At 49.8% G+C, this 72,089-nt stretch overlaps 1 protein-coding gene across 12 annotated transcripts; it reads right to left on the bottom strand.

Moving 5' to 3' along the window:
- Positions 1-20,192: 20,192 nt before the first annotated feature.
- Positions 20,193-64,869, bottom strand: Hr38 (Hormone receptor-like in 38). Of its 12 annotated transcripts, none has more exons than XM_077646804.1 (10): positions 64,405-64,869; positions 54,969-55,126; positions 37,705-37,838; positions 37,116-37,637; positions 32,486-32,660; positions 29,254-29,383; positions 27,263-27,423; positions 25,108-25,307; positions 23,856-24,034; positions 20,193-22,684 (listed from the first exon to the last, which is right to left on the bottom strand). In XM_077646804.1, the coding sequence occupies exons 2-10, from the start codon at positions 54,990-54,992 to the stop codon at positions 22,428-22,430; spliced, it is 1,782 nt and encodes a 593-aa protein (XP_077502930.1). In that variant the 5' UTR covers positions 54,993-55,126; positions 64,405-64,869; the 3' UTR covers positions 20,193-22,427. The 12 variants fall into 12 exon arrangements, with proteins under 12 accessions (XP_077502930.1, XP_077502929.1, XP_077502931.1 ...); XM_077646803.1 differs by having other exon boundaries at positions 37,116-37,643; positions 64,405-64,802; XM_077646805.1 differs by lacking the exon at positions 64,405-64,869 and adding an exon at positions 57,565-57,863.
- Between the last annotated feature and the right edge of the window lie 7,220 nt (positions 64,870-72,089).

The raw sequence follows: 72,089 nt of genomic DNA, 5'->3' as shown, positions 1-72,089 counted from the left end.
ATGGATGTCGGCGAATGGCGTGCGCTGCTGCAATGGTCGGGCCGTAACCTTCACGCGTAGAAATTCGCGATCAGTCATTTATCTATCCTTGGCAGCATGAGGGGTAGGTATAGGGGCATGATCCACAGTTGACTGTAGTACACCTAGTGACCATTTTACAATTACTTTCACCATCTTGGTGAGCCTAGTCCGAGATAACGGTTCTGCCCGAAAACTAGGGAATCGTGCAACCTACAAATCTTCGTTGCGCTCCTCCCTTACATCTCATTCTTGTTCATGTAGGACTGACAGGGCACAACGGGTATTTTCCTCAATTATGAACGGTACTGAGAGTTCCCAGTTCACTGTGCAGTCTGATGTTAGTAATAAATCTCCATCCCCATGGTAGATTGACGCGTGTGTGATAGCCTTCCGCCGCAGGAAAGCAGCATGGAGGAGCCTTTCTTGCCCGGCAAATAGCCCAGCCCTGTGCGAAAAAGCGCCCCTAGCGCAACCCAGAGGAACCATATTATCGCCACCGTGATTAGGACGTGAGCAGACGACATTAATGCACACGCAAGCATAAACGTAAGCCGCTTTTCCATTAATGGTTCTTAATCAAAGACGTGGACATATCTAAAATTCTCGAGGCCGTGAAAATAGTTCAACGAGTAATCGCTTGGTTGAGCATCTCATCTGTCAGTCTGGTCAGGAATTTTTCATTCGATGCCGCTAAATTCACGGATGCCATTTCGTGTTGCGGCAATGCAGCGTGTATTCAGCTATGCGTTTTGCTAATAAAATTTTTGAAGTTGGCGCTGTGTGTGTCAACGTCTTGTCTTCGTTCCTTATATATCTTCTGATGCGCAACGGCTTCGCGAAGACAGCAGCAGCCGAGAGCAAAAGGCACGCGCCTTGTCATCTGCTACTTGTCGTGAGCGGTGCCCCAGTAGCCGTTCGCCTGCCTTTGACACCTCGCCGCCGCGACTCTTGTGTGTGGCGGATGTTGCGTTTCCTACACACGTGGTTGAGACGTGTTGCGTGTCCTTGTGCAAGCAGCGCGGCTACCGCAATGAGGATGGCAAGAAGGTAAGCTGCGAATGTTTTACTGCACATAAAATTATGGTTTCTTAAGCGAAGAACCCAGTATGCATAAAGAGCGGACTTTGTAAAGACAGCGCAAAACTGCGCTGAAAGGCAGCACCTCGAGCGCCTTGTGTGAGTACAAACTCCTTGAAGGCATTGTGTGAGTACAAACTCAGAAGAGAGCGTGCAAGGTCGGATCAGCGGAATCAAACGAAGTCAATGAAGTCGCCGCAAACCGAAGACCGCCAAAAGGGTGTTGCCCTAACAATGGTGATTTCGTTCCCACGATGCTTCGCTAACGAAAAGTCTGCCGTTGAGGGCGCATTTACGGGGTCTATTTGTCAAACCGAAACAACAGGAAGGCTTTGTATCGTTTTATGAAACAGAAGAGCAATTCCCCACCTTTGCAGTTAATAAGTTCGGTAGTGCTGTATCCACAGGCGGCAAGCGATAAGTTAGAGCGAATTGCTTAAGGGCTTACACTACCCTTCCAGTAGCACAGCAGAGTTCTTTTACTCGCCCTCTACCGCTCTTCAGACTATGTTGAGGTTGACAAGTCAGAACTACTAAATATAATTTCTTCGATGCAGTCTTAGGATCCGGATTAGGGAGGCGTCACTGTCGGTATGCTGAAGATTATAGCTCAAGATTTCAGTCAGGACCTCCTCAATCTGGCCAATGAATCACTGGCGCCTGGGAGGTGGCGAAAGTAATATTACTCTTAAAAGACTGTAAGAAAGGATTCCATATTGATAAAATCCGACTGGCTCTAACTTACAGATTAGTAAATCTAATATAAAGAATTGTGCATAGCCGCCTATCAAAGCACGTTTCAGAGATCAGCGCTTTGAGCTCTGCAGCCCAGAATGGCTTTCGCCGCGGATGCCCAATATATGATGTGCTCATGTCGATTTACAGAACATAATCCGCTATGTGTAACAACGAAGTGCCAGCGTTAGTGACGCCTGATATCGCTAAAGCCTACGACAGGGTTGAACTTTGGTAGAATGCATCTTGAAACCGCGCAAAAAAGACAAGGGACGAGGAAGATACCAACAGGACAGAGCGTGCATCTTCAACTGGTTTATTACATCGGTGCGTCCCATTTATGCAATCATCGCAATCACACTGTAACCTGACAAACGATCATCACGTAACACTGGTGCGCAGGCGCGTACGGGGAATGCTATCCAGATATGAAAACTCTTTATCAGACAAGTTTACCGAGGTTTTGCTGACACACGAGCCGGATTCCTTCTTAATACGGTAGGCCTCGTACACTTCTCTACTTAGTTTAGACGCGAACTTATTCAAGATTGTGGTATCGCGGAACCGAGGCGTGCAACCACGGTAGTGGCGACAACGGTCGGCGGCCTGCCCTCCCCCCGCCAATGCGCCTACTCCTCCGTGGTGCTCCTGAAATCTAACGTTTATACAACGTCCAGTTCTACCCAACAAATTCTCGCTACTATACTCCCACTGTTCTGCATTTATTCATGCATATAGGTCCGTGAATATTTAGTAGGACGGCAATTCTTTTGCACTGACGGCTCCTTTACCTCGAATACCTATGCTCAGACCAGAAGTGTGCCACAGGGTCCTGTGCTTTCACCACTCCTTTTCAATATATTAATGTGCGATATTCCTGTTCACCCTGATGTTACCGCTTATCTATATGCAGACTACATAGCATTCTTTGCCTCTTCAAAAAAAGATTCATGCTCTCTATCGATCCCTCCAGGTTTAACTCAGTGGACTCGAGCTTTGGGCAGATAAAATTAATTTGGCTTTAAATACTCACAAAAGTAGTGTGCCAGTTTTTCAAACCTACATGCCCTTGTATGTCTCATTACTCTATCTCTCGGACAACATAACACAGGTGGAGTATTCGAGGTGCCTAGGCGTCACTTAAGACTCTAGCATGGATTGGAGACCTCACATCAAAACATACGTTGAGAAAGGTGAAGGTGCACTTGGTAGACTATTATATATAAGTAACAAAAAATTTGGAATGAGCCGAGACATGTTTCTACTCGTTTACGAAGCCTATGTCAGACCCATTTTGGAATTTGGCTGCATACTCTTTTCTGATTCCCACAAATATAAGCTTCATCCGTTGCTGCTATTATAAAAGCGCGCACGGCGCCTCTGTCTAGGACTCCCTCAATCAGTTTCCGCCGCAGTTTTGTATCTGGAGGCTCGTATTTCCGATCTTAACTCCAGTTTCCGCCTTCTGACCTAACTGTCGGGGCTTTCTTGTAGACATTTGAGTCTGCTCCTGGTATGGCTACACCTACTTTCTGTCTCCTACCCGGCCCTTTTTCTCACTCATAATTGGCCAAGGCTCCGCCTACCTCAGGTTGTTTTTACTCAGAACCTTTTATCTAACATTGGTGTGGATCTCAGTTTTATACGCCGAGTTTGTTTCGCGACGTACACGGTGGATATCGCTTTTGATTACATTTTACCATCCAATGTGAAGAACCTGCCTGCCAGGGCACTAACTATAGTCTCCCATTTGATCACCTTGATAATTTCCCCTACCACACTGTAATCGCTACTGACGTGCCCTATGACCGCCCAGAAGGCAGCGGTCGGCATTTTTTCAGAGTGTCTCTCCTGAAACTTTTCGGTTCGTGTTCCGGATTACACACCGATATTGCTAGCGGAGTTTACGGCTCTTGGGTTTGCTCTCTTATAAATTTCCTCCAATGAGTCCCGGGCCATCTTCCTCCGAGATTGGCTCTCTGTTTCGGTGGCTTCGGAGTACGCACAGGATGTTCTTTTGAGCCGCTCACTAAGGTCTCTTATTCCTCGATGGGTGAAAGAGGTGCGGTTTGTCACTACACTTGTCAACGAACCATACAAAGTCTTCTCGAGCAATGCTGTTGTAGACACATATACCGCAGAGCACGACACAGCTGTGACAAATGGGCTATGTCAGTCGTTTTGTGGAAAATCACACTGTACATGCCTGATCCTTGGACTTGTTGAAGAAACCTAACAAGGACTTCTCCTCCACAGCTCTTGATGAGTTCATTCAGGATCGTCTTGCTGATATAGTTTTCCCTAAATGACGCGTTGGCACGGTGCTTGTCAAGTTCCCTGTCACCGCTGGAGACCCGAACGCGCAGAAGTTCCCGGAAATTGCCCTCGTTAGCGACTGAAGAAACCTCCTGCGAGTCGTCCAGAAGCATGCCGCCGTCTCTATGTCCACGAAACGATATGCCTTGACGCCCTAGAAACATGATGGATTCTGTGATAGGCAGCAGGTGGTTTCTGTTCTCATTCACCTCAAGAAGGCGCTGGTTGGATGCTTGGTTTAGAGTTACTGTATATGCTACCAAAGATAGCAGAGTTGCTTGTCTGTTTTTAAAACGCCGCTCGCGGCTCCATTGGTAGGACGCCATCATATGGTGTACAAGCAACCGTGCACTGCGGAGAAGGTGTCGGCACACTTTTTATTTTGTAATTCCCGACGCCATCGCTGCAGCGAACCGGACTGACAGCCGGCCAAGATCGAAGTGTATCCACCAACCAGCCGCTGTTTACGTTCGCTGCTACTCACGTGTGCATCTCTCGCCTGGCTCTGCGGCTATTCCATCGCAGTTACACCAGAATGACTGGGTGCTCAGCTCCCAATTGCACCAATAGCATTGCATTAAGGTTTATTTACTGAAAACAGGCTGGACTTGCAGCTCGGCACTTTTTCGTTGACACTGCTTACACTGTTCTTTTACACTGCTCTGCGTTGGTTATTTATCCCTGGTGGCATAAAGTCTGAATGGAAAACAATTTTTAAGCGAGAGAAAACATGTTTAGGCATCTGATTATTTACTTCGTATGCTGACGTTCATCCAGTTTCGAGTAAACTATATTATGGATCTTATACTTCCTTTTATAGCTCTCGCTCGTAACTTTCTGCAGAACTTTCGGATTCAATAAAAGGGACTTTAAACAGGTTTTCTAACGCAGGTCCGGCGGTTAAGTGTTGCCGCAAAGATGAATGAACGCTGCATTCATACGGCGTATCTAGAATACTGAGTCTGCACTGAAGTTATTTATTTATTTTATTTATTTGTCAATACTGCCAATCCCTGTTTCTGGGATTTTTACAGGAGTGGGTTCTGGTCGTAGGCAAACTCTCGACCAGTCATAAACACTATTTTCCAGCATGCAAAAAGTACAGTGAAGATTATGGGGACAATAAGAATAGGCATTAGAAAAAGCAAAAACAAAGATAACCCATAAGTAATCATCACCTTTTCCTTACTTACATGATCACGAGAAGTTATCAGGTAAAAAGTGCGGAGAAAGCGACTGTGTGCCTCGCCTGCTGCCGCCGCTCGCGGCGCGCGCTAGAAAGAGCAGAACTTTTTTTCTTTTCGCTATATTTGACTGTGTTACGCAGTCAGCTGTTTCGATTCTCTCTGCGATCAAGCTAGAAAGCGGCTAAAAAACCTTGTAAAAGCGCCCACGGTCGATCGGTGATACACTAGTCATGTCGCCTGCAGAAATGGAGTGCGGCTTCGCCGCACAACTTTGGTTACTTAACAGGCAAGATGGATGGCCTACGCTCAACTCTGCTACCTTTGGTAGCATACACAGTAACTCTAACTTGGTTGGCGACATCCGTAGTTCCCGAGTTCGGACTCGACCGCGGTGGCAGCGTTTCGGTGGAGGCGAAACGCATAGGCACCCGTGTGCTGTGCGATGTCAGTGCACGTTAAAGATCCCCAGGTGGTCAACATTATTCTGGAGCCCTCCACTACAGCAACTCTTTCTTCCTTTCTTCTTTCACTCCCTCCTTTATCCCTTGCCGTATGGCGCGGTTCAGGTGTCCGCCGATATGTGAGACAGATACTATGCCATTTCCTTTTCTCAAAAAACAATATTCAATTTTTATTTTTATTTCTGGCGCATCAGCACACGAAAGAAAGTATCCCCGTCCTCCACTGATTTCTTATGGTATCTGGAGGCTTCATGCAGAAGAAGATCACCGTCTTTGCCTAGTAGCCTCGAGAATGTTTTGAGAGGCCTCGTCACAAGTTTTTGAAACCAAACATTCTTTTGGTAGCCTCCTGAGCTGCCCGTTGCGAACAATGCACAATATTTGCAATTGAGACCTCTTTGAATGTTCGACAGAACAAGCCGCTTAAATTTAAGAAAATGTGAGTGGCTCAGGTATCTCGTCTCATCTTTGCCGCGCCTTTGTTGTGGACGGAGTGTGGGAAGCTGTAATTTTCTGGCGGCTGCCAGTACGACTCCAACAAACGCCTCTTCTTAGTGAAGGCGTCAGCTTGCTTTTCTTGAAAGGTTGCAATGTTCAGTTGAGTTTCTTGAAATCTCTGACAATGGATCAATGCAGCGATGCTAAGGTGCCGGGGCGCAAGGGGAGAAGTGATTCCCTCGACGAGGCCCCTGGCGCCCTACAGCTGTTGCAACACAACCAGCACAAGCAATGATGCAAGATTGTTGCTCATTATAATTAGCAACAAAACATACTAGTGAAGTTTCTAGTGAAATACCGAATGCGTGATCGTTTTATGTTGGACGCTAATTGATTTCTGACCGTCTTATATCCCTTCAGTATTGCTATATCCTTAGATTTAATAAATTTACAAAAGAGCTGATTTTGCATCTTGATTCTTTTCAGCAAGGCATTAGGGTTTTGCACTTCTAATAATTCGGACCACTTTGCGGAGAACACTAGTGTGCGAAAATATTCAACCCTTTCCTGCGTCGTTATCTGCGTTGTAGACGTCCTTGTTCGTTTAATTAGTGCAGAATGCCTTGGAATGGCGCGAAATAATGAGATTTTCACTAATGTCGGACAAGAGCACTCCTACGTTTGTTTCAAGCTTCGTTTACAGTTTGTTAGACACAACTCTGATAACGTTTCACTGTGAGCTGTGACACGAGTAGGAGTAGCCATTGCCAATATGTCTACAAACTTGTTAACCACTGGCGATGCTTCCAGAAAATTAATATCAAGATCACCCAAAATTACTACGCGTGTCGTCTTCAGCGACGAAAGATGATCAAGAAAACAAAGAACTCATCCAGCGGACCAAGGGGTGGCCAATAAGCAAAGCCAAGTGTAAAGTAGCTGCTGCGGATAAAAAGAGACCCAAAATCGGGGTTCATAGCGGTGTACTAAGAAATTGTATCTTATGACATGCTATTTCTTAAATAAAGAGCAACGCCCCCTCCTCTTTTGTTTTCCCGATACAAAGCTTCGCATTTATAGCCTTAAAAATGTATTAAAAGAACGTCTTGCTGGGCAAGTTGGTAACAGTTCATCTTAAGTTACAGGCGCGAAAAAAGACACAACACAAGGCAGAAAGATAGGACGGAGCGCCGCTTACAAATTATTTATTCGAAGGCAACACGCACAAATATATACCGTCTTACATGCAAGGATACTATCATCTTCAAATTTGATATGATGGCGACTGGGTGAAAAAATTGTTATCAGCTTTATACAAGGTATAGACGTGTCGCTGACGCAAATGCTTCTTTTCTCTTCAATAAAAACAAGCTTCGATTAATTCCCTAGCTTTTGTGTCTGATTTTTGAGAGAATTAGCACACCGGAAAAACATGGCTGACAAGAGCGTGACGGGCAGGACCTTATATGCTTAGGCATATTTGGGCCTTCTTTAACTTGCTCAACGTTTCTTTCGTGTTCCCTGATGCGTTAAGTCGTTGGTCCTATAGTGCAACGAGTCTCAATGAAAGCGATGACATCGAATTCATAAGCCGAAGAAAAAAAGATACCTGCGAATTTTATCTTCTTTGTTGCGTAAACTGCGTGCAATTAGGTGATAAAATGAACAACATTTCTTAGTAAGTTTTCTTCCTGCATATGTGCCCTCACGCAAACTATCTGCGTCGTGATAACGGTTGCGAGGAGAAAAACTCTGCCGTGCTGAAACCGGAAAACGCACTATCACCTGCACATGCCTCTTGTTCACGTTCTTTTTTTTCGAGGTTCTTTTCGTCCAACGAACCTGCCACCGAGTAAGAGCCTCCACTTCGACTGTCTGTCAAGAGCGTGGCGTCCGATGTTTTGCTTTCATATTCGGCATTTTGCGTGCAGTCCGCATTCGTATCCTCCTCATCCGGGTGCAGCGAAGAAGAGGCGGGAAATGAAGTCTCCGTACGACTGGTTTGAACCGAAACTTGGACAGCCTTCTTGGGAGCCGGACTGAAGAAGCTATCGATCGTTAGGGAACTCCTCCGCTTCATGCTTCACTTAAAACTGTAAGAAGACAGAAATGGAATCTCAAATAGCACTTAAATGATGCAGAATGTGTGTTGCTACAAATTAAAAAAAAATGGCAGACTATTACGATATTCAGTAATGCGGAGTTATTAGTGCAGCTCTTAAGGTATTTTGGTTTTGCGATATATTGAGCTAAATAATTTCGGAGAGACATGTTTCTATATGTGTGCGATTAGAGCCTACTCTTTATTTTTGGACTACTTGTTGACTGTTATAAAGAAGGCCTTGTGATCTGTGCATTGGCAGAATATATTTTCTTTCTTTTCCTCTTTCACAGCTGCCATATCCAGCCGCATCCCCCTCCTCCGCCTTTCACTCTCGCCCTCTTGTTGTGCACCCCCGCCGTCACCCTTCCTCCTGAGTCACCTTCATGAGTGACACTCAAGCTGTGCATTCGGTAAATACGCCCTAAGTTACCCGCCGTGGTGGCTCAGTGGTTACGGCGCTCGGCTGCTGACCCGAAAGACGCGGGTTCGATCCTGGCCGCGGCGGCGGAATTTCCATGAAGGCGAAATTTCAGAGGCTCGTGTACTGTGCGATGTCAGTGCACGTTAAAGAACCCCAGGGGGTCGAAATTTCCGGAGCCCTTCACTACGGCGTCCCTCATAGCCTGAGTTGCTTTGGGACGTTAAGCCCTGATAAACCATAAACCAAATACGTCCTAAGCTTCGTGATTTTGAGACATAGCGAGAGTAACAAGTGTCTAGTTCGATGCCAAGAGATGAGAATTTGAGTGAGACGGCACCAGAAAGGAAGAGCTTGCTTATAAATCATTGCTGGCGTGCCTTCCAACCAATGACGTCGACCGATTTTCATAACGGCGCGGTTAACCTCCTTTCAAATGTCACACGCTGCGGTTTCACGCTGGCCGGTTCAGGGGTATGACACCATGCGAATCGGTCCACGCCACTGACTGTAGATTCCCCTTTATATACGACCACAGACGAGCAATACGCAGGACACTACTAGTCTTCTTTGGAACTAAACGACTCATGTGTTAGTCGCCGGCAATTTCGGGGAATAACTTTGGTTTATACATGTGGAGAACCTGTGTCTCCCGCTCCATTTCGACGCGGCCCAACTTCACCACCGTGCGTCAGTACAGCACCGGCTGGGCGAGGAGGGAAGTCTCCCTCAGGGGGAACCGGAAGCAGCGACGGGAGCACCACCTCAAAAGTTACGCGAAATTCCGTGGAGCCGGTGAGAGTCTCTTCAGGATCCGGCCAGCGTCACGAGCGGTTGCAGCCGCACGCTCTCGTCACCTTCCGCGGCAGGCGCACGGAGATCCGTAGTGCCTTACCGCTGAACTTCTGGTTCCAGGCAGAGAAGTGAGCGCAGAAAACGCGCGTTCTCGGCACCTTCCCTCTCATATGCTCGGGGAGGGATGTACATCAAGAATGTGGCGCGCACAGGAAGACCCGGCCGCCATTGTCGGCGCATACAAACGTTCGCTGCCGATACCTTCGAAGTTGCGCCCCTGCCCCAGCTGGCAAGTCGGAAGCGCTTCTTACGTTGCATTCTACTTCCGAGGAATGCCTCGTTGATGTTTTGTAGCTAGTTGGTCCGCACTGTGTATTGATTACAAGTGTAATAAATAGCACATGAGTGTTCACGCTTGTCGTCCCTCCCTTTGTTCCCTCGAGCACGGAACCCTCCGCGGTTAGCGAGGGGAAACGCTGCAGCCGCGGAGTGGGAGTGCGGGGTCGCAAGGCTGTCCCCTCATATTTCCACAATGGCAGCCCAACGTGTGGCAAGCTCTGGGATCGAGGGACGACAGTCAGTTCGGTTCATGGAATGCCCGCCCGGACTGGGAACAGCGTTAGGCCTGACCCGAATTCGGAGTTGCTAGCAAGGCTAAGATGCTTTCTTGATACAGCGAGATGAGCGTAATAGCAGCATGGGAGAATTGCCGTGCATGCTACGCTTTTGATGAGCACTTCATCGGTACACCTTTGGAATGTGAACCTACGAGGTCCACACATGGAGGGCGAGACCGAGACGTCCACGGAGAACGGCAAACCCGAAGAAGCGAGTGAATGCTGAAGCCTGAAGGGTGGCCCGATTTTTCTTCTTGTACATAGTTGTAAATATTCTCCGTTCCGTCTCCTTGGCTCTGGGAGCCGGGTGCCCTAATCTGCTGATTTGCATTGCAGCCGTGATTGCAGGAAAAGCACCGGGCCGCTCCGACACTGCTGGAAGCGGTGGGCACTGTTCGCTCAGAAGTTGCTGGTATGGCAGCGAGCGAGTAGGGTCACCTTAGTAGAAACGTATCTCCTCGTGGCGTCGTGTTCTAAATATTGTACTTGGCCCTTTGATGGAACCGGCAAGTGTCAGAGCGAGTAGGCTGAGGCTCTTCAGGAGCTCTGTCACATTTGGGAGGACATAGTCGTACAGTGGCACAAGCACGCGCAAACGGGTTTGCTTGTTTTATATTAACCTCTCCAGAGCCGAGAAGTCTTGCTCAACTACAGAAAGCTGACTTCGTTCATATGAACTTGGTATTTTTCGGCTGCGAAGCGAATTGATAATTTCGCGGAACCATGCATAGCCGCTAATGCAGTTCAAGTGAGCTTAATATCACCATACTGGAAAGCGAACCGCGAATGGGCTTCGACCGAAGAGAGCAAGCTACGTTCAAATGAACCGAGCGTTTGGGCGGTGCCGGATAGAATTGTTTGGCACCCGCTTTGCTCCGCATTTTACCAAATGGTCAGTTTGCGCGCTCTCCATTGCCTTTGATTCAAGTTTTTGGAGATTATAGGAGCGATATGCAGAGTTCGAGAGAAGCCGGCCCGGCCTGCTGTTCATTGTATGGGTCCCTGCCTGATGCCTTGTGGCCGAGAGTCATCGTAAGCTGCGGATTTTCCGGCGAACAGTTTGCAGCGGCTACGAAAGGGGGGAGGGAGGGCAGCCCCCCCCCCCCCCTTTTCCAACAAAGGCGCGTCAGCGCAAACACCCTCCTGGCACACTAATTTTCGGTGCCTGCCGCGGGGCAAGGACGGGCGCCCGAAGACCTTGCTGCTCATCGGATGACCCCGGCACCCCGCCTGTTCGAGCTATCTTGCAGTCGTCACCACAACGCTCGTGGACACTTCGTCGATGGCATCCATGGATGAGTACAACCGTAGGCCAACATTTAAGGAGGGAGGGACCTCCCTCCCTCCTGTTTCGCTCTCCTTCTCGATTCACAAGAAACCTCACACGTAGTAACTTTAATCTGCCACCGAATAATAACATCTACAGCGAAAGCTTGGTGCAGTTTTCAGGAGCCAAGGTTTGGAATGCTTTACCCCAAGAAATAAAACAGTCCCATGAAACAAATAAAACATTAAGAACATATTTTATGAGCCTTATTTGACCTCTGTGGTAGTCGTTTTCGGTTTGTATTTCTTGTACAGTGTTGTTCTTGATAGATCTTTACTCATTCTGCTGTTAAATGCACATTATTTTGTTTTTTTCTCATTGTATGCGGTATTTTGGTCTTTCGCCGTTGATTTTGTGCTTTTCATTTTGCACAAGTGCTGTGTCATTGCCATTATGTATTTTGTTTCTGAACCCTACTCTAGCCTGTGGCTATGGATTCAGTCTGTGTTTTGATAATTTGTATGGCAAGATTATGAATAAATAAAAAATGAAAAAAAAAACCTGTCCCCCCCCCCCCTCCTCCATTTCGGCTCGGCCCATCTTCACTATCGTGCGTCAAGAGAGCACCGGCTGGGCGAGGAGGGAAGTCTCCCTCAGGGGGAAACCGGAAGCAGCGACGGGAGCGCCACTTCGAAGGTTACGCGAAATTTCGCGGAGCCGGTGAGAGTAGACAGTTTTAGTTGACCGGAGCGACGGTCCCGCTCCTCTCACGGTAGCACGGTGAGCGGTAGCGGAGCGCTGACACCGAAATCGTTTTTAGTTGCGCTTGAAACGAATTTCTATTTTAGTGCACGAGGGCTCTCGTAGCGCCCCCTGTGCAACTAAAGTGGAAGCACTACATTTGATATAATATATAGGGTCAATAATTCTTCATACTGTAAAACATACCCTTTTGTACCATTTTATATGCAGTTGAAAATAATTTAGGCAGCAGAAATGTTTTTCCCATATATTGATGTACTTCGACAGGTCGGGTCTTCTCGATATCCAAGGCAAGGCAACAGCAGCTCTAGCCAAGGTTGTGCTAGTTTTCCCCAAAGTTGATGTTGATTTCATGAGCCACTGTACGTATATACGTGGATCTACATTTCCTACATCTACAAAGACGACGCCAAAGCCGAATTAGCACAGCTGGCGGAAAAAGTCGACGACGAACTCTGCGTGCTTGCCTCGCTGGGGGCAACCATCTTGCTCCGCTGCCGGGAACGTCTCGCTAGGCTCGCTCCGGTAGGGTCGTCAGCCAGCGGAACGGGAGGTGCGCTCCGGTAGCCCGCTCAGGGCCAAGCGGGCTGCGCATGCGCAGTTGTGTTTCCGCTGGGCTGCCGGAGCGGAGCGGGACGCCGCTCCGGTCAACTAAAACTGTCTAGTCTCTTCGGAATCCGGCCAGCGTCACGAGCGGTTGCGGCCGCACGCTTTCGTCACCCTTCGCGGCAGACGCACGGAGATCCGTCGTGCCTTGCCGCTGGACTTCTGGTTCCAGGCAGCGAAGTGAGCGCAAAAAAAATTAATGTGGATTAGCTCAGCTAATCTAGGATATACAAAGCGAAAGCGAGATTGAGGTCTCCACTGACCCACGGAGCCGGTTGTGCGCCTATCCTTTCGTGAAAATGAACGGCCTTTGCAATGTTGTCAACCCCAATGAAGTCTGTGAACACCGCCGGATCACTTGTTTTGTTTGGTTTTTGAGGAAAGGAAATGGCACAGTAACCGTATCACGGGTTGACACCCGAACCGCGCCGTAAAGGAAGGGGTAAAGGAGGGAGGGAAAGAGGAAAGAGAAAACTGAAAATTGAAAGTAGGATTTTGAGGAAAGGCGCGGCGCTGCGCAGCGGCGGCACACCTGCGGCTCGGTGCTACTAGGGGCGCGTGCGCATTAGTAACTAGGGAGCGATGGAGAGAGAAACGAAAGGTCAGGCGACGGAGTAGGCGGCGGCCACCGTGCGTGACGTCACTCGTGCTCCGACATACGCCGGCTCGCGCGAAGCGTGGTGTTGACTAGCGTAGTGAAGCTTTTCGCTTCAAAACGCGCTCTCTCGTCACCTTCCCCCGCAAATGCCCGGGGATGGCTTTGCCCCATTAATGCGGCGCACACGGGAAGACCCGGCCGCCACTGTTGGCGAGTACAAACGTTCGCCGCCGATACCTCCGAAGTCGTGCCCTGCCCCAGCCGGTAAGTCGGTAGCCCTTCTAAGGTAGCATTCTACTTCCGAGGAATGCCTCGTTGATTTGTAGCTAGCTGGCCGGCTCTTAGTATTATTTGCGAGGGTAATAAATAGCATATGAGTGTTCACGCATTGTCGTCCCTCCCTTTTTTCCATCTAGAACGAACCTCTCCGTGGATAGCGAGCGAAGTGGTTTGTAGCCGCGGAGTGGCAGCTCGGGGCGGAAGACTGCCCCCCCCCCCCCGAATTTCCAATTGTTCCCCGGGGGGGGGGGGGACACACTTAAGCTCCGCCTCAAGGAGGTGACGTGGTGGCGTTAATGAGTTAATCCACATATATGCGGGATTAGTCATTCTCAACTTTACATTCATAGGTCCCTGCCAGTCCTCACACCTCTCCTTTCGCAATGGTGCCGCGGGTGAGCGCCTCTGCCCTGCGATGGCAGGCGTTGTCACCGGTGGGGCTTGCGCAACGCAAGTTGCTCTTCGCGAGCAACCTTTCGCGATGAATGACCAATTTAAAAGCGACCTGCCACGGTGGTCAGTTCGCTCACAATCTAGTGGGCAGGTTGTGATGACGTCATAAGGTCATGTGACCTAGGCTGCTTCTCCGGCAGGCGGCCACCCTTCGCCACCCTATTTTCCGGTCACAAAGCCGACGCCGGATCTTCTTGGTAATGGGGCCTTTAACGCTGTCGCGTTAATACAAAGTGAGAAGGGTGAGTCGGGGGGAAAATTTTTACGAAATGTAGCCGCTATAGCCACATATTTCTGTGTGCAAACGATAGCATTTATTGCCAGATCACTTCTGACCTTGGTCTCAGAAGGGCCTCTGTACTTGAGACCCAGAGGCCTTCGCTTACCACAAGCATTTGTTTCTCGTAATGAAAATTAAACATTATTTGTGCTCAGGAATCTACCATTTTCTCGAGAAAACTACCAGGGGCGGCATCCTGAAAAGTCGGCTGTCGTTGTTTCTTTAGAGCCTTCCCCTGAGCCGTCGTCCAGTTGGCTATCAACACCGGCAAGCGTCCGAGTGTTGGCCGGTCACGAAATGCCCTCAGGTTAAAGGTGCTTCGTGAATTCGGTTTCTGGGGCCGGATTCCCAAAAGTGATCCTCCTTAATGCGCCGACACCACGACGTTCACGCACATGACTGGTCCACGACTTTAGCCAGCCGGCACCTTGGCTCTTATATCGGCTGCAATCATGATCGGCCATTGAACTGGTGCTAGCCACACGCGAACTCCTACGTGCGAACAGCTCTGTTTATTCGACAACGTTGTTAAAAAACGACGTCCTTGACTTATTCCAGGTGAAATAGAGACTATATCGCAAGAAGCCTGTTCCCATCATGAGGCGAAACGATAAAAGTGACACCTGGAGGGCAGGGCGTCTGAAAGATTACCGGTTGACGACAGGGTGCGTCTGGATTTAAAAACGAGAATAGTCACGAATACGACCAGGAAAATAAAAATGCATTTTACCTTTCGTACCTCTTCAAAGCACGACTACCAGCTTGTTGGGTCCTTAAATTAACGTATTCTTTGACCACAGTGCGCGGCTCGATTTTCGTTCCCTGAAATCACGATGTCTTGTGGTCCTAACTTGCCTCTCATCATAAAAACTGCTTGCGAATGTGGACTTGTATGAAAAAAAAAACTTGGGCGACACTTAGGCTCCGTATTTAGGAGTATGATGGGATAATGTTAATGGGTCACGTCAGCGGTTCCAATTGCCCACGCAAACACGGGCGCTGCTTCGTATTTCACAATCACTACGTGAAAGGCGTAAACAACGTAGACCCCCATCAAAAGTACACGGCCCAGTGGGTTTGCTTGTGAGGCCTGCTGCATGCCTCTCTCTCTTTAGCGCAAATCATTTACTTATACACTTATATGTCCTAATGACGTTTGGGTCGTGTTGCGTCATTCTAATCACCAGCTTTCTAATGTTTCAATCACTATTAAAATCCGCCGCTCGTTTCGTGACGTAGCCAGCTTTTCGACCAATCCGGATTTTTTGCTGACGGCGCCGACGACGACAGCACCACATTTTCTGCACAACGGGGGCGTTGCTCGTACGATGTGATGCGACAAATCGCGTTAACAGTATTAACTGTACTATCGCGATTGAAAGAAATCCGAACGTGGCGCCCACACGCTCCGCTGTTCGAATTTCTTTTGATCGCGCTTGTTGCTGTGTGGCAAGAAAGTCTCTACAGTCGTTCTCTCTCTCGTCCTCTCTCTCGTCCTAAAATGTATCACGAAAGACACTAGCGTCTCTTTTCTACCACCGAAGCAAGAGCGTGATGGAAAGAAATGCGAACAGTGGAGCGCTTAGGCTCCGCGTTGTTCGCGTTTATTTCCATCGCCCCTGTACATTTCGCTCTCACATTGATCGCCTTCCCACTGCCTTGCATGGTCTTTGAAATTAATTTTGCCGTCGCTTTTTATAGCGATAGCTACGCTACACTAGCACTTCGAGCCTTCAGCGTGACACCCCTTGAGCTGCGTGGCCACCCTTGAGCTTCGTGGCGGCGCCGTGGCTGGCCACGTGCTGCGCAGCAGCTGCCCGAGCGCGGCGCGTCGGCGAAACCAAGTGGGGGGGGGGGGGAGGGGGGGTAGAGAGGGGGGAGTTAGTGAATCCGCGTTCAGGGACGAAGATGAAGAATGAACGCCCAGCGAAACGGAGCGGCGAAAGACTGACTTTGCAATTCGACTGAGTGAGTTCCACTCGGCCAGATGTAGCTATCGCGTCACTCCAGGTTTAACCCTAGCTAAACCACAGCCATTTTATTCGTTCTGCTGCTCTGCTTATAGTGGGTGGAACTTCTGGAGGGTGGTGAGTGGTGGCTTGCATGTGGATGAGTAACTTTTCCCGCTGGTCTGACTGGCACACAGACGCGCGCGCGCGCGCGCGCGCGCGCACACACACACACACACACACACACACACACACACACACACACACACACACACACACACACACACACACACACACACACACACACACACACACACACACACACACACACACACACACACACACACACACACACACACACACACACACACACACACACACACACACACACACACACACACACACACACACACACACACACACACACACACACACACACACACACACACACACACACACACACACACACACACACACACACACACACACACACACACACACACACACACACACACACACACACACACACACACACACACACACACACACACACACACACACACACACACACACACACACACACACACACACACACACACACACACACACACACACACACACACACACACACACACACACACACACACACACACACACACACACACACACACACACACACACACACACACACACACACACACACACACACACACACACACACACACACACACACACACACACACACACACACACACACACACACACACACACACACACACACAGACACGCACACAATAACGCACAGCTCACCCACGCAGACACGCACACACATACAAATACAGACACACACACACAGACACGCAGACACACACACAGACACACATACAAATACACACACACACACACACACACGCAGACACACACACAGACACATACACGCACAGACACACACACACACATGCAGACACACACACAGACACATACACGCACAGACACACACACACACTTAAACGCACACAGACACACACAGACACATGTACACAGACACGCGCACAGAGACACACACACACAGAACTACACACAACACTCACACACACACGCACTGAAGCTGAAACGGAAATGGGCTGACACGTTCATTACAGCGCATATTGTGCTCGGTAACTCTTCTTTCTTTCCGTAAAATACAACAGGAGCACGTAATACTTCTGACACGCTTTACTTAGCACGTAATACTTCTGACACGCTTTACTTACTGGTCAAAGATAATAAAAGGGCATACCTTCGCCATTTCGAGACCGATAATTAGTTCCCGTGTGACCAGCGTGTAAGGCAACAGAAATTGGCTGGCGGTTTAGCATTGCTAAGCACGAAATATTGCGCGAATTCACAGTTTTTTTTTTGCTGGTGGACACCCCCGCCACGTACCTGAAAGCGCGATTGACGTGTCCACTTACCCAGAGAGTCAGTTTTCCGCGTCAATGCCAATTTACCCAATGTACAGCCGGCCAAATCTTGAGCTGGAGTGCGTGACAGCCGCGTCATCCGTGCTCCTGCAGCTTATGACGGAGCAAACCTGCGAAAATATCAAATCTAAGCACAGGCTCAATAAGCCCATGCCTAATATTGAGCTTTCCGCAAGTTTTCTTCGTCGTAAAGCGCAGGAGCGTCGAAAAAACTGCCGTCGGGCACGCTAGCTAAATATTTGGCCGCCGGCTGTACATCGGCGGCCTACGCTCCAGTGCTGCGTTTCTTCAGCAATGTTGTGAACACGTATTGCTATAGTGCAGTGTTTCTGCACAACATTGTACGCCAACGCATGCAGCGCACATATTTCTTTTACTACCGCCGCAGGGCTCAAAGGGCGAATATTAGTTTGGCAGTAGTAATTGTTGATGAAGAAGACGATGCGCAATGCACAACGCGAGAGTTTGTTGCAGTTTAACACGAGGCGTCAATGGATGCGGCGATAGCGTATAGTGTTCTCGTGCAGTGTCCAGCGTAATTGATCTGTTCGCGGCTCTGGGGGTTCGAAACCTTGTCGCGGCAATACTTATATTATTTATTTTTTTATGTTTTGCCCAAGGCCACCTTCAAGGTCAAACATCACACAAACCGGTGACCCTGTTTGACCTAGCGAAGTAGCGCTTTCTCACTAAAATGGTCGGCCGTATAAAATAGGTTTCTATAGGCAGTCCACTTCAACAGACTTCAGACGCCCTTTCAATTTATGTCGACGCTTGATCTTTCGGACCATGTGTCGGTAAGTGTTAGCGTCTGTTACAAGACGGCTATACAGCTCGCCTTGCTAGTGGGGCTCTGTGCGTGGAAACTCTTTTCTTTTCTCCTACTGCTGTGTTCCAAGGGAACGTCCGCACCTACGCGCACAGCGTCACCTTTATGCAGGGAGAAAGACTAGACGACGGTGCTCACAAACAGACGACTTGTGTTGCACTGAACAGGCCATGCATGAGACGTGCGTCCATGGGTCAGACACTGAGCTACGCCTCTGCAGACCAGCTGATATTCGGCAACACGTTGTTTCGAATTAAGGTTGTAAAGCTTGCAGATGAGCTTTGTGCGCGGTGATAAATGTTACTACTGAAAAAATGTGCTGTCAAAGCTTACGCCAGGAACTTTGTGCAGTCTGACCAGTGGATACTTGCGTGAACAATGCGAGAAACAGCGCATACGACGGGCAGGCTAGAAGTGCCATTCACCAGCGCTGTGCTCTTCACTCTACCTCGTCTCTTCCGTAGTTCAGACTACCTCAGCTGATGCGGGTGACGTTTGTTTGCGAAGTTTCCTCCTGCACTCTGAGGTACTTCTTTTTTTTTCTCTTTCAACTTGCGATTGAAGTCGGCGAGACAGCTTCTGTGCGATTAAAAGAAATTAATTGATTCCAGCCGTTTTGGTTCTCCATACTGTCTGGCCGGTTGTCAAGACCAAGTTGAGGGCTGCTTTGCGTTTTTTTTTCTTGCGTGTGATGTATTCTGTTTTACGATATTTGGAATTCACTTGTTCCGTTTTAGGAATAATTCACATTTACCACGGATATGTTTAAAATAGCATCTTTGACTCATTTCAACCGAAAAAAGGCAAAGCCGACCAATGGTTCGGTCAAAAGAAGACGGACGTTTTGGCTTCCATACGGAAGCATTGTTCAACAGAGCAAAGCCAATGCCTTTTTCTAACTAACTACCCGACCATGCGAATTTAGTCAAACCTTAGATTTCATGCAGTTGCATCGGTCATATGGGCAAGCTTTTCAGAGTGGACAAGCATTCAATATGGAAGCCGAAATCTTTTGACCTGAACCGTTGGTCGGCGTTGCCTTTTTCTGTTGCAATGAACGTATTATCCGAACAGACAAGATTTCGTCAAATCTTTGATTTCAGCATCTTTGACTGCACGCGCATAATCGCTGTCCAGCCGTCTTGTTTTACCTAGAGGCATTTAAGTACTTTTTCCTAGAGTCCAGGACCGCTGGGCGGTCACGTGGTGTACCGGTGTATGGTGGCATTCTCATGATCGCACGGGCCGATGCGCATGCGTGCGATGACGTCGCTGCACGTGTACATGGATCTCGGAGCCTGTGGTCTGTTCCTGCAGCCGTTTCGTTTCCTCAGTTTTGCAGCTGCTTCCATCGGTTGTTTCCGCTGTGGCTTTCGATGCAAAAGGTACAGCAACAAGGGCCACAACTTCTGTGAAAAATTCTAGTACTCGCTATCATTGCGATTAGATAAAATTCCACACCAGTTATGGGTTTTTGCAAGAGGCAACCTCTTCACTCGGCAGGTGTAGCGGCGGAGAAGTAGTGACACATCAACGATCACAACAGCAACAAATTCTGTATTTCACTCACGTCTTCAAGAAAACAACAACAAGAACAACAACAACATAAAAAGGGTGGGTGAAAGCACGAAAGAAGGATGAGAAACCGTGAACCGCATTACAGTCCTCTGGTCAGCACAGTGTTTCTGGGATGGTGGCGGAACGAGTACTCCGGCAGAAGCCCTCCCTACGAACGGCAACAGAACGACGGACAACGTACGCTTGCAGGCGACGGCGGGCCTCGGCTCGCGGCTTTGGTCGGGTGGGCCGCGGGCGTCGCCCCGGAACCTCGCTGGCCCTCGGTCAGCGGCATGCAGTGCACGGGAATCCCTCGTCCATCGCCCGTGTCGTCAGCGGCGTCAGCAGCTGGCAGCACGTCAGACGCACGTCGCGTTCGTCACGCACGTGGCCCGCTAAAGGCTGCTGTCGGCGCCGACGTCACGGCCGACGGGAGCTACGGGGCCAGCGAGAGCGTGTACACAGCCCAGCGGTCTGCCGCGAGCCGCTCGCGCAGGAGACCCGGTTCTCTGGGGCGGGCTCTCAGGGCGGCGCCAGCGCGTCGGTGCGCGGACCGGGTGCGGGGGAGTTGACGTCGGGCCCGCTGTCCGGCCGACCGCCGCGCGCAGCGCTCCGGGACCGGAGGCTCGCGTGGCGCTCGAGAGGACGGCACGAGTCGGACGCCGGACCTGTTTTGTGTACTTGCCTAGGGAATTCCGCGCGCAGCTCCCATTTTGTACTATCGACATGTATTGGTTCCCTAGACATCGAAACAGCCGCACTCTTGTAACAACGATCTAAGTGAAAAACGCTGAGAGATAAAAATAAAACTGTCTAAAGACTAGAGCAACCTTGACTTTAACATGCCGGTGCCAAAAAACACGTGTCTGTTGCCTGGTGGTTTTGATGTATGTATTTTATGTACACGCGCTGGTATATTATTTATATATGTGTATATATGCATATATATCTCTAGTTGTTGAAACATTAATAACTCATGAATGTAACCGGAGAACGAAACCATGGTAGCCAATTGGAGGCCTGCGAAGACAGATTAAACGAAGGGTGCGCAGAGGAGGAAGCAGACGATGCTGCAGCTTGTGGAATGTTTCGATACTCTCCGGGCGCCGTCCACGAGAGCGCAGTAACTAGGTTGGTCTAGCCACGAAGTAGCGGGGAATGTTGCTGGAAGGCAGTGAGGGGACTCGTGTCGCCGCGTCAGCTGTACAGAAAAATACGAAGGCAGCTCTCCTCTTTGTACATGACTTGCGAGTACCCAGTCGTTCTCTTTCCCTCTCTCTGCATTTCTCTCCCTTTTCGGTGACCAGTTGCCAAGAAGTGCCAACCGACTGACCGCCGATCTTTAATGGGCAGGAAAGAGGAGAACGGAAAACGAATACAGCATATATATGGAGCAAAATCAGAGCACAGTACACGGAATACAAGCCGTCCGCTCCTTTGTACCGGGGCAGCACACGCAACATTTGACTAGATGCACAGCAAAATAGACTCGAGAAACATTTCATCAACACGTGCGCTTAGAGGAGGGGGAGGAACCAATATATTATGTACGCCGTGTATATAATGTATATCAATATATATCCGAATAAAAAAGGAGGGGCGTTTGACCTCGACTTGCCTGGAATCTCGGAATACTTGCAATGCGAACGAAAACGGTGGATAAGCTGGATGACTAGAATGGGCTCTGCCGAAGGGACTAACATGTTGTATAGCGCGACAGGACGCCGGTCTAGTGGAGCTCAGGGGCTTGTAAGTACAGAGGGCCCGCGGGGGGCCCCTGACGGGTGTACACAAATAAATAGCGCATGAAAGGTGATAGTGAGCCACACACAAAAGGGGATACACAAGTTCTAAAAATGTCCACAGGTGCGATGCAAACAAATGCCATATACCACGGTGAGAGTGCGCGCGAGACAGGACTATGGCGGCTGCCGTGCCGGCCACGCTACAGGGTGGCGCTCGTGGTCGTCAGACTAGTCCCCGGGTGCAGGACACACACACACACACACGCACACGCTCGCACACGAAGCGCCAGAAGGGCGCGCCAGTGGGAAAGGTGGGGCACAAAGACTCTCGGACAAGACACACGGACGCGACTGCTATCACAATCATTATTGTGAGACGGCCCCGGATGGAGACCGAAGGCAGATTGACAACGACCACGCGGGACAAACGAGGAGGGGCGATGTGCGGGGGGCGAGGAGTGTTCGGGCCTTCAGAAGGGCAGGCTGGAGACGAACATGTTCTCGATGACCGTCGGCGCGGGCACCAGGTCTTCGAGCTTCAAGTAGAAGATGCGCTGCAGGCCCTGCACACTCAGGCTGCGCAAGTCCGGCAGCTTGGCCAGCAGCCGCGAGAAGTAGTGTGGCTTCTTCTGGGCCTCGCTGTTGTAGGTGACGTGGTCCCTCAGCGACCCAATGATCTTCATCTGGAGCCGCTCCACCTTGGAGCCGTCCTTGAGGCCGTGTCGTTCTGCGGCGCAGGAATAAGCAAGCGCACCGTCACCCCCGTGGCTTTCCCTCCCCGTTCATGCGTCCTGCGGCGGCGTCGAGGAGAAGCCCCGGCCGCCTGGCTATATACCCTTGCTGAGTGCGCAGAGTCTGCCATCTTTGCTCGACACCCATCCCTCATCCTCATATGTTTGGCGAATTTCAGCGAGGTAGCTAGAGACCTGCCTCAATCGCCTTTCAAATTGCTCAAAAGGGGTGAAGAGAGAAGTCCTCCCTCGCTGCTTAGCCTGCAGGGGGGGGAGGGCGGCGAAATTGGCCGACTGATATTTGCAAAAGCGTAAGAATTTCGAAAGCGGAAGCAGACGAAGAAGCGAGGTTTGATTTTCATGCCATGTGTTTTTTTTTTGTGATGATATAAACGTGCCGATAACTGTCTTCCATCGTCATCGTGTGGCGCGTTGCCCTGAATTTTTCTCGCAATTTTAAATGGTGGAGCTTATTGTGCAGGCATTTTAATTTTCAAGTGCATTGTTCCGTGCATTTTCTGGCGGTCTTAATAAGTCTGCCGTTGGAAAAATGACGCCCCGCGAGGGTATTGGAGTTCAAAGAGTCCTTAACGAAAGGCTCTGACGTATCTGCTTCTCTAAAAGGTATTTCACTACCCCTGACCAATTGGACTCGAAACTAAGAAATAAACAGCGCACACACACACACTGCGCATGAGGTATCTCCTCCAGTGGATGGAGGCTATAAACATTGGAGAGGACTGTTTTCGTTTAGAAAAAGAAGACCGCTAACAAGCGGCGACTATTCTGGTAGCCGATACCTGCATGCATTACGTATATATCTACTGGTTTCCGCTGATATCTGATACACGACTGCCAATTAGTTTCAAGCTCTTAATTCTAGCAGCATGACGTGTATGCAATGTGCACCAGCCTTGTATAGGAAGCTCGAGAAGGCCCGCTGCGCAGCAAACAGAACGACATGCTGTCGCAGCTGCTAGGTTTTAAAAACAATGTTTATTTTGAAACGCAGAAGCATAGACCTACAAGCCGGGTGAGTATGAGTACCTCACGTCAAAGGCACGAGTTAGGCTTTAATTTATCTTTTCATTGTTTGCAGTGCAGCGCTCGAGCTCACTTGTGTAACGCGCACTGTAAACGAGAAATGATACAAAATGTTCAAGTTACCTGTCACGAGAGTCAGCGCCGCGAGACATGCGAACGCAGAGATGTCTATCTGCATGGCGTGCAGGCTTCGCGAGAACTCGAAGATGGCGGCCAACCATTCCCCAAAGATCCTTTCGCACTGAGTCCGGTGGAGCACGACGCCGTTGCAGAAAGTGAACTCGTCGTCTTCTTGCCGAATCCTGCGCAGTGGGCAAAAGAAAAAGGCAATTAGCAGAGACGGCGACGCGTCTGCCAGTTTAGTGGGATTTCTGTGCTGTTAGAAAACCATTAAAGGTAGCGAAATTGGCAGATAAGGGGCGCAAATGGTGCCGTAGCGATCACCGCTTGCAATGCGATATTCAGCACTTGAGAGCGCGTTTTCTGTAAACTAACGAGCAAAATACAGATGTACTTATTAATGCGAAAGCATTAACAAGCGGAAGTGTCCGCAAAATGTGTCCGCGAAATGTGTCACTGGATGTGACGTAATCAGTCATGATCTGAAGAGTGGTGTGAAGTATATGAAGGCAATAATTAAACAATACCGAGTCAGAGTCAGCAGCCATCGGACATTAAAATTAGTCAGTAATTAACGACATTAATTAATAACTGCGAGCAATGTTTCTAGTTAAGAGTATAATCAACGGCACTAATGAACATCACTAATTAATTACGCTAGTTAATTGTTATAATCAACCAGATCAATTAACTAGGCTAATTAGTGCGCCCATGTGATGTCAGCCATACGTTTGACGACGTCACGCCTACGATCAATCAGAATACAGCAACAAAAAAGTACACATCGTCGAGTGGTAGCATCGGAGATCGAAGAGTGGCGATCGGACCGTAACGGATTGGGTAAGTAGGTGTAGAAAGGCGTCGACTAGGAGCCACCAACGTCGCGGCAAACGCTAATGCTTTCGCATTTCTCCAATGCAGTCTCTGCAGTCATCTCTAAGTTCTACGGCTGATAAGCCACCTTTAACAGCAAGTGACTACCCATTGAACTTTACTGCTGTGGCCTCTGCCAACGGCATGGACGTGTGTGTAAACGTAATAGCCATAACTACATACCAGCATATGAATTTCTTGAAAGAGCTCAATGCAATTGAAATTCTGGGAATCTTCCTGAATAAACCGTATTTACGGTTGAAATAAAAGAAAAGGCTTCATTTATGGCTTTGTTCAGTGGCTTTGAACTGTCATAAATATGAGCTTGACTTAACTATATGGCCAATATCCATAGATCCAATGGCTTTTAAAGTACGCTCACCTGTAAGCCAGTCGGAGTGCGAAAAGCTCAAGGCTGGCAGACTGGAAGAGGAGCTCTTGGTCGCTTTTGTCTAGCTCGCTGAATCCCGGAATCTTCTCAGAAAAGGTTTTGATGACGTCGACCGACGAGGTCAGTAAGTTGTAGAACTGCTGAACCTCTGCCGCTGTCCTGCGGCTTTCATCGACGGGCATCTCTTGACACTGTAATAGATGTATAAATGACGTCAGAGACAACTAACGTCTGGGATCAAACCTATGAGAACAGTGAACTCTGTACTGACGACACCAGACTTTTGTAATACGTGTTTTTCTTTGGAACCATTTTTTGGAGCGCTTATTTGGAGATACTTTGCGTCCCTCTTATTTGCCCGCAGTGCTCGTAGCTCTTCAGACTATCAGAATAAACAACACCTGAATCGTGACCATTTGAAACTGAGCAAAAAAAAAGTTCCCTATCAACGAATCCCACATCTGCGCAGCACATATCTAGACTGTACAAATTCCAGCTTTCTTGGGCATCCCTTTGAAACCTGAGGCGATTGTGGAATATTGAAAGGCACTGTAATGAGCATATTGATCGGAAAAGTAGCAAAATCTTGATTTTAAAGTTTTTCCTGCGCCGCACCGAGTAAGACTGATAGAAAACCTATAGGGTGCGTTTTTTTTTAACAAAAAATAGCAGAAAACTACTAGTGTCTCGAGGGGGCATCTGTGGATATACAGATTGTTATAAAGCACTCTTACGATATGCGAAAAATTTAGTTCATAAACAATTTCCTGTGGTGGAATGCTCTCGTCCAGAATTATTAGGAATAATTCTGAGCTCTAAGTAGGCCCGCTAGTGTGCAGTGAGAAATGCAGTCACTCAAATTCTGCTGGCGCAGGGCGCATTTTTAACCTCCGTACACTTCCTCTTCCCTCCAATATGTCAGCAGTTCTGTATGCTGGCCTCCGATATGCTTCTGCCTCTCGTCATAGCCATAGCCCCCCTCTTGCGTGGCTCCTCGCGGCTCCGGTACCCCAGATCTTTTTTCATCCTCTTCGTTTTACCCCTGTCAGCGGCCCGTTCCTACAAGCCCCTGACATTCTCTCGCTCGAGGTCCTCTCCATCATCCACGCTACTCAACATTTTCATTCGCTCCCACCTGGGCCTAACTATACCATATACACTGACTCCGAGGCAGCCATTCGTGCTGTTCAATCAAGAACTCTCCCACCACATCTGTCCACAGAACTCGAGGCCGCACTTGTGTCGCTGCAGCCTTGCCCCGTCTTCCTCCGATGCATCCCTATACACTCTAGGACTGACTGCAATGAGCTGGTTAACCAGCTCGCCCGTGAAGCTCTTATCCGGGCACCGTTGATCCCCTGGCCAAGGCCCATGGAGGGCGGGTACAGTCTGTCCCTTCGCGCCACCATTGAAGAGTATTACAACGCTCTCCGTTATGATCGTAAACTCTACTCAGACCTCCACCCTATAGCCTTTCTGTGCGGCAGGCTCAGATCCTTCGACAGATACAACTCAACACACCTGTCACACCTGCATGGCTTTATCTCTACAAATTCCGTCGCGATCCCCCTTGTACCAACTGCCCTGCCCCTTATGCCAGCCTCACCCACTGTTTATTTTCTGCCCGGTTACTCGGCAATGGGGCTTCTTACCCACACCCTCCCACACTGTCGGGACCTGGCTGGACTGGCTTGGAGCTGAGGGTGAAGAACAGCGTTTTAGGCGCCCAAGTGTTGTGCCTGTATAAAGTCTCATACTACTACTACTACTACTACTACTACTACTACTACTACTACTACTACTACTACTACTACTACTACTACTACTACTACTACTACTACTATATAATTAGCACAAAATTAGCTAAAAAAGTGGTCGCAGGATACAGCGAGGGAAATAAGCATTCTCAAGTGACGTGTTCCGCACTTCAACAGTCTACAACAGAAGCCGGCACTGACTCGTAAAACGTTAGTCTGCAGCCGGCTGTTTCCACTTTTTTGCTACTCCCGACTTCTCGCAATTTGCTCTGGCTCACACCATGCCCTTCTCGTCGTTGAAACCTCAAACCAATGCTGAGCGAGATCGCTGCTGCTCTGGCAGTGACCGTGCCAACTCGATCAGGCAGGCAGAGGCAGGTGAGAATTACCAGCGAGTAATCCCTGTTGGCGAGGTCTGGAGAGGTGTCCACGTGAGCCCTGACCAGTGCCGTGATGAGGCTGACCGGTGGCGATGGCGGCGACTCCTGGGGACTCTTGGGCTTCGAAGGCAGCCGGCCCCGTCGGCCCTTGAGGCTGTCCGTTCGCACCACTGGAACAGGAACCACGGGTAAGTATTCGGTCGTTGTCTATGCACGCAGCCTGAGCTGTAATTCAGCGTTCCATGCGAAATTCCAGTGGCCAGTAGAATGAGAACCTTGCGCCCATACCGTCTAGATTTCAAGCACAATGGGAACACGCAATTACTGCAGTGGGAGAGAATTGTAACCGAAACCATTAAATGCACACGTTTCTGAACTTCGCTAAAGCTCTCGTAATATTCACGTTTGGCTAGCAAAAAGGAAGGCAGCCGCAAATATCGATCGAGCTTGTGACCGGAAAAAGCTAATCTCTGCGCTGTCATGACTGACGAGAACAAGCGATCAGCTGGTTACGTAACCGCCGTTATGGCTAAAGTCGCACCACGTAGCCGCATGAGGAGCCGGTTATAAATAAATCCGCCAACTAGTGTCCAAGCTGCGGTACAAAGCTGTCCACGTGAATATTTATCGCTTGCAACATTTATTAGGAATGGAAGACAACCAGTTGGCCTTAGTAATGTACACACAAGTAATAACGCAGCCTGTTATCAGATCACACATGTTGTCATCCCTTATCGTTTTGCTGGCACCGATAAGTTTCAGACTAAAGTGAGATGTAGGGACCGATGCCATGCATGACTGCACTATAAATTGCGAATAACTACATAGATGTCAGTGTACGAGCCGCTTATCGCGTTGACAATGCCGTGGTTTTTGTGGCTTCGTTTGGCCAAGCCCGTGCCGAGGCTATCGGATTCACGTGGCCGGGGCCGCCTGTTACAAATTTCGAATGGCCCAAAAATTAGACGCATTTTTACTGCTCATATTGCACAAACTATTCAAGAGACTCCATATGGCTTACGGATACTTCTAAAAGCTCGTAACTACTTCAGCACCCCAACGATAGTCACGATTTATTATGCCTTCATTCACAATCATATCAATTACTGCACTAATTCCTGGGGACTTACGTACCAGCTCATCTATCTCCTCCTGAACACACACACACAAAATCAAGCTGTCTAATTCATTACAAATAGTCATTATAATGCTCATGTCACTCCACTATTCAATGAACTGCATATTTTCCCGATTAATTTGCTAATCAAATTTAACTTGGAGATCACAGCTTTTCAGTTTGTCTTTAATAGTAATTTGCTTTATATTATCGGTAGAACTAACGTAAATAATCGCAATATCACGCGTTTTTCTCTACAAAACTTTCTACAACCAAAATTGCGTACTAACTACGGTAAACAGACAATTGGATTTGCAGCAATTAACAACTGGAATAGCCTGCCCTTCACTATTAAATGCTCCGTGTCTCTTACTTCATTCAAACTGTCGTTACATTCTTTTCATTTGTACAAAGATAACTATTTTTCCTTAACAAAGAACATCTTTACGTGTGTATTTTCTTGCTGGGTTGTTATTGCGTGTTTTTAAATGTTTTTATTGCTGTTGAACTTAAGTATAGTAATTGTTATTGCGGTTATTGTTTGTTGCTTTGCTGTAGTTGCTGTTTAATCCTTGCAAAGCTTACGTTTACTAATTACATCTGCTTTCTCAGAAGAAGTCCCACTACAGCGCTGCACTAAGGGATCTCTTTCTGTAGTGCATACTCTGATGCATTGTATTTTTACCTGAAATTAAACTTGAAACCTGAAACCTTGAAAATTCCGGAGGGGGTAAGGCGTGACTGGAGTATCCTGAGAAGGCTAGATAGGATACGCTGGGCTCGCACTCAACAGCATCAGCGGCTAGCCCGTTTTTCTTCAGGCTCTCACGCTGCTGGGAGCTGTTCGTAACAGCATGAATCTGCAGGAGGAGCCGTCACTCACCTTCTTTTACCATTCCGACGGCGAGGCATTTCTGAAACCTGCAAAACTGGCAACGGTTTCTTCTCCTCTTGTCCACTGGACAGTCTCGATTAGCAAGGCACACGTATTTGGCTCCTTTTTGAACTGTCCTCTGCACAGAAACCAGTAAGGTATTTTAAATATTCCGTTGAACACTGCAGATGCGATCGTTTTTACTTCAATTCAGACCTTATTAATCGTGTTTTCTTCACAGCAAACAGTATTGTGTGCAACCTGACATGTTTCGAATTTTCTAGACATTTTATCTCTGTAAATCAAGCAACTTCTGCACTTTGAATGAACTTTATTTCCTCGTCATAGTGAGTGGAGACTGGGATTAAAGGTACCAATGACCTGACGAAAGGTCCCAGCCCCCTACAGCAAACAGTTTCGACAGCGGCGATAAAAGAAGGAAATACATATAAAAGGCAAAAGTACAGAATTTACACAAGTAAAAACATATTACACTTGTAATACGAACTACACAGCCACAATGCACACATATCACAACTGCACTGTATATATTCATTTTGTGACGGGATGTATGTACATACAAACAAGCAGAAATGGAACAGAATGACATTGATCAAGAAAAGGAAGCAACATCGGCTAGTAGCTATGCGGTTAACGCTTTTTTGAAGTACCCAATGGAGCGCTAAAGTCTAACAGTTCCTCAACCTTGTTTAATATTTCAGTTGACTGATATAAAAATGTTTGCTTTCCATAATTTGTCCTTGTTTTCGGCTTGTGTCGGATGTTCCGCCGTAGAAGGTGCCGAGATGTATCTGTATTGAATGTTTTAGAGAATAATTTCTGTTTGTGTACTGTAGGCAGAAGCTTATAATAAATTTTGTCTGTGCGAAAATGTGAATAACGCTGGAACAATGGAGCGGTTTCAACATCTACATAACGACCATGGTAATTGGTATATATACGAAGAATGCGTTTTTGTAAAAGAATTAGCTTGTTGTAGTTCGTTGTTGTTGTTGTTCCCCAAACCAAGATCCCATAGCAGAGCTTTGAATAAAAAAGGGCATTGTATAACTGTTGTTTGGGCCAAAGAGGAATTAGGTGGGCTATGCTTTTAATAATACCTACGGATTTCGAAAGATCATTGCATAATCTTATATGTGAACTCCACGATATATGTTCATCAAACCATACACCTAAGAATTTTTGTTCCTTAACGCGAGTAATTTCCGTGTCATTAAAATATAAGTTAATGTCACTATGCATGTTTTTGTTACGAGGCCTGAATAAAATGTATGTTGTTTTTGCTGTATTGAGTTCGAGGCTGTGCACTTCGTGCACTTTTTCCAAAATAAACATTTGCTTCGGAATTCGCCCATCGTTATCGCATAACACAGTCAGTCTAAATGAACATGCGCTCACAGGGAGCATTAATAAGCCAATAAAAGGAAAGCCTCGTCATACAGGCCAGCTCAACGCTGCTTTCATCAGCTTGGCCAACTCGCTGGCAGCGTGCAGCAGCTACTAATATTAAACATTTCTTTTGCGTAAAAAAGACAACAGTTTTGGGTCCCAGTGAGTGATTTAGAATGTGTGTTTGCAATAACTCCCGTATTATTCATCAAAACAAGAGAAGCAGTTTAGAGTGACAGTAAAGGCACCGTATTTTGAGTTTTAAGAATAAAGATAGGGCTCAGAATAGCCCTGCATACATGAACAGAGTTTCAAAGAACAGATCAAACAGATGAAACCTCGTGAGGAATTAACAGCACAGAAAATCTGGCACCCAGGAAGCCGTAGCGGCTCACTTGCCAAACATTCAGCCATCACGACGCTATTTGTACCACAAATTCGATCAGAAACGAAAATATTAATCCACATTTAAGTAAAAAAAAAACGAAAAATTCGCCAGATACACTTCAGGCTGCTTGCGTGTAAGAAGGCGTAAGGCCGCCCGCTCACTTTGTAAACACAATCGCCGCTCGCTGCGGCTAACACGATTCCACGTTGCTGGCAACTCTACAGGCTCTGCATGGCTCTACGTAACCGCCGTCGCGATGCCGCCGCACCCTTCTGGTCTGAGCGCTAACTTCGTGAAGGCTGTCGCTGCCGTACCGCGGCTCGCGCAACGCCTTAAGGGTATGGCGCGATAGCTAATGGCTTATTGCCCACACATGCGGGATTGGCCATTATCGACTTTACATTCATAGATCCCTGGGAGTCCTCATACCACTCCTGGCACAGGGGAGCAGCGTTTAAGCAGTGCACCACTGCCCTGGGATGGCAGGTGCTGCCATCGGTGGAATTTGTGCGATCCAAGTTACTCTTCCGGGGAATCCTCACGCGACCAGTCAGAAATTCATTAATTTAACTGCCACCTGCCAGGTTGCACAAGGACGCCATCTTTTATTGATACCATCGGGTGTTCACACATACACACGCACGCACACATACACACAGAGACGCACAGACGCACGCACGCACGCGCGCACACACAGAGACGGATTTTGCTCAGTTGGGCAAGTAAGGCAAGCGTACCCAACAATATTGTACAAAAGCATTTTTGAGCGGGAAACCGTTTATGAATGAATTTTTTTTCCCTATAACGTAATATTTCACTGTAACACTCAATATATCCGCAGATCACCCGACGCTAGTCTTGCATTTTTTTTTCTATTCACGTTTTTGCTATCGTCAAAAGCGTTCTCCATTAGTTTTCTATGGCAGCCTTGACTGCTCGATGCGAGCCACGGAAACACTTTAAGAGAAAGATTTTGCTACATATCGGAAGAATGGACCTTCAATATTTCCATAACAGTGTCTTAAAAATTTCTAATTTTCAAAATTGCTGTCCGATATTGTTGGTCTCGTAACTAAAAGCTCTTTTTACCTTCTGCAAACTCTAAAAGTGAGTGAAGAAAAAGGAAATATAATAAACTCTCAGATCCCTTAGTAGACAGTTGATGGGCCTCTCAGTTACTCAGATTTTGATAACATAGACAGAGGGTGGCTAACGGAATGGCGCACATCCGTACTGCTCGTGCTAAACGCTGCGCATGAGTTTAAAGTCAAGAAGACGTGGCGCCCCGACCGTGTTGAATACAAAGCTTGAACCGTGAAACTGTCGACCAGAAGCGTTAGTAAAAGTGGCGCAGCTTCCATCCTTCGTTTCCAGTCCTGTACACCACGTCTTATCGCCACAGTGGTCTGCATGGCCGTGAAAAGGGGGCACGAGCGGACGTACCTTGAAGAACCCCTTGCAACCCTCGCAGGTCCTCACGCCGTAGTGTTGGCAGGCGGCGTTGTCCCCGCACACGGCGCAGAGCTGATAGGACGGCGTGGCGGGAGGCGGCGATGAGGCCGTGCTCGACCCCGAGGCTGGTGGCGTTCCGGGGGCCGACGGTGGGGCCAGCCGTCCGCTGCACGAAAGAGAGCGCCCGTGCCTGTCAGACCACACTGCTAAACACGCACCGACGGAGCCGCGGGAGGCTTGCTCGACTCGTGGGAACGCGACTCTCAAATTTGAGTCGCTGGAAATAAAGTGCCTATCTCTCTGGCGCAGGCGTTCTTGTGAATGACTGAGCCTTGGGCTGTGGTCACCACATACGAGGCCCGAACACTCGCGAGCGTGCAGTTCCCAAAATATATGCAGGAGCTTGGCACATCGTGTGCAGAGAAAGCTGCAGTGCAAGTCATGAACAGTGACGAGTATCTTCGCCTAAGTTCCTTAAATCTACTCCAGTTCCGGAAACGTGCGCACCCCATTGTGTCTGTTCTCGAAGATAAGCGACTCAGAAGAGCGTCACAGTCCAATGATAAACGACTAGGCTGTGTAAAGGAAGGCTTTAAAGAGCCGCCAATAACTTCCATAATCTTACTCAAGGGGAGCACAAGCGTACACACCACACGCATAACTAGCCGGAGCTGCTGCTCAAGCAGCCAGCGCGGAAAACTCGTTGTCTTTTCCGCCTCAGGGAAGTATGTAGCTTCGCCGCTGCTTTCTTGATGCACTGCTAGCATTCACAGTCGTTTGTTTGCAGCCTACCCTTTTATTTCACGAGCAGCACTGATCTTGCTCGTTTATGCAAGAGGAAACCTTCAACACGACTGGAAACCGAAGATGCGTATCACAAAGAAAGGCCAGCAGAAGACGGATGAAAAATATTCGCACTGTGTGTATTGAAAAAAAAAATATAATGTGTGCCTACAAAAATAAGCACACAGTTGAAATGAAACTTTCTTAAATCTGGAGTGAGATTTCACGGAGTGGGATTGAGACCCCTGTAGAAGCATGATTATAGGCGGCTATTGCTCGCGACAGTGAATTGCTCACATTCCTTCGCATCGTTCCTATAATAACAAGAGCTTAGTCAATAGCTGCGGCAAACGATAAGCCATGGAAGTAGTCAATGTAAATTGATAGGTCACTGACTGACACACCTTCAGAGAAAAAACTTGGGGGCCTTCTCAACCGCATTCTTAAAAGAGAAAATGCGATAGAATTTAGGCTACTTGCGATGCAGTCTACAATGAGTGTCTTATGTTGTTGAGATTTTGCTGTTAAAACTCTAGTTGGAACCAGTTCCAACTAGAGTTCGAACCCTTATATCACGTGCATGCGTCATCAGCTTCTAGTATATTCGAGTACCTCCCATTAGGTTATGCTATCGGATTATACTTATCCGACCAGATAACCCACCTTAACCCTACCCACTAATCCCCACTAACCTACAGTAATCCATTTTATGGGGTGGGCCTACATCCAAATTTTCAGGGGTCCTTTGGAATTTTCGGGGGTGGGCTAATTTCTAAATTTTGTAGGTTCTCAGATTTTCGAATTTGGCGGTGCGCTATGATTGGTCCACTGGCGGTAACGTGGTGTTGATGACGTCACAACCCTCTCAATCGCATTCATAGATCGCGCGGAGTCCTCATACCACTCCTGGCGCAGTGGTGCAGCGGTTAAGCGATGCGCCAATGCCCTGGCAGGTGGCTGTTTCACGCACAGCCACCAGTGCGGCTCATGAGGTTGCTTGTCCTAATTACCTCTAGCGGCCAATCATTAATTTAACCGCCCCCTGCCACAGTGGGCAGTTTACGAAAATTTCGGTGGGCAGACTGTGGTGACGTCAACAGGTCGCGTGACCTCTCTAGACCAGAGGGGGAATTTCGTGAGAGAGAATAATGCTATCGCTTTAGTAGTTGGTAACTTTGAGCTCGAGACAAGATCGCAGTGACATCCCACCGATTTGCTTTTGTTAAGGGACCACTTGGCTGTCACCGCACATGGTACCACGAATCGAACGTGCACGCGCACGAGTGGACCGACTAATGCGGCTCCTGGCTCCCAGTTACCGGAATACGCGAACATCCGCACAGTGCGTGTCGCATTCTCTACACAATAAAAACATCCACCAATGCACGCACTGCGCTCCGTTTCTGGCAAGATTGTGCTCGCCAACCAGCTGGTGTGTATCGAAAAGCTGAGTTCCCTCATATTACCAAGAGAAAAGTGTTTCGGTGATGCATGGCTAAATTAAAAAAAAAATTAAAGAGAGGGATTTGCTGCACTGTCAGGATCCCGAAACGTAAAAAAAAAAACAGACACGGTCATGTCACGTTCCAGCATTTAAGACGTCACATCATAAATGGACGGCTGAGAGTGTCGACGACCCTGCGCCGGAACAAGGAGGGCGTTGCTCCTCGCCATTTGAGTCCTTTGCTCACCGATCGCCATGCTGCTATCAACTGCTCCTTCGCTGCGCCAGTACGCGCTAAGTCTCCATGTTTAGAGAAAGCAGTCGGTTTCCGTGCGCATGCAAGAATGTGACCTTCTCAAACATGCGAGGACAACAGCATGTTCGTCACGAGCAGCTGGACGGTGACGTAGCGGAAGTGTTTACTGACGCTGATTCACAGTATACACGTATATTTAGTAGCTCTACGGTACAAAAATCCAGATTGTATTTATTAAGGTTCGCTTTAATCATTGCGCGACATGAAGCGGCAGCAATAAGGAAGGGCTGGAAAACAGGACTTAGCTTACAAATTACATAAACAGCCACGATTAGCCTTCTCCACTCATTTGTTCAGGCTCGCCGTTCGGGTGGAAAATGTCGAGGCGGTCTTAAGTAGATGCAAGTCCGCCAGTTTACTCGGATAACTGTGATCAGCGGAAGCCATTCAAGGTGGCGTAAGTGTCAATGAGGGAATAATCAAACGGCACCTAAATGTCGGTTCACGGTTCAGGCATTGGAGAGGCTGCAGAAGGCATCCCTTTGCAGCCGCAAGGCCTCGCTCACGGGGTCACGTTGACCGTTCCTTCTCTCCTTGTGCAGAGACAGTTAAAGGCAATCTTGGGGGCCGCTGAAGCTACATTTGATGGTCTGTGCTCCGCGATAAGCGTTCGCTACCGCACAGCGATCACAGCGACCGATGGTGTGCCCCTTGCCTGCTTTCTGCTGCCACTGCAGCCGCGGCTGGCACTCTTCCTATCCGCGCTTCAATTCCCCGGTGCGGTGTACGTAACTGTATTGTGGGCACCGCATCCAATTCAACTTTTAAATGGCAACACAACGTACTTACGAACCGAGTAGTAGAAAATATTGTTATCTTGGTCTGCATATATTCTCACACTGGTCAGAACAACCGCATAAACTAAATATCTCATCCCTGTCCTAAGATCTGCCGCCTCCAGAAACAATAAAGTAATAAAAACCTTGAATACCTCCTTCTAAAAAACAAAATCAGGCCCAAGTAAAAAAACAGAAAACAATATCAGTGAACAAAAACTCCTTGTGTAAATATTTCAGGATAAGAAAACAAACGCATCGTGGGTTGCCTCTACAAACTATCAGTCACTTGAAAGCGGTGCTCATTACGAGTAGATTGCGCCTGAAATGGAGTCCAATTATAAGTGCAGTATTTCAAGTACTTTTGCCACAAACGCTTTTTTTTTTTCATTGCAAGCTCCACGGTTTTTTGAAAACTAAATAATGCTAGATTTGCCAGTGCACATTTTATCAAATTAATAACGATTGGAAGGGGTCACGGATGTCAACACGGCCGTAAAAGGTTGTAAAAAAACGTCTTTGCACAAAGCCTAAAACTATAGCTGTTTCGTGACGTGTACAAACGGTAGACCCGAGTGGGACTTAAACTGTTAGCTCCGCTAGCGCTCTTTATAGAGTAAGAATAAAAGAATAGATACAAATATGGCCACGCGCGGCTGACGTCAAGCGGAAAGTGCCTTTGACGCCCAACGAACAATCGTGAGATGCTGATGGACAGGCTTGTGCGCAGGAAGGGGAGAGAACGCAGCGCCATGTCACAAGAAGCAACAGAAAGTAAGCAAAAATAATGTGCTTAGCTGCAAATAGCGCTGCAGAGATCTTTCTATTGTCACAATCCAACCATCATGTTCTGCAGACGTGGTGCGAACAATGTAGCACTGCTCGGACCACGCACCGAAGGTCACTCAGCGTGGCCGTCTAAAGCACGCTAACTATCTTGCACTCTGTTAGCAGCTGAGCGCTAGCATAGCTACCCAAAGCTATATATATCTGCTAAGAGGTTCGGCAGTAAATAGCATTCTATGCTACGGTTCGTTGCATAAAGCATGCATCGACAGCACCCCAAATGTGCACTGTGAGCTCCTGGCGTCGAATACAATAATAGGAGCCTGAAAAGCAAGTACTGAAAGCGAATTAAATTTGCGAGATCTAAACCAGATGAGCTCGCGGCAGCAAGGATATGAGATTTGCTAGCGGTCCCTCCACTCAGCAAGCAAATTTATCGTAGCTCTCTAAACGCGAGTGCGTTAGAAGGCACCAGAGGCACGGCGCCCTTCTCAAGTCGAGACAGGCGAGGCTCACCCGGTCTCGGAGGCAGTGGTGGCAGCGGCGGAGGCCTTGAGCAGTGGTGGCTTGCGGGCCTGCGGCCACGAGCCTCCAGGACTGGGCAGTGGCGGCGTCAGGTCGCCCGGGAACGACGTGAGGGAGGACGACGAGCCAGCCGAGACGAGGCTGAAGCTGGAGCTTTCCGACGGTCCCGGGAACACCAATCCTTTCTGGAACACCGGTGGCGACGGGTGCAGGTAGCCCGAGAAGCCAGCCTTGGCGTGCTCCTGCTCGGCCTGGTACTGCACGTAGCAGCTCGAGCTCTGGTACGACGGCGGCTCGGTCTTGTAGAACTCCTGAGACGAGCCGGCCATGGCTGGTGGCGGTGGTGGCGGCGTGAAGGGCGGCCGGTAAGCGGTAGACGTGTGGGGCTTTGGCGAGAAGCCGCCCACGGACACCTGATAGGCCTCTGGGCTGCCGGCCTCAGCCGGCAGCTCGGCGTCCGTGCGCAGCTCTTCAAACTTGAAGGAAAACACGCCGGAGTGTGTGATGTCCCGCCTGTACCTGGAAGCAAGGGGCTTTTGCTGAAGAGCCTGGTCACGCAGAAGCGCTTCGCACAACCCACCTGGGCGAGTACGTCTCCTCGAAGCTGGGCAGGGCGGAAGGGTTTGCGGGTGAAATGCTCAGGGGAGTCAAGGGAGTCGGCTGCTCGGTGAGGGGAGGACTGCTGACCACCGGGAAGCCCGACTGGAACATCTCCTGGTAAGAGGAGACTTCTCTCACGGTGCTGCCGAATACCTCAGAAGGAACCTGCGCTCCCACTAAATCGAGACCGGGGAGCTTGAGCTCCTCGCTCAGCGATAACGACTCCTCGGCTGTGAACGAGGATGAGAGGTAGTCGGCGTGTAAGAGGCTGCTCGTGGAACTTAACGCCGCGCTCTGCAAACGAACAGCGGACGATCCAATGTGAGTCCGTCGGCAACGCAAAGTGGCCCCCTTCCCTGCCCCGTCCGCACAGGCCGGGCTCAAGCCGCCAGTGGCCCGAGCCCGGCCCATGCGCACACACCGCGCTCGCAATGGGCGCTGCTCGGAAGCATCCCCAGAGCCAATGGCCGTTCCACGAAACGCGCGAGTTTCGCGCGCGCGGAGGGCGAATTTTGAGCAACAGTAAACGAGCAGCTCCCGCAAACATGTCACACTCGCCGCTGCGGAGAAGAGGGCCGCGCCGCTCTCTTCTCTGCAGGGCTCCGAACACGGCACAAGCACTGCATAGTACCTACACAGCTACAATGAGAGAGCGCAAGGAGGCATGCAATCAGGATTCACACTCAGCAGCGGGCTTAGGCGTGCACGCAGAAGCTAGCCACGCTGCATCGCACGGGGACACACCAAAGCTTGAAAACAAGCACAAGAGAGCGAAGAAAATGCGCTAACGACTCGGTGACGCACTTGGCTCCGCGCAGCGTTCTCGAGCGCCCTCGGAAAGCAAAAGATTGAGTCGCAAGTTGAGGAGCGGGCCAGGGCCGAGGCAGCCGGACCGCGCGGCCAGTGGCCGAGCGGATACGTGGCAGCCGCGGGTCCGGCCACCCGCGGCTGGTGGCCCTGGAGCCTTACGTGAGCTCTGCGTACGAGACCGTGCCAGGCGCCTTGGATGCTAAGAGCCGCGTCCAATTCCATCCGCGGCCGTCTGTCTTCGCAATGAACGCGAGCGCAGCCGCGGGTTGCATATAATCGGTCGCGTCAAGGATTACATGTCCAGTGGTGATGCAGGTGCCAGAGACAATGCGGAACGCATGTCACGGCGAGGAAAGAGGGACGGAAGGAAAGGGCGCGGGGTGGGGGAGAAAAGCCTGTCCACACGCAAGCGGCAGCAGCGCTAAAGGCTAGAGACGTGGTCAGGGCGAGCAGCAGGTGCTGGGCGTGCACACGCACGTCATGCGGGGACCAACGTCAACGGCGCCAATGGGGTGCCATCCGTCTCCCCGGGGAGAGGGCTCAGCGCCTCGCACCCTCGCCTGACGCGCGCGAAATGACAGTGACACGAGGTCGAAGCGCTTCATCCTCGGCGAGCGGGCCACGCGTCTCCGCGTGTCATCTGAGCCGCCCGAGGTGCGCGCGCGTTGAGACCGACGGTCGGCTGCTGCACAGCCTGCGCGGAAGAGGGCAAGGTACCGCAGCACCGAGAAGCACCGTTTGATAACACCCGCCCGCGAAGATTTTCGCGCTCGGCTGCTACCTCTGGATACCATCTCACGCTCCCTGATAGGCGCAGCCGACCAGCCGCTTTCCCCGCCTGAACGGGCTTTTCTTCTGCAATTCCCCGAGGGCACGCGTGTGTACGCCCCTAGCGAGCTCCGCCTATGTTTCTTCGACGAAGCACGTCTCGAGTGGGGCGCGCATATCTAGAAAAGCACTCGATCGAGTCGAGTGGGTCGTGTTCACAGGACCGAGACGGCTTTTAGAAGGCTTCGCGAATGATGCAAGCCAGCCCTGAGCTAACGTTTCCCGCGACTCATAGGGAAGGTTAACGGCCACTTTGACAAAAAGTGAAAGAGATCTGAGACGAACGATAGAGAACGGCCAGAAATCACGACAGCCGGTGTTCGGAGACCTTCTCGGCCAAGCCCGTTTGTCGTCTGTCGAAGTGCCGGACGCCCATGACAAACGCTACACGAAGCGAACGCTCGGCACTGTTCATAGTAAGTATTCACAAGCTGCGTGGGCTGGTGTCCCTACTTAAGTACAGATGCGAACCCAGGCAACCGGAATGACAACTGTTTGTCTAAAATATTACGCTCACTGACCTACCTTCGGCTGCTATTTTTTTAAATATGAAAGTTCCGCTATCATCCGACTACCGCGCCTGTGGTAATGCTTTTCTGGCAGGAATGCGTGCTGGAAGCCTTACGGCAGCGACCCAGGCAGCGACCCACTGTGCGCGACGATACTGTTCCCGCGTGGCAGGCTGCCGTGCCTTGGCGTGCGAGTCCCTCATTCAAGACGTTGTTACCAAGATCCATGACCTCGCTAAGTGCAGCTGAGCTGTCAGCAGATCAATGTGAAAGAGGCAGGCGATGTCAGTGACTTGGACGTGACTTTCTGGTTTCTGCCCGGTGCGAGCAGGGAACAGAGCAGAACTTAAGAGGCCGTTGGCGACAGAAACAAAACTCACGGACACCCTTCGTGTGCTTGTTTGCGATGCGACTTTTATTTTGCACCGATAGTGTGTGCCCATTCCTCGCTAGTGCTAGTGGACCTACAGTCACAATTTTGTGACCAGAAATCCTGCACATTCGGTGCAACTCGTAGACAGAGAGAGCGAACGGAACAAACCAGGCGTGAGAATAAAATGAGATAATTACGCGCACTTGATATGCACCGAACTGAAGATAACAGTGGGTGCTGCAGGCTGCGGCGTCGTTTCTGCCCCCATTGCTAGCTGCTATACACGGACAGGTACGCGTGCGCAACAATGGCCTCACGTCCATGTGTCTCTGCACGGACGCTCGCCTCGATGCGATTGCGGAAGACAAGCACTGCTGTGCGCCAGCTAAGGTCTCTGCGCTGATTGCAGTAAAAGCATTTTGTCGCTGCCCAGCAAATGGGCACTTCTCAGCGACTCCGTGCTGATAAGCCAGTATGGCTACAGCTAAGCAATACGGATGCAAGCAATCATTACGGGGAATTTTCTGCTCCAGTGAATGACCGAATGCCGAGGCTCGGCGATTTCTTCTCGAATGTGGCCAGTGGCATAGCCAGGTTTCTGTTTTAGGGGGGAAGGTGGACTACATGTGGGTGGATCAAGGATGAAGGAACTAGAGGAGGAAGCTGCGTCGTTTACAAAGGTTCGGTTGCACCGTCCGTTACTAATCACCTGCATGTGTATAAATAGGCCTCATTTATTCCGACCGAATTTGGTGATGCGGTCGGCTCACTGTTTGTCATTTGCAAAAAAAAAAGAGGATGAAAAACTGTGATATGACAAGGTGATAACTATAATTCGCATCTTACTTTTATAAAAGGTAGTGCAAAGAGAAAGATACCCAAAGCCAGAAAATAACAAAGTGCCTATTTGGAATAAAATTAAATGTTTTCAGGAGGAGGGCGCTCTTTCTCTTAAGCACCTATGCCTCGAAATCTGTCGAATGGGCTATTGTTTGGCTCATGCTGCACTTTAATGCATACGAATAATGAGGCCAATATAGCAGCTATATTCCCAGTGCTTGAGGGGTTCAGCATTGGATTTGGCCAAAGTTGCGGCCACAGTTCGTCATCAACTAACATTTCAATGAATTGAGCGTTCTCACTGACGTTTTGGCTCCCAGTCAAATTGCTATCAGGCCCCTCAAGTCTCAACCTTTCATCTCCTTCAGCGTACCTTTCATGCATCCCAGTCGCTGGAAACGCTGTAAAAGCGATTTTAACATGCTATAAATATACTTTAAATCGCTGCTGGACATCCAGATTTGTCGCAACAATAAAAAAGCTTCTTTACAAGACGTAAAAAAAAACTGCCTTGGGATTTTGTGACTTCCATGGAGGTCAGAGTGATGTCAATGGATTTTCATGGTCCATCCGAGTAACCCTGCCAAGCGTTAGTAAGATGCGAAAGGTTAAGACGTTGCAGTAAGTGCCCGCTGCTACGCCTTTGAATACACACTCTCGTGAAATGCATCTAGTTTGGAAATAAAAAGGGATAAATATTTAGTCATTTGTTTGGGGCTTTAGTAGATTGCAATGATTGCTTCACTTTCACATTCCCTGGTGCTTCTCAGGAATTGGTTAAGGCAGCGTTTAAACGAAATCGCGCGGGGGATGGAAAATACTGAATAAAAGAAAACGGCAAAAATGTTCTCACTAGTAAAACGTACAAGTATTGACATCGTCGAGAAGCCGCTTGTCTCTTCTCTGCCAATGAGGAACAGTGTAGAAAGGCAACAATGCAGCAATCAGCTCCCGGTAAAAATGAATACCAAATGGGTTTACTGTGCTTACGTGGGTCTGAATCATGCAGTTCAGTCGTTGGTCTTTAAGCTTAGGGTATTATGCAAGCGCTGTGTACAAACCTCCCCTGCTCTGCGCCAATGAATCCCCTCTGTGAAGTTGCGGCCACAAGGGTGCGCGTCATTTTCACAAGTTGACTTTAACAGAACCGCATGAAGTAGGTGTACGTGGTATGCAAAAATAGGAATGACGTATTAGCGTGTAGCTGCAGCCCGAAGGCGTGAAAAGAACAGGGCGCAGCTTTCATAACGGCATTGCGCTGCACGCATGATTGCACGGCTTGGTCAGCAGTAATATGCCAGTGCGTATAAAACATGAGAACGAACGCATCTTGGGGACCGAAGCGGCAGGCTGCCTCGAATTTGTCGTAACTCTCCAGCAGCCAGTCGCAGAGGCCGGAAAAGCAGTTCGTCTCGACTTCTGCCAGCGACCGGAAGAGATCGTCAAGGAGTTGCGCATGTGCCGCACTGCGACTGCCGAGATGACTTGCTGCATGGCGAATCGCGCCGGGAATCAGCATTGAGGTGCACGTCTTCTGCGCGAGTGCGAGCAAGACCTCACGCCAGAGTAACGCGAACTACTATCATCGGCGCAGGCTCAAAGGTTAAGTACGCACATGTGAGGTTATCACAGTCCCGTTTGGTCCGCCACGAAAAGAGACCTGCTGAATAGTTTCGATTCAGACGCGACGTGCGCCCACAGCAGCCATCTGGAAGGTCGCTGCAATGGGCGCCTCCCAGCACCTCTCACTGCGCCAGTGCTTTAGTCGTCAGTCGTCTATCTCTCTCTGGGAGTTCCCTACGCAGTGCCTTGACGGCCCGACGTGTTTGTCAGGCCGCCAATATGCACGCACGTCTGGGAGCTGCAAGGCCGCAATAAAGCGGCTGCGCATCGCGTCTGTGGGACTCTAAGGGGACTCTGTACGCTAGCTCCGCCTGCCGGCGCGTGAGAGCGACAGGCTGCAAACACGGCGCCGCTTTACGACACGGAAAAGGGCAAATGAATCTAGAAAAGATGAGGCAGTCGTGCTTCCGCTGACTGTACCTCATTATACACGCTCTCAAATGACAGCACAGGTATCATGCGCGCCATTTGGAGCGTACTCTTCAGAACTGGTGCGCCTGAAGTGGCTTCCCAGCTTTATATCTGTGTCTCAGGAAAAGCGAATGTCGCGGCAAGGTGCGAAACCGGGTCGCTGGTTTCGCCTTCGCAACGAAGCTGCGCCGGCGTCGCTTCTGCGCCTCCAACACTTGTGGCGTTCCCTAATCACTCTTCCTAACTTGCGACGACGACGACAATAAAACGAGCCCGTTGCTGCTGAGCGCCTCTCTTTCTTGCTTTAGCCGTTGCTATCGGCGCTGCTTCGCCGTAATAAGGTGCATTTCGACTTTGTTTTCACATACGGCTGTCAGCTGGTCGCGCCCGGCGAACAAATCGCTTTCTGACGCTAGAGGCGCAATACAGATGGTGTGCGTTGACAAAGACTAATCCCGTTGTTTGAAGCCTGTCAACAACGGTGTGGCAAAACTTGTTCCGCGTGGCCCAACTGATTCGCAAAGTAGCCCGCTGTTGAGTGTGTAATTTATCTTTTTTTTTGCACAACAGTTGCTTCGAATGCAAGTCTTTGTTGTCACATGACATTTAACGGCGGCGAGATCAACACATTCCTTTCGGTTTTCAGAACGAGCTGTTTGTTTTGGGCAAAAACAAAACTATGAGGGAGCGACTGAATTACTCTGTTCTCCGCAGTCTTAAGTCCGAGCACAGGTTTATTAGAAACCCGGTTCAAGGTTGCGGACCGAAATATAAACGCGCCTCATTTGAGTGGCGCCAGTCGTGTGTCGGAGAGGAAGCAGGCAAAAAACCTCCACAAGCGTACGGAGCACAGGCCCAGCGCCATGAAGTAGACGCTTCAACACCTCAGCTGCTATGCATACGAAATGTCACGAAGTTAAGCTTTTGATGGAGGCGAAAATATTTACCATCCCCTGCGAAAATGCATAACTGCGTGAGGAGATCCACAATTGAGCTATCAATCACGCAAAAGATGTGGACTTGAGCTCTCGGAGCGGCGCGCACGTACCCGTGGCAGGAGGGGAGTGAGGAAGACTTTGTCAAAAGTGGGCGGCGACTCATTTTAATTTCCCTCACGCCTCTGTTCAGAACCATCTGCTTATACCGCATGTTCTTCTCGACCCAAGTTTCTCGTCAGCTTCGACGAGTAAGATCAAGGTTCTAGCGCAGGATAAGCCAAGTTAGTCACAACAGAGGTAGGTATTTTACCGCGCAAGTGAGAACCTCTGCCCTCTCATTTCTGTTCCACCAAACTTGGTACGCGCGAGGCCGGCTGAGCACGCGCGCCTGCACCAAGGAATCATTGGGAAGCGTGGTAGCTCTTGCATCAGCTATCCCAACGTCACAGAAAACAGCTGCATGCGATGTTTCGGGGTGGTGATTACTTTTCGGGCATATAGTGCGACATATTAAAAAATGATAAAAGCAACTAGAGAGAAAGAGGGGCATCTGCTATGCCCCGTGCATCTCATCAGTCTTGGCATCGCTTTCCTCTCAACTGCGTTAAAGAGAGAGAGAGAGAGAGAGAGAAAGCAAATCTACTAACGCGAGCCAATCAGAAGCCTGCGTGCGGGTCGCGCAGATGACCAGGCAGCCCCTCACATGGGCGCAAAAGCTGCCAGGCAGAAATGCACGTTCGTGTCTTGCGTCGCTGGGATCTTGGAGAGCTGTTCGCTGAAGAGTTGCACGCGAACAGCGCTACTTGAACAGGGCACGAGAGCGCATAGCAAGGCAACGCAACATGACTCGCTACGTATTGTCTTGATCTTCGCCCCTGCGTCTTGCTCAAGCGACGATTTTGCCGTCATTTATGTACCAATTAGCCCGTTTCAACACCTCGGCTTGCGCGAAGAGCGCGTGGGCGGCTGCTGCCTCGAAGGTGTAAGCTTATCGGGTTGAAAAATGGTCGAGAGGGACAAAGCTTTCACTTCGGCTGTGCGGGACGGGACTTTGAGGGGACTACTTCATCCCTGACAGTGGGCCTTCCTGACGTGCCCTACCGAGCGCTTCAGCATGCATTTATGCGAACCGCAGCAGGCGAGGCTGCTGCGGTGTCAAGCTCGTCTAAACACTGTGCTGGTAACCTTAAAAATTCCCCAATCCTCCAAAGATAAGGCGTTACGTTCAATATTAGACGGCGTTTCTGTACAAGAAGTTTTAACGCTTTGTGTAGCCTCATTAAAACTGTAAATAATTACTGCCTGAAATCAACTGCAGCCGATGTCGTTGCGATAACTCTGGTTGGAATGCGGTAGCATTTACTGCCTCTCCTCAAGTGTTTACAATATGGTGATATCGACACGCAAGGGCTGAAGGAGCTACGCTAGGTGACAAACTAGCAGGCGGTGATGAGAAGGAAAAATAGCTTTTATAAACAAATATTATTGCTCCAATGGCGATTCTGGAGGCCTTTCGGATAAGGGATAGCGGTCTGCAGGCGATGCATCCCAAGCCAAGCGCTCCATGTGAGCTATGATGGGTGTGGGGTGAGTGGAGGTTGAAGCACGACGGCACACTGAAAGTTCCACAGCCAGCGCTTTGTCTTCAGGTGTGACAAAGGAACATGCAAGGGACGAGAGCAGCATTCCGATGGTGTTGCAGTAGTGTATTATGCTTGACAACGCGAGCTTTAGGCGACGATAATGCTTTCTTCAGGCATCATTTTCCTCCCAAATCAACATACTCTTTCCTTCAGAGAAAACAGAAACACCATGCATTGCCGCATTGTTTCATCTTGTATACTTTCGCCTGCGTGTTTTCTATTCATTTATTTCCACTTTTAGTTTTTTAAGTTTTGCATTTTATATTTTTGATGCGCTTCATTTTGTAGTTTTTGCTTGCGTATTTCTTGCGAGTCACTTCTTTTCCTCTTTTCGATTTTACGCATTTCATGACACACATGTGTCACACTTATTACTTTTGCCCCACTATGCTACTTACTGTGTAGTTCTGCTTCTTTTGTTTGCTTTCAAGTCCTGTTCATCCCCACTTATCTCTAAAATGCCACATTGTTTCAAGGTACGGGAAATAAATAAAACCAGCAGACACCTAGAGAAGTGTTGACACATCGCGTTTGTCAGGGTGTTTTCTCGTTCTCGCCCCGTACACGCGCGGTTTCGTATTCCCCGCGAAGTAAGCGAGTAATTATCCATTAACCCCCTCCAGAGACCTGCCTGTCGGCATCAACCGGTCCTAGAAGACACTCTGCTGACACTTCTTTCGCTCTCGGCCGATGCAGCTATACTCGGCGCGCGAATCGCATATCTTTCGCTGTTTAACTGCTAAAACACTTCGCCTCAGTGATTGGTCAACGCCGGAAGAAGTTTGTAGAAGACTGCGGCTACGCCCGCCTATTGCAGCAAAACCAGGACAGGTCATGCGCAGAGAGTGGCGGGAAAAGGGAAGATGCGTGTGGAGAGAGTGCCAGCGGCACTTTCCCGCCGTCACAACGGGGTGAGATTGGAGCGCACATGCACTCGAGCGCGCCGATAGTGCCACGCTGCCCTCACACGCTCAGCGTTTTCCTGTGCCCTCCTCCCCCACGTCTCCCCTTCGCTCACCGACGCGCCTTTGTGCAGGGTCTTTCCCTTTCTTTAGCCTCCTCGCAGGCACGGTTTTGGCCAACGCGCCACCTGTCGACATTGCTGCGAAACAAAATGCAGCGTTCTACGAGGGCCTAGGATTACGTCGCTACGCCATCTGTGGGATGCTCCACCCGATGAAGCACTAGTCACGTGCTGTTATCAGCAGAATCCGGGGTCCTATCTATTTTTCTCCGTGGCTTGACCTCGAATGTTTTGTGTGGACGCCTCTAATTTTTTTGACAAAGAGAGTTACGTAAATACCTTCGAATTAAAGTGAACAAGGCCCCTGTAAGCCGGGGCCGAAACGTCATTTTTTTTTTAAACGATTGGTCGGCGCTTGAAGAATTTCCGCCATGAACATACCTGACCAGACGTGTTTCTGTCGAGCCCTGGATTTCAGGGAATAGTAAAGGACCCAATCGAGCTAAAGCTTTGCGGTGAGGCCAAAGTTTGTGCAGTGTGGAGAAGACTGTTTTGCAGCGGCAAGATATTCTTATCGCTAATGATACACTTCAAAGTATTGACTAGAAGAAACTGCAGTGCCTCTAGCTGTATTGTAGTTCACAGTGCTTATCACAAGCGGCGCAAGGCTTGCTGGCCTGAGTGTACTAAATGGCGCAGTTGTTAATGCCGATCAGTAATGAAGCATTTAACGAAGTGTTAAAAACAAGAGCGCGTGACGAATTCACGCGTTCGATAACGAGGCACCTGTGCGAAGAAACCGGAAGTTGGCTGCGTGCCGCTAGCCTAAGAAGGTGCGTTTCTTTTTCGCAATTATGACCACCACGGTCACTGATCTCAGGGCAAAAGGAGAGCTTACAGCACTTGGCCCAATGCCGATTGCGTAATTTTCGTCGCCTCGCACACGGGCTTTTAACTCGAGTGCTTCGTGTCTATGTGGCCTGTCATCAATAACACGCGCGACCATTGTCCGAGTGCTTGCTCGGGGACCAACGCTGGGGACCGCGCGTCGCGTCCGGCATCCTTAGCGCGACATAAGTGGGCGTAGGCGAAGAAACCGGCGATAAAGAAACTACTTGTAAGCGCTTTTGCTACAAGTGCCAGCGACTCGACGCAAAGGCGGCAAAAACGAAGGCGCGAACAACTCGCGAAGAGGGAAGCGCAAAAAGAAAGGGGGCCGCGATTAGCGCGGGCTTGGCGGTCTGGAGTGGCGGGCGGACGCACGAGTGGCACCGGCGTGACGCAAGCGGTGCACGCGCGGCGGCTCTGCACTTATGCGCGCGGGACTTATCTGTTGACGTTCTGGGAATGGAATTTCTCACTCGAGCTCATCTTATCAGCGGCGGCAACGTAAACATTCGATAGCAATGCATGCGCGCTTCTTTTAGAAAGATAGCGATATCCTCCCGATGGTCGGGGGGGGGGGGGGGGGGGGGCGCGGCGGCGGCCTACCTGCGGCCCGGAACCCCCTATTTTTACTCGTGCACGTATTTTAATGGCGATAAGCGCCGTACGAACGGGGAGCGAGAAAGCGTGGCCGCACACAGCGCGCCTTTTAGGGCGCGCGAGAAAACGATAACTTCGAGTGCGCACCTCGTATCATCGAAGCAAGCAGCGCGACGTCACGAACACTTCGATTGCGCGAACTCGGGTCGCTAGCGCCCGCGAAGTCGGGGGCGGCTATGTCGTCTCACTCTGAGGCTGCGCTATGAGCGACCGCGCAGTACGCGCCCCTTGCACCGCTAGGCGGCAACTCGGAGCAGCCATCAGTGGTGACCACCCTTCAAAGACACGCAGCAGGAGGAACACTGTTCGCAAACAAGAGCGGTTTGCTCTGCGATGGAGGCTCGTTGGCCGTCATATTTACTCCTTCCCTTCGAACGTAGTACATTTGTAGCGACGCAAAGGCTGTTGATCGCCAAGGGCCGAGGGCGCTGGGAATCGTGCTCCGTGTCGTGAAACGTCACCGCCAGCACGACACACGTTTCGAGGCGCCGTAAGAAACTGCATTGAAAACATTGAAAGGTGCGTTCGCATTGACGTTGGCGTTGCCGCTGCTGCTGATGGCTCTCGCATTAAAGTTCATTCCCCTTCTCTAGGTCACCGTGTGTGCAACAGTATTTCCCGAGATGGGTCTGCTTGGCGATGGCATAAACTATGGCACACAGCAGTTGTACCAGCAGGAAAAGTCAAGACACATTAGGCTCGCATACAATAGCAGGAACGCGTCAATTTAGAAGCGCATTCATGAGCGGAGTATTAAAGAAAGAAGACAACTGCCGCGATAATTGAAACGCCAAACCATCTTTGTCGGAGGCCTTTGACGAAGATGCTTTGGACTTGTTTGAGCTACTGTGAACACTGAATTACATAGCTGAGAAACGCCTATTGCTTTCATTTAGCTTCCAGACATAGAGCAAGACTCAAGTAAGCAAGTCGGATGACCTCAACAGCCTGACAAGCTCAACTGTGCACATTATGCTCCAGCAAGGTTTTGGGAACCACGTCGGTAAGCTTGGCAGGAAACGCATAGTCATAAATTAATGTTTTCCAACAAATCCAAAAGCAAATAAATGAAGTTTGCGAGAATAAATCAGTTGTCCCGAGCACTGCCATGGAATGTAATGCCACAGAATCTCTCACTTTAAAATTAACCTCTGCGGGATACCTGGACCAGAACTCTCAACAGGTGTCATCAAGCCGCAAACATTATCTTTGTGTACGGAACCTGTAGATAAGTATAAGGCCCAGAGTTCTAAAACAATAGCGGCTGAGCCTGAAAGCAGTGTGCTAACTGCGGCGGTTGGTTAAGAGGTCCCATTAACGCGCCATGAAGAAGTATGCATTCCGCAAAGTATGCGCTGATTCTGAGCACAAAATGCTTTCATCTCCCATTCTCAGCCGACCAATGCCTCGAAATTTCAGCAGTTGACGCCGAAATTGACTCGAATTTCCGTCCGAAAGGTAGCCATGTAGCACACTTTTTTCAGTCTGTACTTAGTTATAACCCCGGTATTAATGGGGGCGGGAAGTCATATAACTTCGCACTTCGACTGACTGCCGCTCGTGTCATGCGGACAGACGTTCTGGAGTATAATGTGGCTGATCCTAATGCAAACCGTGCGCATAACCGTGAGTGGGTGTAGGTGCGCTCCGCGACGCATTATGGCACCAAGACGGCGCCGATTGCGACTCGGCGAGGTCGCGCAACACGTGCGGCGGCGCAGCCTGCGGAGTCGCCGAGGCGGGCTCCGCGCAGCCGCGGCATGCTGCGCACAGGCCCATTCATCACCAGCCGCCGCGCGCGCGGATAGCCTTCCGTCAAATCGTTTTCAATTGAAAGCGCCACAATGCGACCGCCTCGAAATACATACACGCGGAAAAGAAATGCGAGAGACCAAAACTGTACCTGGCCATAATCGCGGCAGTAACGCTCTCGATATCGCCAGGCGAAAGGCGGGACCGAGGGCGAAGAAAAAAAATGCAGGCGTTGCGAGACACTGACCATTGTCACACGGGGCGCGTCGGTATCATTGCAAAAGGCAAAAAAAAAGACACAAAGTGAGACGGCAAATTTCGCGTCTTCCGACTATGGCTTCGGCGCGTAACAAAAATGCGCAGGTGTGGACAAGAAAATGAGGAATAGGCCTCGCCCATCGATCTAGCGCGGAGGAAATTCACTCCAGAGGAGACAGGACGCTCTAGAGCGCCGCTCCGCGCCATGTAGCAGCCGCGACGATCGGCTCCTGACGGCTGACGCCAAAAAAAAAAAAAAGAACAAACCGCGGCCCACAATGGAAAAAAAAGACGAACGCGCCTCGCATGTGCAGGAACAACCCCGAAGCGCAGCCTGCACGTAACGCAACCCATTGTTTGAAGGCGCCCTGGATTTCCGATGCGCCAGCGATGCAGGTGTCTGTCATGAGCCTCGAGGACATGCGATTCCGCCACCGCGGCTCTGCCACGCGACTTGCGCTTGACGCGCGGCGCTCACGACACGCGGCCCAACGCCACGACGCAAAAGGCGGACCAGAAAAGGCGGCCACGAATCATGAGCCCCAGTAAACCGCAGCGGGCGCACGTCCTCCAAGTTCTTTGGTCAGCGCTATAGAGGTAACCGACGAATGGCGATATATGTGTCAGTCACTTGGACAGCGACATGATTTCAAACAGCGCGTCTAATTTATAAGACATCCGGTTCATTGGGCGCTTTCTTCGAGCCGCCGCGGTGGCTGAGTTGTTATGGTGCTCGGCTGCTAGCCCGAAAGTCGCTGGTTCGATGCCGACCGCGGCGGTCACATTTCGCTGGAGGCGAAATGCTAGAGGCCCGTCTACTGTGCGATGTCAGTGCACGTTAAAGAACCCCAGGTCGTCGAAATTATCCGGACACCTCCACTACGGCGTTCTTCGTAGCCTGAGTTGATTTGGAACATTAAACCCCACAAAAACCAAAAACAAAACGTTGGGCGTTTTCCAGGCATGATGGAAGGTCTCGCATCCGCCCACTTTCCACTCTGTTTGCAATAAACCGCTATCAGCGCGGAAGACGGGGGAAAAACTGCTCAGATATGATCGGCTATGGGCTGCGCCCCACCGCTTAGTGCATACTGCACCCCGGCGACAGCACAGCGCGCAAACTACCTGGGCCTCTGCTAATCTGGCCTCGTTGCTGTCATGCCCCGTCCTGTCACAATGTCTTCCTTGCCATGAGAGCCTACTGTCTTTAACGTTGAAGATTTGCTTTTTATTATAGTGGCCATTTCCACCATTTAGCCCTCGTGTGTATGTTTGTCTGAAGCCTGCTTTGTGGCAGGCTGCTCGCCGTTTCAGGTGGCATCTCAATTAACCGCGAGAGGCTGCGCAGAAGGAGCAACCTGGGTCGCAACCCAATCCAAGTAATCCAAATAAGCCCCACCGATGGCAGCACCTGCCATAGAAGGGCAGTGGCGTATCGCTTGACCGCTGCAGCACAGCTCCAGGAGTGCTATGAGGACTACCAGGGTTTTATGAATGTGAAGTAGAGATTCCGCATCTATGGACATTAACCTATTATCGCTATCCTAACTACTGCCATCCGTGAGCACTGGATCCGAACACCGGAACCGAAGTGAAAACCGCACAGCTAGCGCACCGAATTCGCATTTGGCCTAACTGAGCAAATCGTTTCTCTTCTCGGGCGCGTGTTCAGGGACTAGATACGCCGCGCTCAGTCTTGAACTCTACAGAAACCATGCGGCAGTGACAGCTGCCGCTCGAACCAGTCGGCCATTTCGAAACAGCGGCACCTCGGACGCAGTGTGCTCTGTGAAGCACAAGGCGCACATGTTCGGCGCCTCGGCGACGTGTGTCGAAACGTGCATTACCACTTGCGAGCAGTAGCAAACCCTCAAGCAGCGATTCCCGCCGAGATGTATTAGCGCAAGCTAACGACTTGTTTTCGATGTCAACCGGCCCACCCCACATGAGAGATGCACGTCTGTGTTTTCGCGCCGGCAGCTCCTGCGCTCCATCTTTCCAGCGACAGGGAAGCTGGAATTTCCACCTGCTGCATGCGCGCACAATCGGCGCAGAGCTGCGTTTGACGCAGCACCACTTCTCGAGCCTCTTTCTTCCCGACGACCCAACGGCGGAGCCGTCGCCGGGTTCCCTCTGCAATGGCGCTTCATTGTATCGCGACTACATCTGAAGTCTGTCTAGTTCCTTGTAAGCAGACAACTAATATTGAGCCCGGAGAAAGTTGCACGCTGAAGTCACGTGCTATCATGGCAGTTTGGCTAGTACAATGGCGCTAATGGCAACAGGCGCGTGATAGTGGGCGCATTATGGACTAGAAATAGTTGTCACATCATCGCTTAAAGCCCTCTTCCTCCCACGACCTCCCGCACTTAAGAGCACGAGCATTTTTTTTTCTTCTTTGACAGATACGCGCATGTGGAAGTGGAGACACTAGACGCCACGACCAGAAGCTGGTGGGGCAGTAACTCAAACGCGTTGATTTTAAGAGCAGACTGCAGGTGTAATGGGTTAGCAAATCTCGAAAGTACACATGCCTGCATCGTGCCTTAAGTCTAAACTGGGGTCTATATTTACGGTTTCAAGATTTTTGGGAAAATGGGGAACATATATCAAGAGGAAGAAATGGGCTTGTACAGGGCATGTAATGCCAAGGCAAGATAACCGCTCGTCCTTAAGGGTAACGGACTGGATTCCAAGAGAAGGCAAGCGTAGCAGGGGGTGGCAGAAAGTTTTGTGGCCGGAGGAGATTAAGAAGTTTGCGGGGTTACGGTGGCTGCCTTTGGCACAGGACAGGGTTAATGGGGAGATATGGGAAAGGCCTTTGTCCTGCAGCGGGCGTAGTCAGGCTGATGATGATGAATTGCCCGAAAGAAAAGTGAGTAACGCGGCTACACACTTCGACACTGCAAAACAGGTGAAGAACAGGCGGGGCCCATGTGCTCCGCCTGTTCTCCAGTGTAGCTTTATGACCAACTCTTCGGGCCGAATATTTCTGCTGCGGACTACACGTAGAGGCTGCCTTACGATATCCAGAACCTGCCGTATCGCAAGATACGAATTCTAAAGCAGTACGTTATCTAATATTTCACCGTGCTCTTTCCATTGCAACGCAAGTGTTCTCTTAAATTCAGCTGCTAAGCCTAGGTTCGTTTCCCAGATGCCCACTTCGTGGAGCACCACCCGAATCACTCGAAAACCGCGCCAGAATACCAGCACGCCGACATATATCTTCAGAGGCTCGCTTACAGAACGGTCTCTAATTTTTCTTGGATGTTGAGCTGAAACATAAATTCGCAAAACAAAGTAGGACCGCGGGAGTGACATGGAATTGCCGCAGAACACTCGTTCGTGATGGGCGACGATATGAGAGTAAACCACGGACACAGATCGGTGCGCCTGGCTTGGTTCGGAGAAGGTTGTGCCTTCTCTATACAGTATGCATATTTGTGCTATCACTGAAAACCCAAACAATTAAAGGGGCTCTTTCGCACATCTGGGCTTGGAGCCAGCGGTCGACGGCGCTCCCCCCGCCTCACGCCACCCCCTCGCGGCGCCGTTCCAAGCCGAAACCGGCCAAACGTGGTAGATTGCATTAGCGGATGCGCGGCACGGTGTTTGCGCCACCGATAGCACTATACAATGACAAAAGACCTCCCGGGTCGCATGCGCAGGTCTCTGCTTGCCACAGTATCTGGGGGCGCGTTGGATGTCATCCAATTTCGATGCCGCCAGCTCAATACCGCTCTCGTCGCTCAGGTCCTACTGCTTCGTAGCATATGGAGCCACGAGGCATGGTGCTGCAGTGTGCCACGTATCTCGCAGTGGGTCCAACCACGTGTCATGTGGCGCAGCGAACTGCTCAGCGCGGAAGCCAGCGGCGCTTCGGGAGTTCCCACACCTCTCCACCATGCTGCTTCGTCACAGGCCAAGTGTACCAGTTTGTCTGCTCGTCCAGGCTTACAGAGTTCGCACGTGACGCGTACAAAGCAAGAAAATCACGTCATGCGTAGAGGTTTGTGTACAGGCATTATGAAAGAAAACACTGAGTTCATTCTCAAGAGCCAAGTTTATCCTTACTTTCGAGTCGAACTTGATAAAAAAAAAAAAACTTGTGAGGATCATTCATCTAGAGAAATAAACGGGGCAAAGGAAACAGAACTAGGCTATTTGCTTACACTCGCCGAAGAACTGTTGGTTGTATGATAATCAGGCATTCCCTTTCATGTTGCTTAGCGCCTGCACCACCATCGAAAGAAAGCTGAACTGTTTTATCTTGCAAAATAGCAAGATAACGATACTTCCCACCGCACGAGAATGGAGGAGGGGGGGGGGGGGGCAAAGGGGAGGGCAGATACGCATTTATAGGTAACGAATAGGAACAGCGTTTCCACCACAGCTTGTATGAAATATGTCAGCCAAGAACGAGCACACGTGTAAGCACTCAGGAGCCTTCAAGTGGACGGGTGTTGGCAATTAGAACGTTAAATTACTCGACTTAGGTAAGACTCACGACTTTGAATCTAGGGACGGCGGCCCAGCTTCCCTCTCTCCCTCACTTCCTTTTCTTGCTGCGCTTTGTTCACAACTGCCAATTGGCTAACGCAATGTTTTCTTGCCAAGCACGGAATAGCTCGGCACTCGATATGAAAACATCCGTAATCGGGGCAGGGCAAACAGTTCTCGCGAGAGACGGCGCTGCTGGCAGGGCGCCCGCGAGCGCACTATGGGCGGAGAAAAGAGGGCGCCTTACCTGCGGTGATTCAAGGAGCAGCATGGTTTCTGACGGTGCAGCCCCAATTGTCTCCAGAGCCTGGGAGGCAGACTCGAGCTCCGTGCTGGGTTCCGATCCCGCTGAGCTTGCAGCTGCGCTCGGGCTGGGCTGGTCTTCCGGCTCAGACACCGCGAGGGCTGCACGGGAGAGTCAGGCAGTGTGCGCCGTCACAATCGACACGGCCCGAGCCCCAGGAGGCCCGCTGGCAGTTGGCACATCAACACCGACGCAGCTCGGCTCTTTTCAGCACAAAGGAAGCTGTGGCGCACAGCTCAGTGCTTTAGTGCGTTTTTGTTTTTTTTGCCGTCAATTATCGGTGCTGAGCGAGTGCTGGTAACAGGTGCTGAAGTGCCGTAACGCAGCCGACCTAAGGCGGAACAAAGTCCGAAACATGTCAGCTCAGGCAGCCTAATCCCTGAAATATTAGTCACGCATGTGTAGAACACCAACGACTCAATAAAAACTTGCTCTTGCTCAGCGCCTACCCACTTTATCACACGAAGGTCAGTTTCTCCTGTTTAAACAATATAAGCCAAAACGAAAAGATGAATAAAAAAGAAATATAAATAGTTCTAACCAAGTTTTAGCAAAAAAAAAACAACGAAAAAACGAGACGCAGGTCCAGATTCGTTTTTTTTTTCTGCTAAACGCGCACCAAGTCGCCCAGCAATGCACGCGTCTAAAGACGTTCCTGTTTTCACCATGTTTGAGGGCGATTTATAGGCACGTCATCGGATTCTGAACTGTCCTTGTATGGCGTTCATAATTAAGCCACACGATAAGTTTGGTATGTGTATCATTCGGTTCACTGACTACCAACGCGCGGCTCTGTGCCTAAACGACGCATAAGCTGCTCAAGGGGCTGCACACCGACGATCGTTCTCACATGTAGCGGTGTTGCTGAACACAAAAGCTCTCTGTGCTTGCCGCGGAGCCTTCGACGCACAGATCTGTCACTTTTCAAACAACAGCGCACAACTTCTACACAAACCGCATCCTGCTATAGTTAACATTTATGTGTTTCTTATATCGGCTGCTGGGCAAAAGAAAAAAAAAAGCTGTTTTCTATCGAGTGTACTGATTGTTGTTCACAAGCCTCATAAGCGCATGACTCCGACGTCATCACGATGCCAAACTTCCTGCAAACAAGTACACACAAGCGACAGATGAAGAGTATTCCCCCGACGTTGTACTCTTCTCATGAAGCTGTAGCTACAGGTGCCATCTGGTAACAGCAGTGCCGTGACAAACTCAGCAAGAATTGAAGTATCCTAAGACGCCGCCGCTGGCGTTCTATTGGCAAATGAGGAGTTAACTCGATAAATAGGCGCCAAAAAACAAGCTACCATGTCATCAGGCGCGTATGCTTCAGTCGTAACAGAACAACAAAGTAAACAAACTGTACGCATAACTCTTGGAAAGCAAATGATTAACAGCCTAGAAATTGGAGTTGCAAGATATTAGAACGGAATGTTTTCAACAAATGAGTGTATACCCGAAACAATTAGTCAATATATTAGGTCATTATCTATTGGGCTCTGAATAGCACCAGTGAAAACAATACAAGTTAGAACGCCTTCCATGTTGATTTCCTCCCCTAGGAAACAGGCAACAATCAGGCCTCGAAAAAAAAAACCGAAATGAGGCCTGCTTGCAGTTTACACAGAGTGTTTATTATGAACATGATCAAGATAAAAATGAAGGCAAGGGCGTGAACTAGAGTGGATCGAACGCGACGAGGTGTCAGCAAATAGACGACAAGAAGTGAACCGCTAATTTCTCCTAACGGCGCAAAACATACTTCATACACATCCAACATTTGACAACGAAGTGAAACCGGCAGCATTTATAAAGTGAATGACAAAATGTGCGGTATGATTTCAGCTCGCAAGAGAAGAGACACGCCGCAGTTCGTGATGTCCGAAACTGCCGTCTCCTCATCTCTTGTAGCAACCGACAGGACGTGACAGCTTTCGTTTAAGTTCAACGAAACCTTTACCAGCCTCACTGACGAAAGGAAAGTCTCGTTTACTCGCGCCTAGCGATCGCGTCACAGAAATGAGGCACTGGAAGCATACTGACAGTTGGACGAGTGCTCCTACTCATGGGAGCGAGTGTAGTCGCGTCGAAATTGAGCGCTGGACAGGCGCGTTGAAAGATATTTTATCGTAAATCCAATAATAACACCGCGAAACAGCTATCTACTTCGTTTAGGCACTGAAACGCACTCTGTGCACGTGCAGGCGGGCGCAAGGCGTTACGCTGAGCACAGGTAAGTTTCGACGACAGCTTGAACATCCCGCGAAGCGACGCCCCGACGGCTAGAGGTGTTGGACACCCAGGGGATCGTGTGGTGACTGCTAATGTGCGGTAACAATCCCACGCACAGCGCCGTTGGAGAGTGAAATAGCCAACGGTGCTCACGTTGGCGCCACCCACGGTGTGTACTCGGCCGCCGCCGCCGCGGCTCGCGAAAAGCAAGACGGATGCGGTTGCAAAACGCGAGCACTCTCGTAAAACGGGGCCGCGGCTCTCAGAGGAAGGCGGTGCGTGCAACAGGCGCGCACATACTCACACTGTTGCTCACCACGGAGCCCAGCAAGAAAGGTGCCGCGTGGAAGAGCGCGGTGACAGCGACGGCCGGCGAGGGCTCCCTTCGGAACGACGCCGACTGCGGGCAGACTGCGTGGAGCCGCCGGGCGGCCGAGCGAGTGCTATCAGCCCGCGAGCGGCACCTTTATCGCTGCGGCCGCAGATAGTGCGCACGTTGGAGTCACATTGCTCTAATGTCCCCGCCGATAGGCGATCGTCCAGCGCGAAAGAATTCGCCCAAAGATTCCAGGCTCGACTTCGAAACTAGAACCGGAGAGGCGCGCGCGTCGCGCCTCCCCTCCCACTCGGCCGCTCTCTCGCCGATGCGGACCGCCCAGGGATGGGCGCGCGGGAATGCCGGTGGGCGGGGAAAGGCCGACGGGGAGCACTGGCAACAGTAGAGCCACAAGAGGCCAGTCTGCCTGCCTAGATTAATCTCCCACTGTCGCCCCTGCGGCTAATTTTTTTTTCCATAACGAGGCTTCTAACTACAGACGGCAAGAAAAACGTATGAGCTTCCAGTTTGACTTTCTTCACAGCCCTTGGAGCTCATTTTCTCATTGCGGCGGATATTATGTAGTTAACTGAACAAAACCAACATGTACCGCATTTCTACGACTCTGCACGTATCGGCGATAACAAGAAAACAACGCATCTCAGCACTGATCAAAGTAAAAAAATTGTTGGGACACCGTGAATTAAGGAACAAACATTGGCTGCCTATTAGGACGGTGGTTTCAGGAGGCACTGCATGTTCCCCACGCTTCATAGGCGTAGCCCGTTCGCGTACATGAGCGAATGGGCAGCGCCTCGCAAGTCTGCCAAGGCTTGTGGCAACTCCATTTCGGCGGCCTTTGCCAGAAAGGACTCTGAAAGACACTGGGATCTTGTTCCCTCGAGCGAGGACGCAGATGAGGTCAGAAGACTCTTGAGTGCACTGCCGTCACGTCCCGCTGATATGAGGCGCGAGCGTGAAGGGGCCACCTCGTCTCCCCGAGGATGAAATGGCGGCGCAACACCGCTGTTCGCCTCTTGCGTCAGCGAGGGAAATTCAAAGGTCGCAAGCGATGATTAGTGTGTGGAATGAGATTTGTTCCTGTCGAGGATGACGAAACTACCCAAGGTTGCCTCTTCTATTAACACCTCGTCAAGAAAACACCGTTGGGAGGGCGCTGGGACAGAATCTACAAGCTTTGCTTGCGGTGCGTGCTCGCCCATCGCCCGCCTGCTAGGGACACAGCGTGAAGAGAGCCACCTCTCGTCCGCTGCAGCACTGTCGATAGAAACGGCTTGAGCCGTCAACGCAAAACTAGCGCCCCTGTATTCCGTGTCTCGAAGCGCGGTATGCTTAATGGCGTCGAGGCATCTGGGCTCGCTTGGGGTGAGAAAAGCCCTTTGAATGACGTGTTTCATGCAGGGGAAGAGGCTGACCAACGGATCACCATCATGTGAAGGCGTAAAGACGGTGAAGGCAGGCTTACTTTAGCACTTTCCGCTTGAATTAGTTTGCCTCGAGTTTTGCGTGTCCCCTTTCCATGCTGCTTTCTGTGTAGAGGATCTTCCTCTGCTTTTGAGGGATAATCACCTCAGTGAACAACGATATACCTACACAGAACATACTTAAGTGCTAAGAACTGAAGCAAATAAGACGGCAGTAGAGAAGTGAGTCTTGCAAACCATAGTCTGGGTGCGCAGCCAAACTCCGGAAGTTTTAAAATTTGATCAGCGTTCAGCTTTCTCGACGATCATGCAAAAGCAGCGTTTTAGCGACAGTCGTGCTATTTTGCAGCGTCAAGTTAAAACCGGGCTCAGAGAAGCGTAACTGTCCACTCTGAACCACGCTGCGCCTTCACCTTTGGCCAAATTGTTGTCATGCGGTCATAAACGCCTCAAACTGCTTCAGTTTGCGTGGCTTCCAATTGCTCAGTGCATTTTATATCCACTTGGTGACCCTGGGAACACGAAGGGTCATCTGTCGCCAAAATGGGCCGCTGAAACGCGTGGGGAGCAGCTTCACAGCTGTTGGTTGTTAAGTACTCGGACACTAGCGTCTTGACGGGGGCGAACGCAGCAAAGCCCTGAACAGGTAGGGGCTTTCACTGATGTTTCGTGACCGCTGTTGTGACGTTTTTGCAACCAACAGGACAGCTCCTAAGTTGCAAAACGGAGTTTGTTTTGGGGGGAATAATTATTTTCTTCGACAGCGGGTTGGAGGCGTCTGCGTAACAAAAATAGTCGTGGCTGCCAGGAAATTTTTCTTCTGTCCGATAAGATGATGCTACCCAGACATCAATAATTGTCTTTACTAGGGACAGTGTTTCGTTTAACACACTAACAAGTCGTACTTAAACAGGACTCCCTATTTTTTGTTTTTTAGCCGTAGCAGGAAATCACGACGCAGTATTGGGGGACAGGGCCAAGGGAAGATAAGTAGATGGCATGACATGCATGCTTGCTTCGCCTCCGACCTCTGTTGGTACTCTGCGTTTTTCCTGCTATGGAACATCAGTGCCATTCACCAATACATGCGCCGAGTCTCCTCAAAAACTGACCAGATGATCTTCCACTTCAACTTTTCGCTACTTAGTCCCTCTTTGCCTCGCACGTGCGTTAAATAAATCGTGTTTCACATCTCTGCTGTGACCGTAGGGGCTACGTACCACAGCGAATTCTTTGGTTACATCTGAAGAACAACTGTAAAGTTCTAGATTTATGTTGATGCTCCATGTCGCCATGTTTTAGCATCGATTGTTTTCCAGCATATTTTAAATATGACAAGGTGCCTAAAGAAGAAATAAAGCACTCTATCAGACATAGAAGTGTACATGTCGTTGAAAAAGTGAAGCGTCGGGCTTGCTGCCTCGACAGGCCTCTCCTCATAGACGACGGTGTATCGCAAAAAAAAAATTGCAAAAATTGCGAAATTGCAAAAAAAGTACCTTTTTACACGACATTAATCTCACAAGTTCCTGCTGGCCTGTAGCATTATTCTCTATGACGGCTGATGCTATGCTGCAGGAATTTGATATGAAGCACATCACGGAGCAGTAAGGATCGTCAGGACGCAGTCGCTTTGGGACCAGGGGTGACACATAAAAACGTTTTTTTTTTCACGCAAGTGCTGACCATGACTGGCCGGCGTTTTTATAGTTTATAGTTGGCACTGCATGTCTGGCTACTGTCTCATTGAACACGGTAACGGGATTGCGCTTGTGCACTGGCCAATAACGGAGCGCTGTCACATAAAAAAAGGTTTGACGAATGCGCCGTGAGAGTTTTTCAGTGCAATAGCGAATATAACGTAAACGCCTCAACCAGCCTAATTTTTGCGTGTCACGAAGCCCTTGAGAAAAACTGCTCCCGCGAATAAATTGGGCAGAGGAGCGCCAAGGGTCCTACCAGCTCTAGCTTCGCGACATTAGTGCACACGAAATACGCCGATCTTGTGGCTATGCCCCATTTATCGGAGTGAGTCGTTTACAGTGCCTGACATGTTTTGTATGTTCTATAGGCACGCGTTTCGTCCCCGTCTTTTACTCGGTGTTATGAAAGGAGCGACGGCCGTTTTAAAAGTTGGCCTCGTATTCCTTAACACCTTTCCTGCCACTGCTTTCTGCGGCTCTTTAGAAGCAGGGGTGTGCTGTAACAGGTGTCCATTATTACGAAGGGAAGCATGCAGTGGTGTTGAACAGGGAATCATCGATGTGAAAATGTAGAGGCTGTTTTTTTTTTAAAAAGCCACGCCCTTAACTACAATAGGTCACAGAGCGACTAGTGTGGGGATGGGATGAGGTCGGCGAAAGGCCGCCATTGTGTTCAGTGAACGAAGACAGAGTGTGGCCTTATAGTTTTGCTATAAGAGGTCCTTGCATATCTGGCACACAGTCACTATTCCACACCTGTTGAGTTACGTGTAACATGCTCAAACCTGCAATCCAAAAAAGTCGTTTTATACTAAATCATGCGTCGTTGCAGAAGGACTAGGGTTGCCTAAAAAACCGGCGGATGGGGATTGTGTCATGCACCATTAATGTAAGCGTGTCTCGACGACCGGGCAACGCCTACCACGTATCTCTACGTAGTAGAGTGAGTGATCCTGGCATGGCAGGTTCAAACCGCGATAAGGTTAGTGCAAGAGATCACAGGCGTATCTTTCTGTCTCTGTGTCTTCCTGTGTTCGTTCCCTTGCGCCATTCAACTTTATGATGAACCAACTAGCCAAACAGGAAGTACTTCTGTAGAGTGAGTGAAGGGTGTGACGTCGTATTGCCTCCACTTGGAGTGCATCGTCAGCCGAGATAACCCTGAAAGCCTCGAGAGACGAGTGTAGGAGCGAAGAGGGTCACTCGGCAAGCCTGCAAGCTCTATACACGTGGTTCACGAGTAGTTTGAGCCAATGATACAGCGCTGCGTTGTGGAAACTGCGTTTTGAATTCGGTAATCAGGGTCGGGATTCACGGAGTAGGCCGCAGTCAAGTACGAACTGACCACAAAATCATGCTGTTCTTTAATTTCCTTGTGAGTACGGTACCTGACTGGCTGCGCCGTGTGACTTTTGAGACAAAGAGCACAGCGAGCGTAGAACAGCGAGGCTTGGGGAAAAGTTGCGGAGGCAACGACTGAGCACAAGTTTAAGTCAGTCCTGCAGGCGAAAATTTTCAGGAAAAGTGATACAAAGGAATGTGATTTCTATGGGGAGGGGCAAGTGAGACCGAAAGCACCATTGTAAGTACATGTTTTGCTTTTCGCAGAAAGAGAAGTGTCAGCGAAAATTGTTGGGACATCCACACGACCGATATGCTAGCATAAGAAATCAATGCTGTCGACAATATAATAGTCTAGCGTAGCAAAACTGGTCGCTGACAAGCAGTCATATAAGTGACAGCATTGGCGAAGGCTTTAGAAAACCGAGAATGTTTTACAACTTGAGGGAATGTGCCTTTTGAAGGTACTAATGACAAATATTTATAGTAGCATTACTGTGACAGACATAGCAATATTTGATATCAATTCGTAGCTGTAATGGAGTACCTTTAAACTCGACAATGTTTGTTTCCTTTTACCGATGAAGAATAAACATCTCCCGACGGTAGAAAGCTAGAACATGGGATGCTATGGAAGATACTGCGTTATGAAGCCAAGGTTCCCCCCATGTATACAGAACGACAGCATTAATCAGCCCCGTGCCTCGTGCGGAAGAGAGTAATGGCAGCAGCTAAACACTTGTTGCCTAATACAAGTGCCCATTTGCGAACATTAGTGCTCAGAAGCCGTATAAATATAAGCTGCAGACTGCTCATTGTGTCGAAGAATCCTTGAGTCGGTGCATCTTGACATCGCTTACTAACATACTACTGGCAAAGATGACAAAAAAGAGAAAAAATGAGAACGAAAACGGAATGCAGCGTATTAGAGTGTGATATGAGCAATAATATCGAGGGTCAGATCTAAGTAAACGCAGTGGTCTAGCGAATACAAACAGAAAATAACGACAAAGGAATGGCTATGGCCAACACCAAAACCTATCGGCTGAACATGTATGTCTGATCCGATGAGTGTGTTTGTCCACACAGCTAGAGAGTTCGGGACGAAGGCTTCACAAACAGAGCAATAACGAGCCTAAATGAAGAAAGTTTTCCTCTGTTTCGATGTAATAACGTAACATATTGCCTATTGACAAATTATAATCGAAGACAGCATTTTGTGCAGTTCAAGTATGCAAACAACCATCGCTTCAGCAGCAGTGGCCGCGCAGAGCATGCCAGGCAATGCGGAAGTACTGCTGAAATGTTTAAAGCTGGGCGGCTGTATCTGCCCAGTATGCGTTAATAAGGGAAGTCGGCGGTCCGTTTTCGGCGCGTTCTGCGCTTTACGTCAGCTAACTAATGCTCAAGGTCAAGGTTACCCATACCCGCTGACCTCTCCCGCGCTGGGTATAAACAAAAGAGCGGCGGGCGCGAACCGAGCGCTTCCGCGCGGCGGGCGCGCGCGCCCCAGCGGCCGGAGGGGGAGGCAGAGGCGGGGTCTCTGAAGGCACCGCAACCGCAGCGCCAGAACTGGGTCACAGCGCGTGAACGTCATCGGCGAGGCTCGGACGCCAGAAGAGGCCCTACAAGCATCCCGAAATAGCCCGATCGAACCGGCCGCTGACGTCACGCGCGGCACCACACTATTATTGGCCCCTGTGACGCTTCCCTTCCCACAATACTCGCGTGACGTCACAATGGCGTCAACGTGACGTCAGTGGGCGCAGTGGCGAACTAACCCTGGGTCGTCGGGCAACCAGGCCACAACAGCTGCCCCCAATGCGCTCGGACAACAACCAAACGGGAGCCGCGGGCGGCCCGCTCCCTACCGCTGGCTACGCGGGGCGGCTGGTACGGCCACTGCGCCCCGCATCGCGAGAAAGCAACTCACTCGCGACAAGAGCCTACAATACGAGCTGCAGAACAAGTATTCACTCAAGAAACAACGCCAAAGGACATTGACGCGGACACTGCAATAAAGACCGTCATGCATGCACGCGAATCCTAGCGTCGCCCGTGCGGCGAATACTGTCAAACTCCGGTCCACAAGTAACGGCAGCGAGAGCGGCAACGGTGGCTACGACTACGAATGATGCGACTACGAAGAACGACTACGAATGATGCGAGGGCGGAGGATGCACGGGATTGGCGCCGAGCAGCCGCTGAGGGTCCGTAGGTCACGCGGACTCCGCGGCTGCCCGGCGGCCGAGGCGCGCGAGGTCAAGGGTCGACCGCACGGGTCGGCCGCGGGTGAGGCAGCCCGGGCCCACCCGTCCGACCATAGGAAAGCCACTCACTGGTTACGGGTAACGGTTGCCGAGTGCTCCGTGCTCGACGAGCGTGTGAGACGGTATCCGCAGGCCTGCTACAGTTGGCCGCTGGCGAAGAGTGCTGTCAGAGGGCGTCTCTCGCGAGCTGTCCCGTTGAGCGAAGTCGAGGCTGTCCGCATGAATGTGCCTGAGAGGTCGGCAAACCGGCGTCAAAATCCGGGCGCACCGGCGGCCGAGGAGCTTATATAGCGGCCGTGAGCCGAAAGGGAGCGGCCGTGACGCAACCACGGGTCGTGACGTCACGGCTCCAATCCCGAGCGCCGAGTTCGGTGACGTCTCTCCAGCCCTGAATGGGGAAGCGCAAGCAGACATAAGACGCGCCGTGACGTCGCACATCGATTCGGGTCCGTGACGTAAACGCGCGCGTCATGAGGTCCCGGGCCACGCGACCAGCGCACCGCGATCGATTCCGCCTGGGGCCTCCGCACACACGTGCCAGCACGTCCTGGCGACGCGCACCGACAACATTGCGTCTCCCCCGCGTGACAGCCGGGGCCCAATCGCGGCAACGACGCTGGCCGCAGCTGCTTCAGCTGAGTCACGCGCCACGCACCGGAGCGGCGACGGGCCGTTGCGCCCGGCGACACGAAAACAGGCCCCGCGTCGCGAAAGCGGCGTCGCCCGCACGGCTCCGGAGCCGCAGGGGCAGCCGACCCGCCGGACGACGCGCCTCTAGGGCTGCACACGTGCTCCGCAGGCGGGGAACTCCGAGAGCGCACTACGAGAGACTACAGTGCCGGCGTACGCGTCACGTGAACGAAGCCTCTGCTTGCAGCTGTTACCGTTCGTATTCGCGTAAAGAATGACAGCTGAGAACCGGGAAGAAAATACAGACAGACGCATGCTTTTCAGATGTGCGGATCGTGAGCGCCTCGTCCTTGCGCGATCACAAATGGCTTGTGAGTGAACAGACGAGTGGGACAGGTTTAAAAAATATTGTTCTGAAAAACGAGTTTAAAAAACGCTGAAGTTTAAAAATGAGGACGTCAGCGCACTTCTGCCGTTACGAAAGTTTTTCCCGTACAATTTGCCGCTGTGGGCTGACTACAACGCGAATCACGAAGCCTCAGCATTTACCAAAAGTTTTGCATTTCTTGCACGTACAACGACAGCAACAATAATAATAGCAACAACAACAACGACGATAACATCGACGGAGCTTTACGGGGCATCCTATCTGCAATAGGGAGCAATGTTACCTCGCCGCCTTGCTTTTTCCTCTCTCTCTCTCTCTCATCGCATGACAGAGGAAATTGAGAGACGACGTGCACGAAGTATCAGTTAACTTTTAGTGTAAACACATCGATCACAACGTTTTCCTTTCTCAGAAGGAAGCGTATTAAAAGAGGATTCGGTTGAAGCCGACTTTAGTTCTGACCCGTCAGTTTACGAAACGGCGGAAACGAGAATGGACAAAAAACAGCAATAGCATGAAAGCTCGGAACAAACCTTTAGAATGTTGCACAAGAGACACTGTCAGAGGCCTAACGAGTGAAGGAATTCCGCAGTTATCAGCGCAGTGAGTTGCGTGACGTCGGCTTGTTTTGCCAGCGGCACGTCGGTCCAGCGCGACGCAATGTCGCGCTGCGTGCCTGTTGTCTGCACATGTGCACGTGTGGCCGGCGAGGCTCGGGCGAGATCTGTCGGGCTCCCACAGTGGGAGAGCCGCGTGGCAGCTTCACGCACACCTACAGCATTCCAAACTGACGTCTGTGCGGCGCGTCAGAATCTCATTCTGGGGTTCTCGGCTGCATCACACACGACGGGGGAACGGCGCGCATAGCTGGAGGTAAAATGAGCGGGGTTTCCTGGCGCCGATTCGGGCGAAGCGCGCGGCAGTTGTTCATGCCTTGCCTTTGCGATGTGTTTCAAGCTGCGCAGCCTTTCTCGCACTTGTTCTTCTTGTACTTTTTGCTGACGGTGGGCCTGTCGTGCTTCTTGTCCTTCTTGCAGCTGTTGCAGCCTTTCTTGTAGTTTGTGCGTTTTGAGCCTGTTACATTACTCCAGGGTTGCACGAGCGGCACCGCACGCCCCTCAGCAGCAAATCTAGAGGCCTAGGGACTTTTGGAAAGGACGGTACGCGCCATGGAGATGGAACGGAATGCAACAGAGATGTAACGGCAGGCTATCACATGGTTGTAATAGCGTGTCGGAACTCTCACGATATGCGTTATATCATGCGAGTACACGATGGAGCACCACAGAGCATTTGTCTGAATACAGCACGGTGGTGGCTACACTCGGCAACAGGAGCCGAGTCATGTGACTCTTATGATGGCCCAAAACTTGTGAGAACAGTGTGATCGGTGGCGTGGAGTTTTGATGGATTGTTGTGTAAAAGGACTTCATACAGATAGACTTTCGACAGTGAGATTTTCTTTACTTCTCACAGTCTAAAGTGCGACGTTACTCTCATGAGCTAAAGTGCGGAGCCCTTCTGACTGCGGTGAGAGTGAAATCCTAGGCAATAACACGGGAAGGACAATTTATACAAAGCAACAAGGCGAAATAGAAAACACCAAAAATTGACACCAAAGTCCTAGACGAGACGTTATACACTTGTCCAGTGTCGCATGGCGAAGTTCTCTCACAACTCGCTTAATCTACTCTCGCAAGATGTAGTCAAAGACCCTAGCGCTCGGTTCCTCGTGGTCACTCACGTTAGCGAAGCCTGAAGCACCCGGTACCTTCCGTCGTGTAGTCCGTCCAGCGTGTACATGACACCACGTCGAACACCAAGCTGCACTCAGTGGCACCACCCGAGTAGCTTTGTCCTCAGGAATGACCGGCTGTCGTGGGTACATCACCGTATCGGGCCTCGTTCTTCGCGCGACTGCGCACTGTTGTTGTTGTTGTTGTTGTTGTTGTTGTTGTTGTTGTTGTTGTTGTTGTTGTTGTTGTTGTTGTTGTTGTTGTTGTTGTTGTTGTTGTTGTTGTTGTTGTTGTTGTTGTTGTTGTTGTTGTTGTTGTTGTTGTTGTTGTTGTTGTTGTTGTTGTTGTTGTTGTTGTTGTTGTTGTTGTTGTTGTTGTTGTTGTTACCCTCATACAATGGCACATGCCCACATAGGGGGATTGGCCAAGAATTGGGGGCACAAAGAGGTTTTTAGATAAATATTTCCTGGAAGTAAATAAAATGAATGCTGAGGAAGGAAGAAGTAAACAAAAAGGAACAGCGAAATGAAACGGGAAATGCATAACCAACGCAGGAGATCGAGTCTGATGTTTATAGCCAGGTGGTTAAATGATAATGATAATCGTAAGAATGAAAATAATATTGAGAAAAGAAAAAAATTACAGAGGTAGCCGATTTGATTCCATTAAAAAATTTTGGACGGCGGTAAAACAGACTTGTGGCTGTAGCCAAGTATGGTGGCTCCAAACGACAATATGACTTGGCTGCTGAAACAAAGGCCAAACTGTTGTAGTGGTTTCTCTAAAAATCGTCTTCTCATCATGGTGTATCGGCGACAAAACAACAAAAAATAGTCTATGGCTTCGTGCTCACCACAGAAAACGCAGACGGGATTAAGCACCAACCCAGACCTGTGCAAATAAAAATTTAAGGGTGGGATCCGGCACTGCCTCAGAACTTCCGTATGAGCCTCTTCCTCTTTCCTCTACCCGTCGTTGTTGTTGTTGTTGCCTCAAATACGACCGCACACTCCCACGGTGAGGGATTGGCCAGGGTTTAGTGCAGATCCAAACGGGAAAAAGCTCATCCGGGTTTATCTCAAGCGGCTCATAAATATAGAGGAACCTGAGAGAAAAAGAAAATAACGAATTTTGAGAGATCTTGAGAAAATCCCCCCCCCCCCCCCGAAATCTCCCGTCTCTACCTTCATGCGCACTTTGTTTTCTTTAGTGACACGTCATAATAAGGAACACATTTCTTGTTGTCCTCAGGTGCATCACAAAAGCATCTACAACAGTATAATGAAATTTGAACGTCACCGAATTACTGGATGACTGCTCAGGACAATGGTCTGGGAACCTGAAAAAAACACTTTGTAGCTTTTTTCTTTCCGTATGCGCGCGTTAGAGACATCGTTAATCTTTTTACGGAATTATTTTTCATGTTATCCCATGGTGGTCTGATTTAAGTACGCTCGATCTCGAGAACAAAAAAAAAACCACAAATAATAAAAAACAACAAATAATAAAACAAAAGAATATACTGCTTGCAGAAAGGCTTACACGGGCCTTGCATCATGCCCTCTCGTTCAGGAGTTGATGACACGAAAGCTCATGCCGTGTTCGTCGGCACAGCGAAAGGGAGACATGCAAACGTGGGCAGCAGCCCAAAGACCTTCTTTCTAGGAAATACCAATGGAGACATAATGACACAGACGGATGTAACAAGAATGAATAAGGCTGAGTTGTTAGGTTGTTATCCGACGAATATTGTCCTTATTCACATAAGAAGACACCTTCCGCGAGGGGTCCGCATAACAATTTATGCTGATGATATCTGCATCTGGACCGCGTCACGTTCGCGCTATATTACCCAGCAACGTCTTCAGAGAGCACTGTTGCACATTTCGATGTGCCTGGCTTCCAGAGGTCTTCGTCTCTCGCCAGAAAAGAGTGTTGCAATGGCGTTTACAAGAAAAACGATGACCCGATATCCGCTGCTCCTAGGCGGACGATCGCTGCCATATGTACGATCTCAGCGATTCCTGGGTGTTGTAATCGACTATAATCTGTCATGGTCACCTCAGATCAAAAAACTCCGTGCGAGGATTACTGCAGCATCGCACGTGTTCAGGTTCATGGCGGGAACAAGGTGGGGTAGCAACTGCCGATCAATGCTTCTGCTTGAAAAAGCCTACGTTGAAGGAACCTTGCGCTACTGTCTACCAGTGCTTCAAAGATTATCTACATCAAGCAATAAGACTCTCAATGCCGCACGGAACAACTGCCTGCGAATATGTCTTGGCCTCCCAAAGGGTTCCTCTGTATCAGGAACAGTAGCGGAGGCAGGATGTCTCCCACTAGAGGTAATTGCCGCCAGGAAACTATGCGTACCCATCTCCGCCGTGTCCTGCAAGGGAAGAAGCACTTCCTACACCGTGTCCACCTAACTCACAGCAACTCTAGCTTTGGCCAGGCAGTGCAGCTCCTGCCCCTTCCTACTATTAATCAGCCTCAGAAACTACTACCTCTGGCCTTTCCTCCATGGACATTCTCTCCTCTAAAGGTGAAGAAGTCTGTTCCAGGTGTGAATGCAAAGAGCCGCATGCCACAGGCAGCACTTCTGCAAGCTACTCTCGCCTACTTAATCGAAGAATATACGCAGCACACCCATATCTTCACCGATGGTTCAACTACTAAAGAAACTTCTTGTGGCCTTTATGTGCCCTCAACAGGCCATGCCCTTTCTTACCGGCTGCAGCGGAGGACCTCCTCTACAACAGCTGAGCTTCACGGCATTAAGGAAGCTGTTTTCTTACATCCTGCGCCGAACCGCCGGCCGTTGGGTTATTTTCACCGATTCAAAAGCCTCTCTGCAGATCCTGGCCAACCTGCTGAAGAAAACGAATCACCAGCCAGTTTCCCTGGACATTGGGTATATCCATCATTTAGCTATTGCCGCAGGCCACTGCATAACATTTCAGTGGGTACCTGCTCACTGTGGCATTATGGCTAATGAAAAAGCAAATGAAGCGGCGCGTAAGGGCCATCAACATCAGAGATACATTCGAAGTTTTCTCACGAAATCTGATGCGTCCCAAATGGCTAAAAGTTTTGCGTACGAAGAAACGTATCGGCTTTGGAGTTTGCCGACACATCAGTACCAATTCCTTCACTCAATCGACCCACATCTTAGATCAAGACTCTCACCCAGAATTCCTCGACAACTCGAAACACTTTATCCCCGACTTCGTCTGAATGCTGCATATACAAATGGCCTGCGATACCGTTTTGGACAAATGAACAGTCCGCATTGTGACAACTGTGCTTCGATAGAAACTGTGGAACATATCCTGCTTGAGTGCCCTGCGTATGCTAACGAGCGTGTGTACTATGAACATTGCATGCAGAAGCTCTGCCCAGTGCCCCTAACAGTAGACAAAGTTTTAGGCCCCTTAACCTGCTTCAGGCAACAGAGACTTGCAATGAACTTTCTTTTTACATATTTAAAAGACATTGGACATCTCGATAAGCTCTAAATTCACTTGCAGGTTACCTTCATGCATTCTTCTTGCAGTGAACTTCGTCAGCCCATTCGTCGGACTATGCACTCCATCATTCCATAGGTTACATCAATACTCACCACTGCATCCTTAGTACCCATTTCATGGCTGCATTTTATCTTCGTTTTTTTTCCACCTCTTCCACGCTGCTCTCCTTGAGTATTTCTCTCCCAAATTCCCCTCCCTACGCAGAGTAGCATGCCAGCGATATTGAAACGCCGGCTAAATTCTCTGTTTCTTCATTAAAGAGTCTCTCTCTCTCTTTAAACACCATAAACCAAACCAAACCAAGTTATGCCTACAGCTCATGGTTGAACACATACTTGTCTGCCATGCTTCTCATGTGCTTTGTGCGGCGAGAACAATAACTGGCAGCGGTACGCGCGATACGATGTGCTCAACAACTACAGCCTTACGAGCCGTGCAGAGACGGTAAATAGCGAGCACGAAGCCAAGTGCGGCTTTCTCCTGTTTTCACCTAGCCGGGGTTTGTCCCTAAATATGGGTTATCCTCTGGATGGGAAATACTCCAGGTCGATATGGTCGACTGACGCTAGTATATATGACAGCGACGTTTCTAGCAGCAAATACAGTGGGTCAACTTCTCGCGATGGTACCCTATAAGTCTTGTTTGCAGATAATTTATTTCTTTCATTATTGTCACTGGTACTACGCAACATTTCAGACCTGCGCATTTTTTTGTTTGTTTGTGGAGGTTGAAGGAGTAGGGGGCGGGGTTTAATCTGGGACACGGCGTAAGGGTTTCATCAGTATTTTTTTTAACGAAAGTAAGCGATCGTATATTTCTTGCGTAATAAACAGTAAAGCACGACCGTTAAGCACGGTTTTTAATTTTTAAAAAAATTAAGACGGCCCCTCTTGTGCCTACAGAGAGAAAATGATGAATGGCAGGGAGAAGAATTTTCAGGAAAGTATTAGCGTCGCGTTGCTCTGCGCGTCGCTTAACGCCACCGTCGCCCCGGCCAGATTTCACGCTTCTTTTTTTTATTTTACACTTCATCTGCTTGCTTTACGCTTTCATGTGGATCTGACCCACGTCACATGCTCTTGGGCCTCTGCAGTTTCTCCTTTTTCCGCTACCTGTTGAAGCTCGGGAGATAACTCGGAAGAGGAGATCGTATTGTGTGGCAGGTTGCGCTTCAGATAATTCATTTCAACAAGAACGAAGAAACGTACAGGTCAACCGCATCCAGACACAACAAGGTTGCGCTAGGAACATCCGCACACAAAAGGTGGCACCGCTACAACTTCCACTCTTCTTCTTTGGTTTTGTTTTCGTCTACCAACTTGCAAAAAGGTAGCCGTTGTCGAAGCTATCTTTCTTGCAGTTGATCTTAGTAACAGCTGCCGCTACCCATATAAAGAGAGTTTGTATTCAGCATATGCGCATATACTATATACTATAACCTGTAGAGTAATGTGTTGAGAAGGCTCGTT

This window comes from Amblyomma americanum, chromosome 1 (assembly GCF_052857255.1).
Source record: "Amblyomma americanum isolate KBUSLIRL-KWMA chromosome 1, ASM5285725v1, whole genome shotgun sequence".
NCBI classification, from domain to species: Eukaryota; Metazoa; Arthropoda; class Arachnida; order Ixodida; family Ixodidae; genus Amblyomma; species Amblyomma americanum.
The sequence above is the reverse complement of the archived record's forward strand: the minus strand, read 5'-3'. Positions and strand labels throughout refer to the sequence as shown.

Coding starts and splice junctions, on each gene's coding strand:
- Hr38 (XM_077646796.1), bottom strand. CDS start 38,756: ATGGAATTGGACGCGGCTCTTAGCATCCAAGGCGCCTGGCACGGTCTC. Junction 38,019..38,693: donor GTCTCGTACGCAGAGCTCAC/GTAAGGCTCCAG, acceptor GTTCGTTTGCAG/AGCGCGGCGTTAAGTTCCAC. Junction 37,644..37,704: donor GAGGAGACGTACTCGCCCAG/GTGGGTTGTGCG, acceptor CCTTGCTTCCAG/GTACAGGCGGGACATCACAC.